The following is a 72,089-nucleotide window of genomic DNA, read 5'->3' as shown; positions in this document are numbered from 1 at the left end:
CCTCAGTCTGTATTATGGCCATAATACAGACTATTGACTCGAGTATAAGCCGAGTTGGGGTTTTTCAGCACAAAAAATGTGCTGAAAAACTCGGCTTATACTCGAGTATATACGGTAATTATTGGAGATTTTAATTACACGGTAGTGATGTCCCGAACTGTTCGCTGGCGAATAGTTCTCGGCGAACATCGCTTATTCGCGTTCGCCACGGATGGCGAACACATGCGCTGTTCGGTCCGCCCCCTATTCGTCATCATTGAGTAAACTTTGACCCTGCCTCTACCTCACAGTCAGCAGACACATTCCAGCCAATCAGCAGCAGACCCTCCCTCCCAGACCCTCCCACCTCCTGGACAACATCCATTTTACATTCATTGTGAAGCTGCATTCTTAGTGAGAGTAGGGACAGTGTATCTGATGCTGATTTGATAGGGAAATTGATAGCTAGGCTAGTGTATTCAGTATCCACTACAGTCCTGAAGGACTCATCTGATCTCTGCTGTAAGGACAGCACCCCAAAAAGCCCTTTTTAGGGCTAGAACATCAGTCTGCTTTTTTTTTTTCTGTGTAATGTAATTGCAGTTGCCTGCCTGCCAGCCTGTGTGTCAGGCTCACAGCATATACTGTGCGCACTTGCCCAGTGCCACCACTCACTCACTGGTGTCACAATAGCTTGCATTTAAAAAAAAAACAAAAAACTTTTTTGACTGTTATATAATAGCAGTCAGTTTCCTTCACTAGTGTGCGTTTCAGGGCCTGCCCAGTGACACCACTCACTCACTGGTGTCACAATAGCTTGCATTTAACAAATAAAAAACCTTTTTGGACTGTAATATAATAGCAGTCAGTTTCCTTCACGAGTGTGCGTTTCAGGGCCTGCCAGGGCACAGTGTCATACCAGTGCAACTCATATCTGGTGTAACAGTAGTGTACATTTAAAAAAAAAAAAAAAAAATACAATTTTGACTGTAATAGATTGAATAGCAGTTAGTTGTCTGCCAGCGTGTGTGTCAGGCTCACAGCGTATACTGTGCCCACTTGCCCAGTGCCACCACTCATATCTGGTGTCCCAATAGCTTGCATTTAAAAAAAAAAACTAAACTTTTTTGACTGTAATATAATAGCAGTCAGTTTCCTTCACTAGTGTGCGTTTCAGGGCCTGCCCAATGCCACCACTCACTCACTGGTGTCACAATAACTTGCATTTAACAAAAAAACAACTTTTTGGACTGTAATATAATAGCAGTCAGTTTCCTTCATGAATGTGTGTTTCAGGGCCTGCCAGGGCACAGTGTCACACCAGTGCCACTCATATCTGTTACTGTGAGCTTGCACGCATAGTACCACTAATCTAGTACCACAGAGGCAGGCCACTCCGCAGGGGCCGTCGTGGTCGTGGTGCTGTGATTTCCTTTGGCCCTAGAATAATGCTCAGTGTTCAGAGGCCACGTACCCTGACCTTGAAAAGTTCTGAGGACATAGTTGACTGGCTAACACAGGACACCCAATCTTCTACAGCTTCCGCTCGGAACCTCGATGCACCATCCTCCTCCAGCTTAGCTTCGGTTACCACTCGCCCACCTGCCGCCACCAACAACACTAGCACCACAGCCGCTTCACTTGGTATGTCAGAGGAGTTATTTATACATCAGTTGGAAGAAATGAGTGATGCGCAACCATTATTGCCAGAGGATGCAGATAACAGGGATATGTCTCCGTCAGGCAGCATTACACACGTACGGTGTGATGATGATGTTGTACCCACTGCTGCTTCCTTCGCTGAGTTGTCATATACAAGTGAAGCGGTTGATGAAGACGATGCGTCCGTGGATGTCACGTGGGTGCCCGCTAGAAGAGAAGAAGAACAGGGGGAAAGTTCAGATGGGGAGACAGAGAGGAGGAGGAGGAGACGAGTTGGAAGCAGGGGGAGGTCGTCGCAAGGAGCTAGTGGCACAGTCAGACAGCATGCATCGGCACCCGGGGTCAGCCAGACAGCACGCCAATCAACGCATGCTGTTGCCACCACCAGAATGCCTTCATTGCAGAGCTCAGCTGTGTGGCATTTTTTTTTGTGTCTACCTCTGACAACAGCGATGCCATTTGCAACCTGTGCCAAAAGAAACTGCGTCATGGGAAGTCCAACACCCACCTAGGTACAACTGCTTTGCGAAGGCACATGATCGCACATCACAAACGCCTATGGGATCAACACATGAATACAAGCAGCACACAAACTCAAAGACCGCCTGCTCCAACAAGAAAAAGCCATTAACGAGTATTTGTATGACCGGGGTGCTAGGACAGCCTCTGCGGAGCTGGGAATTTTTTTGCCACGTTACTGGACGCTCATGCGCAATGCTTGTAGGCTCATGCGTCCTTTTGAGGAGTTGACAAACCTAGTCAGTCGCACTGAAGGCACCATCAGCGACATCATACCATTTGTTTTCTTCCTGGAGCATGCCCTGCGAAGAGTGCTGGATCAGGCCGTAGATGAGCGTGAAGAGGAAGAGTTGTGGTCACCATCACCACCAGAAACAGCCTTATCAGCATCGCTTGCTGGACCTGCAGCAACGCTGGAAGAGGATTGTGAGGAAGAGGAGTCAGAGGAGGAATGTGGCTTTGAGGAGGAGGAGGAAGACCAACCACAACAGGCATCCCAGGGTGCTCGTTGTCACCTATCTGGTACCCGTGGTGTTGTACGTGGCTGGGGGGAAGAACATACCTTCAGTGAGATCACTGAGGACGAGGAACAGGACATGAGTAGCTCGGCATCCAACCTTGTGCAAATGGGGTCTTTCATGCTGTCGTGCCTGTTGAGGGACCCTCGTATAAAAAGGCTGAAGGAGAACGACCTGTACTGGGTGTCCACGCTACTAGACCCCCGGTATAAGCAGAAAGTGCCTGAAATGTTACCGAAATACATCAAGTCGGAAAGGATGCAGAAGTTCCAAAATCAATTAAAAAGTATGCTTTAAACAGCGTATAAGGGTGATGTCACAGCACAAAGGGAATCTAACAGGGGAAGAGGTGAAAGTAATCCTCCTCCTCCCACGACCACGCCAGCAAGGACAGGACGCTTTACAGACGTGTTGTTGATGGAGGACATGCAGAGCTTTTTAAGTCCTACGCATCGCCACAGCCCTTCGGGGTCCACCCTCAGAGAACGACTCGACCGACAGCTAGCAGACTACCTCGCCTTAACTGCAGATATCGACACTCTGAGGAGCGATGAACCCCTTGACTACTGGGTGTGCAGGCTTGACCTGTGGCCTGAGCTATCCCAATTTGCGATAGAACTTCTGGCCTGCCCCGCTTCAAGTGTCCTGTCAGAAAGGACCTTCAGTGCAGCAGGAGGTATTGTCACTGAGAAGAGAAGTCGCCTAGGTCAAAAAAGTCTAGATTACCCACCTTTATTAAGATGAATGAGGGATGGATCCCGAAGGGACTGACAGTGGGCGATACAGTCGACTAAAAAAGGCCTGATGAGGGGGACTACTTAACACACCACTCCTATCTGGTGGCACATTAGATTGCATGCGCAGTGCCCCAAATTTGAAGTAGGAGGACCGACCAAGCATCTTTTTCCATCTCCCGCTTCCTAAAATCGATGCCTTATAAACACGTCCCTTGATAGGGGACATAACAGGATTTAAACTGATAGGAATAGCACTACTTAACACACCACTCCTTTCTGGTGGCACATTAGATTGCACGCGCAGTGCCCCAAATTTGAAGTAGGAGGACCGACCAAGCATCTTTTTCCATCTCCCGCTTCCTAAAATCGATGCCTTATATACACGTCCCCTGATAGGGGACGTAACAGGGATTAAACTGATAAGAATAGTACTACTTAACACACCACTCCTATCTGGTGGCACATTAGATTGCACGCGCAGTGCCCCCTATTTGAAGTAGGAGGACCGACCAAGCATCTTTTTCCATCTCCCGCTTCCTAAAATCGATGCCTTATATACACGTCCCCTGATAGGGGACGTAACAGGGATTAAACTGATAAGAATAGTACTACTTAACACACCACTCCTATCTGGTGGCACATTATGTTGCACGCGCAGTGCCCCAAATTTGAAGTAGGAGGACCGACCAAGCATCTTTTTCCATCTCCCGCTTCCTAAAATCGATCCCTTATATACACGTCCCCTGATAGGGGACGTAACAGGTATTAAACTGATAAGAATAGTACTACTTAACACACTACTCCTATGTGCTGGCACATTAGATTGCACGCGCAGTGCCCCAAATTTTAAGTAGGAGGACCGATCAAGCATCTTTTTCCATCTTCCGCTTCCTAAAATCGATGCCTTATATACACGTCCCTTGATAGGGGACATAACAGGGTTTAAACTGATAGGAATGGTACTACTTAACACACCACTCCTTTCTGGTGGCACATTAGATTGCACGCGCAATGCCCCCTATTTGAAGTAGGAGGACCGACCAAGCATCTTTTTCCATCTCCCGCTTCCTAAAATCGATGCCTTATATACGTCCCCTGATAGGGGACGTAACAGGGATTAAACTGATAAGAATAGTACTACTTAACACACCACTCCTATCTGGTGGCACATTAAGTTGCACGCGCAGTGCCCCAAATTTGAAGTAGGAGGACCGACCAAGCATCTTTTTCCATCTCCCGCTTCCTAAAATCGATCCCTTATATACACGTCCCCTGATAGGGGACGTAACAGGTATTAAACTGATAAGAATAGTACTACTTAACACACCACTCCTATCTGGAGGCACATTAGATTGCACGCGCAGTGCCCCAAATTTGAAATAGGAGGACCGACCAAGCATCTTTTTCCATCTCCCGCTTCCTGGGTGGAGGAAGGGAGACCTTCAATGACATCAGTGAGGACAAAGAACAGGACATGGCTAGCTTGGTATCCAACCTTGTGCAAATGGGGAGTTTGCGGTTGTGCAAATGGACTGTTTGCGGTTGTTTGCGGTGCGTTAAACGGGGAGTTTGGTCTGTCACTGTGAAGCGGGCGTAACCCTTACACTAGCTGATCGATACAACATCATACCTGATGTTTTAAAGCACGTTATTCCAAACAACTAGAGAGGATGCTTGTCTGGATCTCGTTATAACAAACTATGTTGATCTTTTGACCAACATTCAAGTAGGGGAGCATTTGGGAAATAGTGATCACAATATGGTAATTTTTTTAAATAAACTCAAAAAAGCAAAAGCATGTGGGGTATATTAAAACATATAATTTTATAAAAGCCGATTTCAATAAGATTAGGGCAGATCTACAACATATTGACTGGCATAAACTCCTCAGTGAAAAAAGCACTGAGGATAAAGGGAAACTCTCCAAACAAATATTAGAAAGGTACATTTCTCAGTATGTACCATTGGGTAAAAAAATATAAAAGAAACAAATTAAAACCAATGTGGCTTAGTAGAGAAGTAAAACAAGAGATTAAAAATAAGAAAAGGGCATTTAAAGCATTTAAATCAGACAAATCAGAGGCATCCTATATAAGATATATGGAAGCCAATAATGATTGCAAAAAAGGCAATTAAAGTGGCTAAAATAGAAAATGAGAAATTGATAACCAAAGAATGCTAAACCAACCCCAAAAATGAAAGTTTAGGTACACTGGAAAGAGAGATGGGTCTGTTAGTTAATGAAGACCAGGAAAAGGCAGACATTTTAAACAACAATTTTTCTTCAGTATATATTAATAACTGATTAATAACTGACCCAATTAGATCTCTGAAGCATTTGATGGAAGAAGTTAGACGGTATAGCCAACTAGCAAATTATAAACTTAACAATGAAAAAACAGTCGTGATGAGTATTGAATTGGATAAAACGTCAAGAGAGGAAATTAGTAATCTCTATGCATTTACATGGGCACCTCAGAAGTTCGACTGCTTAGGAATAACCATTACGAAAAATATAGAGAGAATGATGGAAGAAAATTTTTTAAGTCTGTTAAAAAGTGCAAACTTACTACTCAAAGATTGGAGAAATGCGCAGATTACCTGGTGGGGTCGTATTAATGTCATCAACTCCTATATTATCCCTAAGTGGAACTATTTATTTCAAATGATTCCACTCAGGGTTCCAGATAGTTGGTTGACATTATTACAGAATAATTTAGAGAACTTTATTAATAAAGGTAAGAAAAATAGAATAAACAGGAAAATCTTATCATTAAAAACTAAGGACGGTGGATTAAATTTTCCCAATATAAGAGTTATATACTGGGCAAACGTGATTACACATATGTACAGGTCCCAGACGGTGACGGCTAAGAAAGAAAGTTGGTTTTGTATGGAAATGGAAGATCTAGGTCTAAAAAGTTCAGAGGGCATATTATGGAATACAAAACCTTTAATGAAAATGGAGATAGATATTAAAAATAATATTATATGGGCTCAAATGGTGCCAGTCTGGGAGGAAATTAAAATGAAAATGTCTCTAAAACATGCGATTTTGGATACAGCAAACTTGAGAATAATAGAAGTTAATATGAGAGACATCTCTCTAGATAGCTGGCGAACCCAGGGAATATATAAAGTCTCGCAGATATTAGGTGCAGTTAACATATTGCCTTTTGATATTATTTTACAGAAATTCCATCTGTCCCAGCGAGAAGTATTTACGTACCTGAGACTTAAATATTTCCTGCAGAAACACCTTAGCAAAGAACTTGGAAAAGCGTCTATGATGATAAAAAATATTTTCTCAAACCAGACTGTACCAAAAGTCCTAGCTAAAGCAATAGAAGCTATAAGAAACATGAATGAAGTGGTTAGCTTCCCTCAGAAAACTAAATGGGAAAATGATCTGAAATGCCCTCTAGATCAGGATGAGTGGTGTAAAGCCATAAATATTACTCGCCGACAGGTCCAATGCTTAAATCTATTAGAATCTTACTATAAGGTCATTTATAGATGGTATCTAGTCCCTAGTAAGCTGTCCCAGATGTACCCAGGGGTATCCTCTAAATGTTGGAGATGCGATAAAGAAGTAGGCTCATTTACCCATATCTGGTGGAGTTGTTCAAAAATCCAGAGCTCTATAAAGAGAATGCTAAGATTCATAAAAGAGATAGCCGGAATAGAGTTAGAAATGAAACCTGAGATAGTCTTGCTACACATGCACTGGCCAAAGATGGTCTATAGTATCAGATGTTTTGTTATTCATTGCTTTATCGCATTCAAAATTGTCTTAGCACGGAATTGGAAATCAAACCAAACGATCAACTGGGATATGATTAAGGACCAAATCCGTCTTCAGAAAATGATGGAGAGAGATTTGAGCATCCCATATTTGAATGCTCCCAAAAGAAGAGACCTATGGCAAAGGTGGTTTAACAAAATTGAAAATCGGCTATAAAGCATATTAGGACATACCTGAGCTCAGAAAGAATTAGAGCCATGAGTTAAGGATATATCTCCTCTCAATGCCTGACCCGGCAGATAACACTGTATTGTGTTTGTATTTTGTATTTTGTACTTTGTATTATGTAAATGTGTTAAATGTGTTAATTATGTTAAAACAGTATTGGACTTATGTAGCCCTAGTGTTAAATGTATGTGTGTAAGAAATTAAATAAAAGAATTTATACTGTAAAAAAAAAAAAAAGTATATATTAATAAAGATCCTATGGCAAGAGAGATGCAAATGATTGCTGCAAAAAAACTTGCAGATAACTTGTGATTGGATGACTAGAGACAAGGTGCTCCAGCAGTTAAAGAAAATTAATGTAAATAAAGCTCCAGGGCCTGACGGTATTCACCCACGAGTACTTAAGGAGCTAAGTGGGGAAATAAGTGTACCTCTGTATTTAATCTTCTTCTTCTTTTGTTTCAGATATTGTACCGGAGGATTAGAGGAAGACAGATGGTCATTCCTATATTTTAAAAGGGTTCAAATCAGTACAGTGATTTCAGCTGATCACTACACACCCCGGCCAGCAGAGAAGACGATTGGCGTTTGGAATTTGACATCAGGCAATCAGAGGAGGATCTTCAGGTTTAAATTCCGGATTTGTACAGGAAACTAGTATCCCGATAGAAAAAGCCGTATAGGTGAAACGCGTCTCGGAAGTGGACTATATGGTGGACTGGTATTATTGCACATTTTAATTATTTTACTTATTTGGTTTGTTTATTGTTTTAATAAAGTGCTTTTTTAGTGTACCTATATCCACTAGTCCTTTGCTGTTTCCTGAATTCAAGTGGGGTTTAGCTCTCCTGAATAGCACATACATTTTAACACCAAGAGCCTAGTATAGTTGGCTCCTTACAAGGTGAGCAATTATTTCACAATATATGTGTATTTACTGTAGCATTTTCTGACAATACTACACAAGGAGGTGCTCTCTTGTCTTTTTCCAATTTTGGTGAAATTATTGACTGGATAGGGAAAGAAGGTTTTGGTATTACCTAATATACATTTGCTGGAGTGATTTGAGCCTAGCCAAATGTGGCTTTTAACCATGTGAGTGTGGTCCCTATTATCTCCCTATCTATACCACTGGATCTTGATATAGTTCACTATTGTACATATCTCTCTACCATATAGGAATCATACGATTGTATACTTCCCCATTATATATAGGGGTAAGTCTGCCTCTTCTAGCGCTCCACTGAGAGACACCTTTAGTGGTTTGTTCCACCTGGGTTATCGGTTTTTGTATTCAAATTCCTTGCCTGGAAATTATAGACCTGTGAGCGGGAAAATATTTAAAGGGCTATTAAGGGATAATATTCAGGAATTCATTGGGAAGAACTTTGTTATTAGCAATGATAAGCATGGTTTTATGAAACATAGGTCATGTCAAACTAACCTTATTGCATTCTATGAAGAAGTAAGTAGAAGTATAGGTCAGGGTGTTGCAGTGGATGTGATCTACTTGGATTTTGCCAAGGAATTTGATACGGTTCCTCACAATAGCTTAGTCTTTAAACTAAAAGAATTTGGTCTAGATGAATACTCTTGTTCTTGGGTAGAACATTGGCTTAAGGATAGAGTACAACAAGTTGTCATTAATGGTAAATTTTCAGGCTGGACAAAAGAGGTAAGTGGTGTCCCTCAGGGTTCTGTTTTGGGACTGCTTCTATTTAACATATTTATAAATGATCTTGAAATAGGCATTGAAAGCCATGTTTCAGTGTTTGCAGATGACACAAAACTTTGTAAAGTAATAAAATGTGAGCAGGATATTGCTTTGCTGCAGAGGGATTTGGATAGATTGGGGGACTGGGCACTAAAATGGCAGATGAAATTTAATGTAGAGAAATGCTAACTTATGCACTCTGGGTCAAGAATGCACAAGCAACTTACACCCTAAATGGTAGTTAATTAGGGATAACCACACACAAGAAGGCTTTGGGCCAGTAAGGTTTTGTCCTCTATAAATAGGGGCATAAATTCTCGGCATAAAAATTTAATTTTGCCTCTTTATAAATCGCTGGTAAGACCACACCTTGAATATGCTGTGCGATTTTGGGCACCTGTTCTAAAGAAGGATATCATGGCACTAGAAAAAGTGCAGAGACAAGCTACAAAATTGATAAAAGGAATGGAGCATTTTAGTTATGAAGCAAGGTTAAAAAATGTAAATCTCTTTAGTTGGGAAAAACGGCTCCTCAGAAGGGATATGGTAACATTATACAAATATTCGGGGCCAGTACAAACCATTATCTGGAAATCTATTCATAAACAGGGCTATACATGGGACACGAGGTCACGCATTAAGGCTGGAAGAAAAGAGATTTCATCTAAGGCAAAGAAAAGGTTTTTTAACAGTAAGAGCAATAAGGATATAGAATTCTCTGCCTGAAGAGGTGATTTTATCAGAGTCCATACAGATGTTTAAAATGCAATTGGATAAATACTTGCAAAAACAACATACAGGGGTATACTTTCTAATTAGTGGGGTAACAGCTGCTTGACCCAAGGAGATATCTGACTGCTATTTTGGAGTCAAGAAGGAATATTTTCCTAATTTGTTGCAAAATTGGAGGCGCTTCAGACTGGGTTTTTTTTGCCTTCTTTTGGATCAACAGAATAAACATTTGTGAGAAAGGATGAACTTCATGGACCCAAGTCTCTTTTCAAACTATGTATGTCATTAGCAGTACTTGATAGGTACATTTTCCCACCAATTAATTCACACATCAAGTGAGAAAAAGTAACCATGAGAGGATAAAAAGAGTGAAAGCAAAAAAAAATTAAAAATCTTTATTTATATATTTGTATACTATATATAAAATATATATATATTTCCGATCATTCACCTCTTTTTTGGGGGGCCATGGGCAGAGCTGAGAATACCAAATACAACTAACATGTTTGGCTATCACGCTAGTTGTTTGTTTGATTAATAGCGTAAATGTCCATATGATGCTTCATAGCTATGGATTTCGCCCAACCAGCAGATTGGCCTAAATTCGAACGAATTGCAATTCTGCAGAAAACAAATGCACAAGACTAGTGCAGATCTGGATGTAGACCGAGATGCTTAACCAGTTTGCCGAAATGGGAGATTTTCTTTTTAGTTTGTATACTACATTTTATATGACATATCTCCCAACAATCTGGAGGGGAGACTCTAGATGGGGCTGGAAGGCCCCGAGGGGGCGTCACCAGTTACACAACCGACATCAGTAGTGATGCCCATGATGGGAGGGCCCACCTGTTAACAGGCTCCGTGGTCCGTACCCAGCCTTCAGGACCTTGCAGGGCATGCTGCTACAGTGCTCCCTGCATGGTTGTAGTGCTCACGCTGTGCTGTCCTTGGTCAGTTCCCTGGTGTCCTTGAATGTGGGACAGTGGGACAGGACCCCGAAAGTGGAAGTATTGTGGGGCCTGACTTGATGTTCATTACAGATTACATAAATCTAGCCACCAAATTTTGAAGTGCCAAATGCAGTCCATCAGTGATCCAGAGCAGTGCTTCTTGGTCTAGTCCTTCGGGCACACCAACATTGTCAGTAACACTACTGCAACAGAATTCGGAAATACCTAAACCCTGTACTGCCACACAGTACCATACCCAATGTATAATCCAAGAATTCATTTACTTAATTTTTTCTCCAGCAGTCCAGTGTTTAAATTTAGAAGCATAGTGTTCATAGTGTTGTATATTCAGAAAGTGTGGGTGACACGAACAAAAGAGATAATATTGTAAGCAGAGATATTCTAAAACATCAACCATGCCAGTTCATTGGATATTTTTATGGATTTACTATGTTTTTTTGTGGGACACTTCCCAGAGGCAATGTCACACAGTCATGCTGTAGTGGGATATATGTACTTCTACTTTGCATTATTGATTAGCCATGATATCAGTTCAATACCCCGCCACCCTCCCACAACATAACCTGCAGGCACTGCCAACAACGGTCTAGCAGATACAAATTCAGCCAACCCTGAGATATACATAAGAACTGTGGATTTGTCATTGTTTTTCATTATGTTAAGGATTAAGGTGTGGAAACAAATTAAATAATTCAGAATGCATTGGGGTGTTCAGCATGTGAAATATTAATTAATACAACAGATATTTTATTTTAAGAAATATAAATCGTTGGTTTTATTCATTTCATAGGTTCTCTCCTGAGCTTCCGTGCAAATCGACACGGATATTCTGTAGATGTTTCAAAATAATCTGCTTAAGCCAAGTTAGATGCTATGCTTTTCTTCATAATTTCTGTATAAAGAGGTAAAAATGTATAAGAGTGACTGACACTATAGACTGTGCCGAACATTTCTATTCTCTTTACAAATAAATACAAAATTCAATTGAGTAAAAAAAAAATTTAATATTACAGGCTTTTTAAATATCCAGCCAATCACATTGACATAAAATTGCAATTAATTTACCGTACAAATAAATTAAAACTTTAAATATTACCTTTTCTTTCAGTGCAAGATATACATTTACGTAACCACTTTTAAAAATGTCTCCAATTGGTTAGAGTCTAAAATAAAAAAAAGATATTATAAAAACACTTAACATTATGTTGTTAGTAACTAGTACTGTCGAGTTTGCATCATTTTTTTAGGACATGTATTGCGTATGTACATGTATGTGTGTATACACATATACACACGTCTTTTAATAACCAGACAGGTATCTTTGAGGTTTATTCACTAAACAATAAATTATGGTGAATTGTATTGCAAAAATAAAATAAGAATAACATTTTTCAACTCATCTGTTTTTGCCAAAATGTAGTAATTTATCTCAGCCCACCATTTAGTGCATAAACCCCAAGAGCGACAAAGACTAAACTTGGCACTACAGATGTTTAAAGACTACATTTTTCATGATTCTCCAAAATCTTTGGCTCAGGTTAGCATTCACTTTCCAAGGCTTTAGCTCAACAACATAGTCTTGAAAGCACTGTGCTAGCACATACACGCACGTTAATATAAAGATAGTGTGATTACAGTCTTTACACATGCCCCTCAAGAAAGACGATGCCAGAATACTTTCTTAGTAGCATAATAATGGAACACTTTCGTCATCCTGACTTCTTGCATCTGCTGATTATATTCTAAGGAATGATGTAGTCATGCTGAACTAGCAAAGCCTACTTCCATTGACCTATGTTTATAGCTTTTCACATACATACGAGATTTTCATTGGTACAATATCTTACTTTTGGACTGCCTGTTTTAAAGGTGGCATTGCAATGAACACAATCCTAGAATTGCTTTGCCATTAACCCCATCAGTTCTAGACTACAACAATCACCCCATTGAAAGGTACCAGTGTATTTGGCTAGGTTCCACATGGAACTCCACACCAAGAAGCACCTTTGGACTATTTTCTCTCTCATACACAATCTATCATTGTAACAAACACCTGTCCACGAAACAGCTGAACAAGCACCTGTCCATTTACTTTACCTGCCCCCAAAATGGAAGATCTAGATATAAAATAGTTGTAACTCCTACACAGTTCATAGTTTATAGAAGTAAACGCCTGCAGTCTGCACTTTAATCTCTTGGTCATGATTTAATTTCCGAACAAGTGTGCAAAAGTTGAAAGCCAAACCAACTAAACAAAGTATGTTTCAATGTGGCCAGTTACGCCTTGTTTACACAGATACAAATCATTTTTGATAATGGGCACAACACGATAATATACTCTGCAATACAGTATATAGAATTCTAGTGTTGCAAAACTGAAAAAGCAAGGCGAGATCCAAAAACGAATGCTTTCTTAGGTACATTGGAGTGCTACATAAGACATGATATGCTCCCAGGAAAACAATATTAATCTTGCAGTCACCCACAAAATACACAGTGAATTGCTTTAAGTAATGATATTTTTTCCGGACATGTTTGTATATGTAAATGATGTTACAGGTTTTTGTGCTAAAACTACGAGCAAACATAGGAACCCGATTTACATCCCACTTGGCTTAAGGAGGCAATTTATAAATAGCATATTTATGAAAAAGTTCTATTTGGCTGTGTTGGAATTTAAAAGAATTTTCAACTTTGTATCATGTAATAGCCAGTGTTTGGCAAAAGGCCATTTCTCAATAGCTAACAGTCATGGCACATGAGTGTGAGGATAATAGTGTTGATAGCTCATGAAAGATGAATTTGCCAGGAACTGAAGTATGGCAGCAAAGTGATGACAGTACAGAGGAGAGACAGCTTAAGGTAAGTTTACTTCCTTATCTGCTTCTCTCCCAGCCATTTCCACTTAATGAGACCATCTAAACACCCTACCAGAATCTCCATTTTTACTTGAGGTTTTCAGCACTAGGTTTAGCAATACAGGGCTGGTAATAAATGTTATCATTATGCAAAAATGGTAGGATGGAGTCCAGGATCACAGCATTTGAGCACACAGAAAGTTAACTAGAAACAACAATTCTGAGTAAAGTTCTAAAAGCCAAGCAATCAAATAATATTCCACTGGTTTCCATAGCAACTGCACTACTTTAGAGTTCCTAAAATGACGTTTACCCTAGGTCTGTTTAGCTAAAACACACTGGTGTTTTTAAACATGGCATTGCACAAGCATGTCAAAACCTGTTTTACTGAAATACATACTTATTTATCACCTTTTGAGGAAGGAAAACAAACCCTCAGGTAGGAAATCAAACAGAAGAATGCAAAGTGAGTTTTATGTTGTCCGCACACACAACAGCTGTTCTTACACTTCCATAGATACCGGATACTGCAAGCAAAGTGAAGTTCTCATGGCTCAAAGCTTAGGGACCTACACTAAAAACATTCAAAACTGTGTCCTAAACCTTAAAACACCAGGAGGAATCTGGTTGTAAAAATACAAGGGAACAGTTTGCATTCACATCATCCAGAACCATCAATTTTCACAATCCCTTACAGATTCACTAGACCCAAACAACTGATCAAACTTGATTCCCAATTGCACTGTAGACAGGCTCCGTCCAGTTCAATGTTAAGGGCTTGAAGAGATTAAAGATTTGGCTGAGCTGCTGCTGCTGTATTAAGCAGAAATGCGGAGTTATTTTGCAGTTTATCCATGGAATTTACATATCCCACACACATCTAGAACTGCCACCTTGGTTTTGTTCTCGCCTGAATACTACAAGGTGAACTGCCTGAAACTCTGATTGCGCTCTATGTGAAACTGCAGCAGCAGGCAAGTAAAAAATATAATTACGTTTCATTAACTGCAATAAGTTTAAAAAATAATGAGAAGTAAAATTTTGATGGCAGTTGTCCTTTAAGGGCAGGAGATGGAGAGTGGTTAGGGGCAAGCTTTTAGAGAGAGGTCAAGTTTTGCTTGGGACTCCGCCCCAGTTAAATTTTGAACAGAGCAACGCCCCTGAGTGTGAATCATTATCAGCTGCAAAAAGTAAAATCTGATCAATTCTATTATGAATTATTTTGTGTACAAACACAGTTAAAGTTATTCGCTAAAGTGAGAATTCAAAGTTAATTTCAAATTTAAGGCCAAATAGCTCATCTGGAAAAAGTCTCTAAGCAAGCTATGCTTCCAGTTCCTACGTTGGTTTTATATTTGACTATCACTTTGCATTTTCACATTAGAGATTAACTCTGAGTTGGGTAAGGACATCTTCCACTAAATAATGCCATAGAATATATTTAAATCTGCAATGCCTTAGTATAGACGGATTTTCTATAAAAGTACATTATAAAAAGTTCAGCTACATATATATATATATATATTGGTTTCATTTAGATATATTATAGGGCTTAACTGTTAAAAGTTGGTAATGAATGCTGACGGCAAAGACAAACCCTTCCTATTTAATATCAATTCTGTATACCGACTCGTTATTTGCCATTTCACAACATGATCACTAATCAAAAAATGCAAGATAAGAATAAATTAATGGAAACAATATCTGATGCTATAAAAGTGCACTTCCTGCAACAAGAAAAGTGAAACTAGCTCTCAATACTTTGAGGTTTTAAAAAACAGCCATGTTGTCTGTCAAAGATACCCATCTGTCCCACCTCAACTACACATGCACAAACACAAACACTCAATTCTTTATTCTTTTAAATTAGTCAGGGTTGGAGAGATCCATTTGCCATACCAGGAAAATGGTGCAAGATCCAAGACAACTGAAGAGCATGTCTGGAAAGCCGTGCTCCAAAATTTAATATATATATTTACAAATTAAACATGTTTAGGTGTGCACTTCTACATCGAAACATGTATATTGAAGTATTGCTGTCTCATTACAGTCTCTTTAAACTACAGTTGTTTTTTTGTTTTTTGTTTTCAATTTTAAAAAAAAATGGTTGTGGTGTAGGGAGCAGGCAAATAAATTATAATTAAGTATTGTAATTGTTACTGTGTAGTCTGTCTGTTACTGGACTTTAGGTAAAGTATAATAACATTAACACTAATGCACTGTACAGGTAATTTTGTGGCTAGAAACAAACAAATCAAAATGCAAAATAAAAATTCTCCTTGTCATGGCCGGATGGTGAAAATGATTTCCTTGGCTATGAATACCAGGCTGTCTGTGTATATATTTATATATACTGAAATGCTAGCAGCATGGTATATATTATAATGGTCCATTACAATCAACACTTAATTTTTTTCGGTCTCAAAAATAAAAATAATATGTATATGCATATATATATTTATTAACCCCTTCACTGCTTGCCAGTCCTGCAACAAGTCAATTTACAATGTGATGTGGACCTCTGGGGCAGTGAAAGTTTAAGATCTAACTCAATGACAATGCTCCTGTAACAAAATATTCCCGACACAGATTTGTCTGGTTATCGTTGTCTTTTGTATCCTGGACATACTCTGTATTCCCTTACAGAGACTTTGAAATCTCATTAGATTGTACATTCCACAGTGAAGTTAAGTCCTTCTCTTTTCTCCTCTGCTTCATATTGCGCATGACACATTCAAAAACATTTTCACTTCTGCACGGACAGTAGTGTGTCCCCCGTTCAGAAAACGTGGCCCAGATTCAGAGAAAGAACCGAGTAGAAAGTTATAGGGCCTATTGTGCTTATGATGCTCTGAGAATTTGCTCTGCAGCTGAAGTGCTGGGAATTGCCATGCTGACCTGCTGTGCTCTTTCAGACCACTGCAAAGAGAAAAGCAGGATTAGGAATTAAAGGAGATGATCTTTATCCAAACATCAAATAAACCTCACTTTGGAGCTCCTGACAAGAATGTGAACGCCTAGAATATCATAGCCAACTTCAATCAATTGTAGAACGTGTACCAAGACTTAAAAATTGCTCTTAAATGGACAGTATGGGCATAATAGCTGCTAAATCACATTTAACTGCTTATAGTGTCTGGTGTACCCTGGCACATGTTTTTCTATAAAACTCCCAACCACTTGCTATAGGTTATTACTTAATTGTAAGCTCCCCTGATATTTTACAGACCCAATCATCATGGCATGGGCCTTTCTCAGTGTCTAGTTGCTTGTTTTTAATAGCAGTGGGCACTCGTTGGCTGCTCACTGTTTAGTGGTCAGCCCCTACCTGTGGCAGGGTGGCTGGGGTTTTAAGGGAGGTATTGTACCTCACTTACACTAATATAGGGGTCATATCGACCCATATAGGCATTATGATTTATTTATTTTTAACATTTAAGCAAGCATCACTTAACCCTCATAGTGCTGAAGGACAGAGTTCTGATTTATGAAACAAACGAAACGGCTCATTCATTACCAGTTTTGTTAGTTTTTTTTTTTTTAAGATTTCCATGTGAGATTTCAGAGTTGCAGAATTCACAATTTGTCAGAAACCAAAAGGACAAGTCTAGTGCAATAATACATTTTGTATACTATTTTTAACAATGTGAGCATATATTTGTCAGAGGATCATGGGAAGTGTAGTCTATCAGAACCATAAGAGGAACATTTAAGCAGCCTTACCTAGAACCACAAGACACAGAGTATCTTTGTCCAAGTCCCCCATTCCTTCAGCCTCACAATGACAGCGTTATTTTCCTCTTGGCCGTTTAACGTTCCCTCCTGCTTTTGGATACTGTAACCTTTCAACGTTTCTGTTCAGTGTTTACTGCTTCTAGTTTTTTGGGTTTTTTTAAGTACATTTGGCATGCAGCCACAGCTTTTAGTTTAAAGTGCCCTTTTCACCCTCTAATGCTCCTAACTTCCAAACTTCATCTAAAAGAACACTGTGCTTAAGCATACTTTGTATCAAGTACATGTGGCAGCCAGGTTGTATAAAGAAATACTTATGGAAAAGTCAGTGTAAAAATGTCACGATTCACGTTTATTTCAGGAAAAGAAATTACAGGAGATAATCCATTTGTTTTTATATTGAAGAGCTGATGCAACTCATTCATAAAACGCAATATACGGGCTTTACTGTCATTGCTTACTACTGCTCCACAATTAATGTTTTATACTCTGATGTGGGTCCTGAATACTGTCTTCCAATGCATTGTTTGTTATAGTGTCCTGTCTTTGCCTCATTGCAAAATGTATGTTTTACCGGAATGCCTGCTCTTTTGTATCATGCTGATGGCAAAAGGTATGTCCTGCCCCTTCTATGCGCGCACAGTATTCACTATATATACTGAATTGTTAAATATAAACACACACATAATAGGTCCACTTCAGTATGGGATGCACCAGAGCGGATATATAGATTTTCTTACCAGTCTCTGTTTTGCAGCAGGATGCTCCTCCTTTAAGAAATCCTGGTTTTTCATGTCTGCAGAACAGTGCTCGACACCACTCACACTGTTTTCTAAACCTGCAGCAGCTGGGAGACACAACATAAAGCAATGACGCAAAGAACTGTGGGATTTAGTTATTTTGCAACACTCATTTCAATTTTGCATATGCAAACATATCAGGGTATTTACCTGGATCAGACAATGTTATTTTAAAGCTAGAAAATGAGTTAAATGATCATGCATTTAGGGATGCTTGAAATGTATCCCAATCAATACAAGAGATTTTAAATAGGTCTCCTGCATAGGATTCCAGGCTGTGCCACCAGGAAGCGGGTACTATAACCCAGGAAAGGCAGGAAATGTTGGGGCACTTATAGAGTACATACTTTCTGTATTTGTTTGCAACTTAGGCCACTACAAAGCAAAATAAATTATGTAAAAAGTATAAACACAGTCTATAGAAATAAACGCTAGAAATATTGATTTATCTATATTAAATGCTTCTAAAAAAAAGACATGCTTCAAAGATATGCATCTCGATTCTTTTTGCAGTCACAACTAAATTTCCTTCAAAGCAGCTTACGATGTTGCCTGAAGTGAAGTTACACCTACAGGAGGGAGATTAAATATCTCTGTATTTGTAGCATATCTTACAGAAACATTGCATATACAAAGTGCTTGCACCATGATCACTACTAAATACCGAACTGGTCATGGTACTTTTAGGAACCTTTAAAGCACCATGTCTTTAAATAGGTCACAAGGTTTCATGCTCGCTTATAACCACACGCTGCCCATTTTCAAATGATCTGAACTTTTTGACCGTGCACCTTTACATTTATCCCAGCTACCCAGTCAGTAAGGTGGTCTGTGCACAACCTCTTTTAAAATGTTATACTTACTGTATTAAAACACAGGCCAAAACAAGGACTGCTGTTGCTACCACCGATACCACCACAAGTGCTGTGATTGTTTGTTTTTTCTGATTTTCTGCCACAACTGCTAGTAGATCAGCATGCTCACAGCGTGTGCCCACATAGCCCGGCAGGCAGCTGCAGAGAGACAGGATAATGCATATTACAGATGGGTCTATCGATAATTACAGTTATTTGATTTGGCTAAAAGGGAAATGAAAACTCAGCAGGAAATGTATACAGTAGCAATGCTCAAGGCAATAGGTGTCTAGTACCTCCTGCACTGAGCATATGCAAAATTTCATAAATTATATATACATACACACACACACACACACACAAAAATGTCACATTTATTTCAGAATTTATATCCATCTATCACATTTCTTATAAGACTGGGGGAAAGCATTTCTGCCCAAAAGCTATGACAGATAATTTGGTCTTAATACTCTTTATATAACATATACTATAGAATGTACATAAAATGCATTACAAATAAGATTGCTTCTACTGAAAATATCCAACTTGGCTTTTTAAAGCCTCTTCAAACATACAATAAATGATCAGTATATATTCAGATTCTAAATTGGGTGCGGTAATGGGAACTAGAGCTCATTAAAACATAAGAAGTTAAATATAGCCTGATCTGAAGATGGCCTAACTTTACTGCTCCTAAGATTTATGTCCTTGCCTGTCTGGAAGAGATAAGGGAGAGAATACACCCATTATTAAAAGAAAACTGAAGGATTCCAAGTAAAAAGAAAGAAATAAATCAGAAGTCATGATAACATTCTCACCTTTCCATTGGAATTGGTATAGCGGTCTATACTTGCCCTACAATTAATCTTGTCTGGTGATAGAGTGTACACTCACCTACACCTCCAAAATGAGAATTTATTAATTTAGAAGTTCTAATATTTAGATACCAGCATTCCTAACAGGCCATTTGCGTCACTAACTACCGTAAATAATGACCTGGAATCACTTGGAATTTTATCAATCCAGGTAAGTATTTCCCCGTTGACAAAAGAATCGAAGGTTATGCGGGTTTTATTAGTGGTGTTCTGAAGAGTGTGGAAAAGGCAGCAAGTCTAAAGTTCATAATTTGCTATGACAAACAGCAGTTCAAGAAGAAAAAAAAAACTACAATGAAGGTAGATAACTCACTGTTACCTTTACAATGCTTTAAAATAAATTCTTCATTGTGAGGTAGAACATACGCAAATTCAGACCTTTATGTTTCTGAATGAGTCATTCGATACCTTTTCAAACTTCAAAAGGGCCGGCTGGTAGTAGAGGATCATTCACAGATACAAATATCCTATTGTATGCTTTGTTGTTAGTGAACGAAGTATTTGTGAAATGATAAGTCTACGCTTTAAAGACAGAGGTCTCTCTGTGTTATATAGAGCAACGTGATAGGCAACTCACTAAGGAATTTGAATAAATGAACCAGTTTTCCACAGAGAAAAGACAATCTGCGTAAATGATGGGCATCTAATTTGAGCACGTTGACACTGAAACAGAGTTTCGCCATAAATCTTACGAAAACCTACAACTACTAGATTGGCTAAGACTGTTACTGTTAATTGCGTTAATCCTGCACTTTTTAAAAGGATGTTTCAGGGCAACATGAATGCATTAGTAGGTATTGGCATATGGCAACCCTGATTGGTGTACTGCGATAAGGTGCTCTCTTTATGAAAGGGCATGTCATTATGACACAATCTGCGTCATAGACACGTCCACTCGGTACTTGCCTGCCAAAGCTAGGATATCTGCACCGGTAACATTTTTGTTATTCATTCATTTAAACCCATTTACAAAAAAAATGGCTTTTGAGGAGGCCATTTTGGGTGTAATCTTGACCGACTGTTAATGTGTGTTATAACATTGCTTGAACGTATTCAAAGTTTGGTGTTAGTCACAGAATTTTCCATCAACTGGATTATACATTTACAAATTCCAAACAACCATTCCATTTTAAAAGATAAGTAAGATTTTTATAGATTACGATTAGGGACCAGTGTCTGTGGTAGGGCTGCATGTCCCAACCAAAGGATCATTAGAATTAAAGAAAATAAGCAGAAAACTGTGAGGTGCACATATGTGAGATATGGAGAAATGTTGGCTAAACAATGAATTGTGGTAAAAAAAAAAAAAAAAAAAAAAAAAGCCATGTCCCCCACCCTCCTAAAAAGCAAAAATAATAAAATAAAAAGTTTAAAAACAAAAACAAAAAGAAAAACCAACACAATCAAACCCATGTTTTGCAGCTTGTCTCAATTTATTCAGTTGAGCAAATAAACTCCTTGATTTGCCAAATTGTCATTGCTTCCCAATGCTTCTAGTTTAATAAAAAAAAAAATCCAGACCCGTTGACAAGAACAAAAATCAATGAAATGCTGAGTGCTCAGGTGATAGGAATTATCTGTACGGCAAAAGAAATAATAAACGCAAGCAAAGATCGATAGAATAGTGATAGTGTATATAATAGTGATAGTATATGTGATAGTCTGTCTGTCAGCATTTTTGAAAGCTGAGGTCATAGTTAGGTTTTAGTATGGTAAAATGTATTACTTACACACAGGCTGGGACTGCCTCCTGGATTAAAAACCTGCAGCTCCCGTGGAAGCAGAAATCCGTGTGGGAATCTGGGCAGTCGTTAAAATGAGATACAACTGCAGCTGCAACTGGAGGATCTGCTAACAAAAACAAAAACAGAATTAATTCATCAATTCCATCCAGCACAAACCACCATTAGAAAATCAACATAAATTACTTAATCACCAGTTTACCAAGAAAACTATATTGTAAATAAACCACTGTGTTTGCAAAGATTTCATTCATAGCGGAATTTCTAAACAGCTGAATTTCCAATATCCTGTGTCTACTATGAATTTCCAGCACCGTGACAATAGTGCCTTATAGAGCTGCTACCACCAGATCAGAACTAGTCGTACCATTTCACACGTACACCACTCCACTCCTGTCTTTGTCCAGCATATGTTACAGTTATGTGCTGCTACTAGCTTTGATGCCTTGGAATCTTTACAGTTCCAAGTAAAGCATATCTGTTCTGTACTCTAAGTATACAGAGTATTCAGCATTCCATATACATGCATTTCTTTCATTAACATTCAGGTAATGTTATCACTACCTCCAATGAACTAACGGCAGTCATATAGGACTTGTACCCAGTGCATTACCACAGTGATTTAATTTCTCTAAGCACGTAAAGGATTACTCCAATCACCATGACCACTTCAGTGATTTGAAATTATCATGGTGCCTGGAGTCTCTATGTGCAGCGAATTGCTATGAAATGCTGCACATATAGGAGGTGTAACTCCATCTTCAGTAGCGTCATCGGAACATCATTATCCAGGCGGGAAAAAATCTATAAATTCTGTACATATCAGATATCTGATGTCCGCATGCACAGCATGCTGGAGACAAGCATACAACGTAGGCATGCCCCACACCCCTCCGTGCCACCAATATCCTCCAATACATCCCTCCTCCAACAGGGAAGAGGAGTCACGTCAGTGGAAGAGGATTGGGCTGCAGGTGGACTTTGGCCTTGGCACGAGATCAGAGGTAAGCTTTTGAGCTTTATTTTTGTTTGTTTGGGAGGGGAGGGGGTGACCAGGATAGCATGTTTACTCTAACCAAAACCAGCGTTCTCGCAAAACACCGTTTTTGAAATACATTCCATGTAATCCCGGCATTGCATTGGACATGGCACATCAGCTTCTCCTTTTTTTACGGTTAACCGGAATTAGTGAAACAATTGCATAGGGAATGGACAATAAGGTACGTTTTCTGGCAGAGATTCCAAGGAACACAATTACGAACAGAATTAAAATTGTGAAAAGCAAAGCCAATCAAGACTTACTTTACTGATCCGTTACGTAAAGGTGGAAAGTTGAGTAAAATTTGTAGTCAGACAGATAACTCTATTTAACTTTATGCAGTAATCTATAACAAATATTGTCAAATTATTTAACCAAGAAGTATATATTTAGCTTTCGCTAGTTTAAAAGGGACACTATAGTCACCATAACAACTACAGCTTAATGTATTTGTTCTGGCGAGTATAGTCCGTCCTTTTGCAGGTTTTTTTGCTGTAAATATTGTCTTTTCAGAAAAAAAAAAAATCAGTGTTTACATTGCGATCTAGGGACACATCCAGTTACAGACACTCAGACAGCTACTAAAGGTGCTTCCTGGGTCATGCTGCACAACGCTCTGCATGTAGACACTGAATGATCCCCACAGAGATGCATTTATTCACTGCATCTCTATGAGGAGATGCGGATTGGCTAGGGTGGCATTTGGCTCTGCCTCCTTTGCTGAGATGATCAGAATTGACAATCTCAGCCAATACAATGCTTTCCTATGGGACATAGGTCAGCCAAGGATTCGGACCGGGGGCAGAGCCAGCACCGGCAGTCCAATGTGGTGCTCGGATAAAAGTAAACTACTTATTTAAGGAGAGCAAGGGGGGGTGGGAGGGGTAGTCTGGGAACCTAAATAGTGTATCTAAACACTAAAGGGTTCCTTTAAGTATGTATTTATGTTGCTATTGTTTTCCACCTCAATGTTGCTCATTCTATCAACCTCAGAAAGAAAAAACATGCTATGCTTATGTAAGTGAACAGAACACCCCAAGGTTTCAATATTTGCTGGCAATACTAAAGATGGAGCACTAAACACTGATCAATACCATAAAAATGACATGTATCCATTAGCAGTTTTACAGTTATTTCCACATTGAATATTTTTAATCGCTGCATAATTGTAATCTTTAGAATTACCACAGTTGTATCCTAAGAGCAAAGACTCAAAATGTAGACCTGTATTTTGCTACTAATAAAGGAAATATAAAGATAATATATGGGGGCGGGGCCGGACCGCCGAGCTGGACAGTCGCAAGCAGGATCAGCTCCTGCAATGTATCAACATATAAGCTTTAAAAACAGACCAAGAGCGATGGTCCTCAGCGCAGATGGAACACTGGATCCAGGGAGAGGCTGGCTCCTCGAGCTTCAGTCCCCTGGAGAAGAAATCTATGTCCCAGGTGGGGTCTTCTCCGGCGGTGAGTGGGGCGGACGGCCGCTGCCCCGCTATCCTGCCTAACGGAGCCCAGCCACAGACCCAAACCCGCGTGGATCTGGCCCTGTTCCCCCCTATGGACTGGCAGGGGTGACCCCAGTCCTCACCCTGTGGCCCCGACCACGGCAACGCAACTAAGGCCCAGCAACACCACCACCTTGATCTGCGGCCAGAGCGGTGCATCTAAAATGGCGGGCGCCATGTGCGCAGGAGGCAGAGGGAAGACCTGCTCTCTCCCCGCGCTCACAGCAACCAGCGCGACTCCCGGGCACAAGCCTGATGGGCTCGCGGCCTTCCTACCCTGCAACACAAACAGACGGAAGAACCCTCACCTGTCTCCGCAGCAATCCAAACCAGCAGCAAGCAGGGCAGGCGATCCAACCAAGCTGCTGACAGCTGCTGCACCGAAGAAATGGAACACCACACAACGACCTTTCCCGTCAGGGACAACTGACCCTGCCGCCAAGCGAGGTACTCCTGCAAAAGGGCCGACCCCATACTCACCTTACACCCATCTTGTATTACGACGGCCCCCAAAAATTCAGCGTGAAAAACAGCGGCAAGTTTTCTCGGACAACGTTCAGCTTCCTACCTTGGCGGACATTAGCCTCCTGATTAACAAATATATCAGGCCCAACTCACCACGGCTGCAGCCCAAGGGAGCCCAGCTAAGAGTTCAACGAAAAGCATTGCTGGACTGTGCCCAGATTCCTGCCCCGACGGACACTCGCTCCCTGCTACGCCGACACGGCAGAGCAGGCATCGGCTAATCATGAGACTGCTCCCTTCTGTGAGGACTCGGGCTCACCATGGTGCCGGTCCCTATCTCTTGAACCAGCTCAAGTAACCAGGGTGATATCTTCTTCAAAGCGCCTTACCTAGATCTAGCATGATTATTTTATATTGTACTTTTATGTTTTTTTATAATAAGCACTCATTAGGCATGTGTTCAGATAGCCTGTTCCCAATTAATCTTACATTGACACGTGTGTTTTCCTAATAATTTACCAATTTATTATTTTACTCTGCTGACACTCATGCTTCACCGGCTTGTCTCACACTCACTCACATGTCTACGTACCTCACATAGATCACATCTTATGTTATGCTATGTACTCTCTAGACATGTTTGACTCCCCTGTGACCTAGCTACTTAACTTCAAAAAATGTGTGCAGTGACCCTCTATGCCTTAAACGTGTTCATATGTGTATCTTACCAATCTTGTACTTGCTGTTGGGGCATGGCAAGAGCTCGTGTTAACTATTTGCACCACAAAAATAAAGAATTTAAAGATAATATATGACATTTTAATAAATGTCACACTATTCCATCATAATGTCTACAAGCTGGTGCAAGGAGAGCAAGTCTTTTATCCCTCTGTGCATCTAGGAAAGACTTTCATTTTGTGGGCTGGGAGAAGTTCCATGAAGCGTGGTTGTGGTGACAAGAGGGAAAGAGTTTGACTCAATCCAAACATTTGTTCTGTGGTTTGACACATTTCCGTATTTTCCTTTCTTACATTTCACAACAGTCTACCTTTTCTGGACAGGTGGGGAACATACTTTGGTTTCTTCTTGCTGTAGTGGGTGCCCAAGATTTCCTTGAGACAACAGGTATGTCATGGTTAGTCAACAGGCTTAGCCTTCAGTTTTTACTAAAACTACAAATACCACATATAACCCTCTAGATGTGGAACTAGAACTCCCAGGATGCTTTGCCAGTCTCTTGTTGGCTGTACTTGAACTATACATTCTTTAAGAATCTTCTCATGAACTTGTCTTCACATTCCGGGTTCAGAACATGCTGTGCCTTGTGAGGGCAGGGACAGACATTTTTTACATTCCCATTGTACAAAGTGACTTCCATAACAGCAATCCACCATCTATGAGACATCATCTATTAAGTTTGACCTACTCTTAACATGGTTTATATTTATATATCAAATTACAAAGAAAATCAGGTCATTGTGGTATTTCTAATAAAGGGAAGAGATTTAATTTAAGGCCATGCAGGAAGCCAACATCCCTCAATGGTATTCATTATATGTCCTAGAAAGAAAAGTATTATTTCATGATGTCCTCAATGCCAAGATATGTTCTCATTGGAAGGTGGCCAGACAGTATTATAGCAGTGTAGGACCTCCATCTCATTGCCTTGATCTTAATCCAGGTACAAAAGTTTGTTATAATGCACAGAGGGTGCAGGAATTCCCAACACAACAAATGGATTTTAGTAAGGTTTCAGTCTGAACACAAACAGTTGAATGAATTAGGTAAATGGTTGAGAGATAACCTAGATGGTGTTAAATTAGTAGCATCTATTTAGAGGAAAGTCACACTGCCAATGCACTTCCTTTTTTTTTTTTTTTAACCCTTTTTCATGTTTTTTTATTTTATTAGTGATATTATAACAGGTATTGAAGATAATGTGTGTCTTATTAGTAGATGACACATATCTAAAGCAGCATATTGCCATGTGAATAAGGAAAATTAAAAATGACAGGGGACTCCATAACTGTATTTTGCCATTGCTAAATGTGAAGCCAGAATTCAGTGGACAAAAGTGCTTCAGGGATTGCAAATTAGGATTGCGTAAAGGTAAATTGGAGCTGTAAGTAGTAGAAGAAAAAAAAATTGTGTGTAGGCTAGTTTTAAATACGAAGAGGCCTTTTCATTTCACAGATCACACAGGATTTGAATACACTGGAGAGTCCAAAGGAAAGCTAATTTGGACTACAAAAATGGCGAGAGAGAGAGAGAGAGAGAGAGAGAGAGAGAGAGAGAGAGAGAGAGAGAGAGAGAGAGAGAGAGAGAGAGAGAGAGAGAAAGCAAACAAACTATATTTGCCTAGGTTGAAAGAGAAAGGTTTATATTAAAATATTTAAAATTGGCATTTCCATGGGCTGTGAATAACCCTCCCCTGAAGTGGTGGTTAATGTAGCAACCTAGGAACCCCCACTATGGGATTGGCACAGGGCTGTTCTAGACAAATGTGATAATACTAAAATGTAATCTTAAAATAACAGAATAGGACTTGTAGTTCCATAATATCCCACTACATACAACAATAATTTGGATTTTAAGATTTTCCATGCAAATGAGTGGTTACATTTATCTCTACTCAATAACAGAGGTGTTCTTTACAAGAGTAACAACAGGTATCTGTGCCTGTGCTATGTTACATAATTATCATTGGCCTTTGCTTCCAGCTATTGCCTATCCATACCGATTATCCACAGTAATAAATGTTATATGGAGTCATACTATTCTTAGACCTAAGTGGTGTGGATGCTGTAAATAAGCAGTGGTGGCTTCTGGGAGATGCTTATTAAGCTATAGTATTAGATATAAAAGCTCTTAAAAATTAAAAAATGAGTGGTTGAGTACACAGTTTTCCCATGCACACTGCTGCTCAAAATATTATTACTGTAATGTCACCCATGTGTATTCATGTAAAAGAAGCCTATAGAAAAAAACTTGGGGGACAAAAAAAAGTGTCTAACATTCCACCATTGAGGTCATTGTTACTGATCAGATCAAAGTCTGCAAATTATACGGTTGTGTTTCTTTTCGTGGCACCTTTGGCTATTTATCCATATATATTAGGTTTAAGTCAGTTACTGAGGTTGTTTTCGAAATTATTTTCCTATGCATTTATTTTTAGACCTCTCTTTTCTATCCTCCAGAATTCATTTGCTGATCAAAAAGTACTGATGAACATGATATCATGGCTTGGGGATCTGGGAATTGTGGTTCAGATGTTTGCTTGTTACAGTAGTTGTGTATTGTGATAGATCATATGGTACCCTGAAAAGGAGTCCCTGATTAGTAAAATGGTAAATAGTTAATGGTTCTAAAATAAAAAGGAGTATTAATGTTTTAAGATCTAATGGTCTACAATTATTGGGCACAAAATATCACTGGCTCTAGCATAAAGTTAATTTTAATTGTATAAATATCACCTGTAGCGTGAATTAGACAAAGGCTACCTCATACACAGCATCTAATTCTTGTTTGTACACCAGTATCATTTTCTGTTAACCCTGCTTGACCACATCCATCCCAACCTTAAAACGCTTAAGAATAATGATAAAATCATGTACTCTAAACAGAATGCAAGTCCTATGGAGCGTGAAGCATAGAACTACTTATTACAATTTCTTATATATACTCCTTGTATTTCCCTGTGTATTTCCCATTGCATGTTGTGTAGTCATGTGATGTTAAAAATAGTTACTTATTTTACCCCATGTTTTAATCCTTCTTGAAAGAGCACCTTTTACTGTGTTTTGTAAATAGCGTTTCCTTGGCCAATTCAGTGGACCACCTACTGGGCTTATTCTTCTCTTTGACCCATCTTTCCACACTTGAACAATGAAAAGATACTGAACTTTATGTGACCATCTGCTCTTCAGATTCTTTGAACTTTAGCACAGGTGTACATCACTTTGAAGCAGGGCCTACCTGCACAATAGACTCGCCCACCAATCTTCCTCATATAGTTAACCACTACATGTCCAGGACAGATGAACGAACAATGAAGAGATGGGCATTTCACTTATATTTTTTTTTATTGATGTGCCCCCCCATCAAAACAAAACAACAGCAAAAAACAAAAATAAGAAACATAATACCGTTATAGAATATGCTTTAAATCCATTGAATAACATGCCATCATGGTTGGATGCTATTGAAACAGGGATATTTATAGACCATACAGTCAGAAGCTTACCCTGATTATACAAAAATAGCTATTGTTAAACTAAATATAGGCCTCTTGAAAGGCCTCTGTAGCAGACAGTATTATATTATTCATACTTAACCACTAGAAGAACATTATAAATGCAGAGAATATTCTGAACAATAAAATGTATCAGAACCTACTTAAAGTATAGAATATATTTTGGGTAAAGAGGTACTCAGGATAGTGTGGTATATTTAGTGATTTAAAAACGAAGCAATTTAACAAGTAAATAGAAGAGAGAAGACCTACCCACAGAAACTGAAAGGCTGATATGAGATTATGCCTTAAAATTAGTAAGAAAAAAATAAAATGTAAGAATACTTTTGAAATGCTATTACATGTATGGAACTGCCTCACAGCAACGGTGGTAATAACACATATAGTAGCTTCACTCAAATTATATGGGAACAACTTTCCCATAAATAAGCCACGTATCAAATTTAGGAAATTTTTAATTTCTTTATTTTCTATATAATATACTGAAATGGGAAATGAATCTAAAAATCTAAAGTATGCAGATCTGCTAATTTTAGTTACAAAAAGAAGACCAAAACACCAAGTCGTGGGCAGAAAACCATGCTCACTCACGGTTTAGAAAATAATGGCGTACTTAAAAAAATTGTTTCCTATCTGTTGTCAAGGTGTAAACTCTTTTGGATGCTTTACACCAGGTAAGAAGACGGAAAGCATATTTTTTTTTCACTGGCTATTTTGCTTTACAGACCCTCTTCCACAAGATCTTTAAGGGATTCTTGCAAACAAAGCACAAGCACAATTTGTTGATCAATAAACCTATTCGGAGCTCGGCTTCCCTTTGAGAGCCCACTCTGGAGCAAGGGACGCCCCAAACCTAAAAGACCTGGTTATTTCCATGCCAGCAGACATATTTGCAGACGGATCTTCCAGAAGACACAGCCTGCATTTCAACATCACCCTGTGCAAACAAGCAGAGCAGTTCATGAATCGCTCTTTGAACCCATCGGAAAATGATTCGACTACAAACAAGAATATACACCTCCCTTGTTTCACCCTGATGCATCAATTGAAACGCCAGGAAAACTTACATTTATTCCCACCCCCCTCGGGGAAAGCTGCAGGAAACATAAAGATCTTTAGCCAGGTCTTTTAATTTAATCTCTTTGAATTATGCACATTCATTAAATAGGAGGTAAAGGAGGGGGAAAGGTGGATGTAAAACCTCCTTACTTGAAAGCAGGCGCCCAATAATCAAAAACACAGGGGCGTTTTGGAGTTTCACGTTTCAGCTCCTGACTTGTAAGTTGAAGTTTATGAATGAAGTCTGTGATCGCTCTCTGTGTGTGAAGAGGAATGTCACCTGTGATTATACCGCAGAGCACTTACAGTGAATATAGCAAAGATACGGGATATGCCCTCAAATACCCTAATGCAAGACTGACATAAATCATTAATATTTTCTGTACCACAGGGGACATGAAAGAGCTGACAGCCGCAGCTACTGTCTCCCCTACACAGAAACAACTTGACAACTGAAGTCTCGCCACAAATATCTAAAACAAAATACACACAAAAATGTCTGCTCATACAAAAACATGCAGTCTAAAATCTTTTAAGGCTACTTAAAAAAAAAAAATCACCAATGTCAAGTGAAATATTTTGGGATTTAGTCACACAAAGTAACCATTCTCCAATAAGCTCACTTATATAATTTGAAAATGTATATTTTGTGAGCGTTGCTTCATCGTTCCGCATTATTTATAATTCAAGTTCATTTAAGCAGATTTATTAAGTAATATAGATTCTGAATAGTGCTATCCAATTCTGTATTTTTCCAATGATATTTATTGATTTTGTTGATTTGCTTTTTTCATGATGTTTTCTGGTATTATACATGTTCTAAGCATTTTCTTTACTGTGTTTTATTTACTTAATGTGTTAAGATTTACCAATCCCACCGGATAGCTATTCCTGGCAACAACTATTCTTTATGTTGCAAAGCCGTATTTTAAACATATTAAATCAGCCCATAAAGGGTTACTCCAATCATCATGACCACTACTGCTTTTAGAAGTGATCATGGTGGTAGGATTCGGTTTGTGCTGCCTTTCTCCTTGTAGCGCTGCACATACACAGGTATTTACAATTTTGTGCCGAGGGTTAGTTACACCCCCTGCAGAAGTGACAGTGGCAGCTCCGGAACTCTCTTCAGGAATGCCAAATGTTAATTCTGTGCATATTTTAAGCAAATTGTCGGCGGGCAAAGCACGATGGTGACAAGCGTAATGGAAGTTTGTGTCTCCCCTCCCACCATCCTAAACTGCAGCTGTCCCCCTCCCTATGTTTTTGTATCCTGTCCTAACTTCCCACTATTTCTCCCGATCATTGTTGTAAGTAAAAAATAAAAAAGAAGGGTTTGAGTAACCCTTTAACCCTTATACAGTACTATTTATTTTTTGTAAAAACTCCTCCAAAAATCTTTGACAAAAACAAAAAAACAAAAAACAAAACTGAGGAACAGTAGTGTGTATGTTGCTTTGAATTTCTTGTATTTTACAAGTATGTCATACTCTATAGATTTTATAATATGAAAAAATACCAGTGAAGCATTTCTTCTTTTTGGTCTGAAACAACACTATAAAGAAAGTTATGTGAAGAAGTCAGAAGACACTTTTTTCACTTACCTCTCTCCAGCACGGAGGTCCCTTGGAGCTCGATCAATATCCTCCTCCAGCAACATTAAAGCAATGGAGGAACCTAACATGCATGAATGAGGATGGCCAACGTAATTTCATGGTGTTAAAATCTGAGCAAAGCCAGGAAGACAGAAACTAGAGATTGTCCTAACCTTTGCATTTCTCTGAAATTGCAATGGACAGGGGCACTTCACCAAGATCACTTCATTGAGATGAAGTGTCCCTTTAACCCCTTAAGGACACATGACATGTGTGACATGTCAGGATTCCCTTTTATTCCAGAAGTTTGGTCCTTAAGGGGTTAAAGAACAGATCTATAGCTGCAGACATAATGATACTATACTAGTTCATTGAAGAAACTGAATTTCTAGAAAGAAGCACTAAATAAAGTACAAAAATATAAGGGTTACAGAGCAAAACTTCTCGGATAAAATGAAAAAGGTATTCCGTCAAGAAGAATGGCAATTGACAAGCACAAATAGTATGATGAAGTATTTATTGAAAATTCCAAACTTCTTTTAATCCTAGTGAAATGTCCATATCAGGCCACGTAATCTGGTAACTGCACCTTATAAAACAGAATGCTTTCAATGGATGTGAATAGCAGACATGAGAATCAAAACACCCTCAGAAAGAATTAGGAGAAGTTTGTTGCATCATAGGAACAACTATTTTATTTGGCATTTAAAAAAAAACCAAAAAACCATGAGGTCCAACATAGTTATTTGATACAATTCTACTGCAGCTGAAGTTAAAAGCTTTTGTGCTGAGAGTTTAGCCATTTAGCTTATAAAATGACTTCTTCTCTAGGGATCACACATTGATGGTGTTTCTGTTCCTTTTGAACTTTATTTCTTGTCCTATGTGTACAACTAAATAAAGATTGTCAAAAAAGAAGTGCCTAGCAATCTTTACAGAGCAAATAGAGGCTCATTTACCTGGAGAACCTAGCCACGTCAGAACAATGAGGCACCAGCTCCCTCATACAAAGCTCCAAATAAATCACGTACTTCCCCACTATCTTTAGTGGTTAGTTCTAGTGAACAAAATACTCAAACTGTGATGATTAGAACTGAGCCATAGTCATCACCATGGACCCTTGGCCACAAAAGGTATTATGAAGTATCTCCCTTTTTAGAAATTCTGAGCTGAGAAACCCTGCAATATATCAATACTGTATTTTGATACTATGTAAATATTGTATTTCTCTGTTCACTAATATGCATGGTGAATATTTACTTATCTTTTCCATTAGCTCACTTTGATCCTACATGACTCCATTACGTTGATGAATGGCAATTATGTCCTAATATTTTTGCGAGATGCCACATCAAATAAGACCAAAGTCATTAATCATGGCTATTAGAATTCATAAAAATCCTCATACACACCTGCACTGTGCTGCCAGAAAGAAGATGGGTAAAATGGATGTGCAAAATAACCAGAAATTTACAGCAGACAGCGGCATGTTTTGGGGGTACCCAACTTGCTACATATTAACCATTTCTTTGGGGACCAAGAGCAACGCAAAGAAAATCAAAGAGGGTAAAAACTACGCTCACTAAGCTAAACATTTCCATTATGCCCGTATTCGCAAGGGCCAACACTTTCATTGAAGACGCTGGTTTGCATAATCTCTCCCTGTTAAGTGTTACATGTTCATTACGCCCTCTGTAACTACCTGGGTTACACAACCTGATCCCTGGTATCTAATGTCAAACCATACACATTCAGAATTCAACAGTCTTGACTCTCATCCAGTAAAGGCTCCCAATACGTTGCAAATGTATTTCAATGTAACTCTCTATTTTGTTTTTAATTTTTTACTGAAATGTTTTAAAAAAAAAGACATGCTATATCTCAAAGGTCTTGTTCACTAGGGACTATTATGTGAATTGTAGTACTATAATAACTGTGGATCTACATTTTGGCCACTTTAAATGTAATAAATATGAATTAAGGGGCGGGGCCGGACCGCAGAGCTGAGCGGCAGCAACCCTTAACAGCTCCTGTGGCCAATACCTGAAAAAGCGACAAAACACTGGCAAAATACGCCCTAAAAGCCAAACTAGAGTCACCAAATGGCGGGGGAAGTCGGGGCAGACAGAATGATACCCCACAAGCGACGACCGACCCGATTTACGCCCGCTGCACCGTTGAGGCCTACTAACATGGCAGGCGCGGGAGAGGCGGCCGCTCTCCTGCCGCCGAGAATAAGGGTTAGACGGACACAGAGCCCTCGTTCCCCCCCCTCTGGACCGGCGGGGGTCATCCCGGTCCCCCCTCACAAGCTCAGCAAAACACGCCATACTCGAGCAACAGGAACACGGAGCCCAGAGGCCTCTTGCGAAGCATTCAACATGGCGACCGGCCTGGGCACCAACATCATGTGCGAGACTAGAAGGGACACGGAGCTCCGATATGATCGCCTATTCAGGGAAATCTGGATGAAGCTGGAAGCACTACTGCGGCCCTCATGTCCGGAACACTCACCAGGCGGTAGGCTGCAGGGCCCGGAGTGCAAAGGCAATGAAGGAGATGGGTCCTGTCCCACTCTCACACTGTCCACACGCCAAAACAGGCGCGCCCCGTCAGCACCGAAACAGAGCCGTGCCGCGACCAGCAACAGCTTGCACACAGCAGTTCAAGCTATGCGGATACCAGGGACAAGGACACACAGACAGCCCAGCCGACAGGCAACGACTCAGAGCGGGTGCAAGAGGGACACAACACAACCAATTGACCCGTGCAGACCCGTGCGGAAAGTAAAGCCCAACCTGGCCGTGACAGCTAAGCCAACACCACGAACCGGCAGCAGACAGCAGCTACTCCGACCCACACGACTCTCAACCGGGGTCAAGTTTAACCCCCCCCCCACGAACTGTCCTCCGGTTATGCCAGTGAGCCTCACCTTTACCTTACACCTGCCTCAAGCTACTCACCGGCTGTTCCCAGCAGCCTCCCTCTGCAGGGCATCGGATGAAGGGGACTGTTTTGGACTCTTGCCAACCACCCAGGTGGGCATATCATTAGTGTACAGCGCTGGATATCCCACCTGGGTGTTTTTTACGCATGCTGGGATGTCTTGCACCCCCTCTCGCTACACCACTCAAAGCATGCTTCGCTCCCTTGATAAATCTTGGCACTGGTGGTTGCAATATACTTGTGGTGAAGTTATGTCTCATTGGTACAGCGTTGCCACTTTACACTATGAGCAAGATTTTGCAAGGTTCAAGATTAATCTGTCTACCACATAGGAAAACATAAATAGCTATATAACCTAGCAAAGAATGTTTTTCATTCAATCGTTATACCATCTTAGGTTCATGCATACTATATACATCTATATCTGGCTTTCCTGCTCGGCTAAAACGCAAAGCCTATGAATATTGTATAGACATGTTGGCATAGCTTGTGACTCCTTGTTTGTCTTTAATGAGTATTGGCATCTTAAAAACGTGCCTTATATCAAATCAGGACACTATGTTCACGTACACACAACCTATGCTTGTCCATATTCAACCTAATTTACACGAGCTAACTATATTTTACCTAAATAATATTATAAAAATTGTGCAACATAACCTACATGCTACCTAATGGTCAAATGTCTGTTTATATGCTTGTCAAGCTGTTGGGGCATGACGAGCCCGCTTGTTATATTTCCATGCACACATAAAATAAAGAATTTAAATATGAATTAAAAACAAAAACTAAGTAAACTCCATGGCATGGGGCTACAAACAAACAATTTTTAATGTTAGTTCCTATACAGGAACACTTTAACCCTTACATGACTAATGACCAGTCATTGAGGTCATGATATAAGAAAATAGGAAAAAGAAAACTATCCCTAATCTTTGTCCCAAATGGTACACTGGCTTGTGCGCATGGATACACACAACACCTTTCTAAAAAATGGACTTCACTATGGTTAGTGAGGAAAATGTTATACTAATACCAAATACTTTATAATGTGTGAATTGCTGGCTTCAGAAAAATGCTTCCATCTAAATGCAGCAAAGGATATATATTGTTACATCTATATTGTTCAATAAGCGTAATTTAATCATTACACAGTCACCACTAAGACTGCAGCATGCAGATAAATGGCTAGGCTGCAGTGACCACAGTGACTAAACAACGCTAAAAGAAACAGTGTCTTAGACAGGTGACTTTCTAGCAAAGATACTATACACACCTGTAGCATGATTAGTGACAATGTGATCTGTGTCCTATTAGAATTTCTCAATTATTTTCACCTTGAAGACAGGAAAACTGCATCTTAAGTTTTATATATATATATATATATATATATATATATAGTAACAAGTAAGAGAAGACTGTGTGTGTGTGTGTGTGTGTATATATATATATATATATATATATATATATATATATATATATATATATATATACACACACACACACACACACACACACAGTCTTCTCATACTTGTTCTGTTACTTCAAATGGTGCTTTTTCATATGGAAATTAAATGGGAAGAGCCTGTTTGCTTTTGTCGGTGAAATCAATCGTAATCTTCTGCCAAAATCTACAATAATTTATTAAAGTGTTCCTAACCTGCTAAATACCCATTTGGCACTCCTATTCATTCTTAGAAGTAGCGCAAAAGTAAAGAATTAACCATAAATGTATTCATTATGGAGATCCCATCTTAAGTAACAATTAAATATATGTTGGGCAGAAAAGGAATTAAAAGTAGCATAAAGGTAAATGCTGACTTTTGGAAAGGCTCACTAAAAAGCACGTTCAATTGAGGGGAGAATTGTAAAGGGTTACTAGTTTTTAGGCTCATTGCTTAACCAACCAAAGGAGATGGCATGTACTATAACAGTAAGAATATTAAATAATGGTAGGACTTGGCAAAGATTATTCTTAATATAAGAAAATCTAATAGGTGCTGGTAATGTGGCAGTAAATTAATTATTAATAATAGAGAATAGGATTTTATTTTGTTCACAAAATGCAAACATGACATACACAAAAAGTAGCTCACTCAGGCTATATCAATGACACAAAATCCGAAAATAAAACAGCGCAAGAGTTTATATAGAATGAAAGTGACTTGGAATGTGAACAAGGCGGAATGCAATGGGACAAGCTCCATTAACAAGGTAGGGTGCAGAAATACAGCATGTCTAATTTTGAGGACAGAAACAGCAATTCCCTGAGCATTGTACATCATCCTGCACACATCCAGACAAAATGCACTGATATCCCCACTATGACTAGCATGTGCGATAGTAGGAGATCAGAATAGATGTTACAACATAGTTGAGCCATCCCATCGTTATGGTACTGTGTGCTCACAATTTTTAAGGACAAGCAGATTTTTTTGATTGAGACCATATATTGTATATTTCACTCTAATTTCTCTTCTTTGTGATTCCTCATAACAAATATTCTTAGTCCATTGGGGGAAACAAACCGATGACAGAGATTCATTTCCCAGTAAGCTTGCTCCCATCAAGAACCAGCGTTGGGCCCAGAACCATATGAGTGACATCAGCATACCTGCTATTCCTCCCTGCCCACCTTCAGGGGAGAGCGCAGATTGCACAGTGCAGACCTGTATCTAGAGAAGGTGGCCAGGCTGACTGACTGCCTGCCACCTCAAGCCAGACCAAGTACAGAGTGTTGCTGAAGCTCTGTGCATGGTCCTATTGTCCGGTCCCCTGCTGCATTTTGAAATTTGCCAGGAGATTTCAAAATGCAGGACGAGTGTCCAGAAGTAATTTTTACTGGGACAAAAAACTCCAATATGCTAGACTGTCTGGGGCAAATTCGGGACTATTGATACATTTGCATCAAGTTAGCTTTAATGAGCAATATAAAAACTTGTCTTTCTCCTACGTTTTTCTTCTTATCTAATGATCTGTAAGGCCCTTTCATACCAGTGAAAAATGTTTTGTCCTCATCAACTACTGCCTGGCTAACTAAAATCCACCATGTTTATTTGGGAGCCATCCTATATGATTTTCTTAAAAGACAGAAGAGGTGTTGCGTTATTCATTCTTATGTAACACTCTGCAAAGTTTGGCTTAAGTAGAACCATTTAAAGGGGTTGTGGCACTTTGCAGGAAATGCCCAGAATTTGAAAGTAAAAGCTTGAGACAACCTAGATCAGTGATGGCGAACCTATGGCAGCTCTCCTGTCCTCCTGCAGGTTCCCATGGCAACGTTCCACAAAGCATTGCGTGGGAGGACAGGAGACTGCAGCCAGACACACATACTTACCACCACCGGACCACCAGGGCTGGCTGTGTACCAAAGGTAAGAAGGGCGGGGAGGGGGGGGGGGATGAAGATTTTATGTAACTCCTTTTTTAAATGTATCTTTACCAACCCCCCCCCCACACACACTACACTCCTCCCTCCACACAGCACCCTTTCCCCTCCCCCCCATAAACAGTACCACTTCCCCCTCCCCCCCACACACAGTACCCCTTCCCCCTCCCCCCACACACAGCACCCCTTGCCCCTCCACAGCACCCATTCCCCCTCCACAGCACCCATTCCCCGTCCCACCCCACACAGCACCACCCTCACAGCATCCCCCCACACACAGCACCTCTCAGACACACCCACACAGCACCGCCCTCTCACACACACGCACCCACACAGCACTCCACACACACACACACAGCACTCCACACACACACACACAGCACTCCACACACACACACACAGCACTCCACACACACACACACAGCACTCCACACACACACACACACACAGCACTCCACACACACACACACAGCACTCCACACACACACACACAGCACTCCACACACACTCCGCAACCGTATACACAAACACATATACTGCACCCCTCAATGCAGTCTGTGTGTGTGCATTCAGCAGACTGTGTGTGTGCATTCAGCAGACTGTGTGTGTGCATTCAGCAGACTGTGTGTGTGCATTCAGCAGACTGTGTGTGTGCATTCAGCAGACTGTGTGTGTGCATTCAGCAGACTGTGTGTGTGCATTCAGCAGACTGTGTGTGTGTGTATGTATTCAGCAGTCCACGTGTATGTATTCAGCAGTCTGTCTGTGTGTGTACTCGGCATTCTGTGTGTATTCAGCAATCTGGGTGTGTATTCAGCGGACTGTGTGTATTCAGCAGTCTGTGTGTGTCGGTGTGTGACTGTGTTCAGCAGTCTTTGTGTGACTGTATTCAGCAGTCTGTGACTGTATTCAGCAGTCTGTGACTGTATTTAGCAGTCTGTGACTGTATTTAGCAGTCTGTGACTGTATTTAGCAGTCTGTGACTGTATTTAGCAGTCTGTGACTGTATTTAGCAGTCTGTGACTGTATTTAGCAGTCTGTGACTGTATTTAGCAGTCTGTGACTGTATTTAGCAGTCTGTGACTGTATTTAGCAGTCTGTGACTGTATTTAGCAGTCTGTGACTGTATTTAGCAGTCTGTGACTGTATTTAGCAGTCTATGTGTATGTATTGTATGTATGTATTGCATTTGTTGGAGATACGAATAAATATAAGCTTCATTTGATCTATATCATTATTTAAAATTTGTATTATTGAACTCTCTGTTGTTGTGTTCTTATTTTAAACCACAAAATATGTGAATTAGTTCAGACAACTGTACAAGTTGTTTTTTCTAAACTTAAACCTCAGTATTCAGGTTTAATTGCCGTGTTGGCACTTAGAGGAAAAGAAAGTTGGCATTTATTGCGGTTTGGGCACTCAGGCTCAAAAAGGTTTGCCATCACTGACCTAGATGGTCCTTATTTAAAGGTGGAAAAACCCACACTTTAGTGCTAAAAGTAAATATACAGCAGTAGTGCAGCAAGAACAGTGACCTAGTGATTAAACACACACGAACAACCTCACAGGACATACCGCCTATTATGTGAGCTCTTACAGTCTGCTTCATGAAGGCATAGGTGAGAATCTGCAACTGCCAAGCATTAACAAATGTTCAGATCAAACGGAGTACACAGTCTGCTCTCTGATACTAGAAACCTTGCTATTAACAGCATGTAGACTACAGGGCCTGAAGGAGGAACTTACCATTTAACCCCTTAAGGACACATGACATGTGTGACATGTCATGATTCCCTTTTATTCCAGAAGTTTGGTCCTTAAGGGGTTAAAGACCAGAACAAATTAACCAGGAGCATAGATAAGAACTAACTATTTCTAATCTACTACATACCTTTAATCTCAGACTGGCTTGTCCTACATGACAGCTTTTTGTGTTTTAAATTGTCCTTCTCGGTTTATTACCTTTACCACCTCATCTGGAATGCACTTCCAGGTACATGCTCAATTTATGCAAAATAGTATATATATATATATATATATATATCTTAATATACCATTACTCCAGGCTTCCAATCATTTCAACATATATGTGAACATGTGTACATTACATATATCCAGGGGTAGATACTTTACAGTTTATACAATTTGAAGGAACATTGCTTTGAATTTATTTTTACATTTGAACAATTTTGTAGAACTATTCTATGGAAAACGTGCAGGATTTTATTTCTGCATTTTTCCATCGGGTGTATATCTAAACCAGCTTTTAAAAGCTACAGTCCCGCGGTCAGTATCCTTTGCATGTCCTACCATTTTAAAAGTATATGCTGGGGAATACTCCAATCAGAAGCTTCTGATTGAGACATGTGTGAGCACATGCTCTTATAGAGATCCAATGCTTCTCAATGGGCCATAATACAGAACTTTGAGAAGGGGGAAATGTAGACATGCTAGTGCAGCGTGCCTGTAGCTTCCATTAGGTTTATGGAGCTAAAGGAACAAGAAGAAAGCCGCTATTGCTTTATGATTGACAGAGAACTGTTTCTGCCACAAATATAAAAATGTAAATTTTTATTGGAATCAGCACTTTTATAAACTGATGTGACAGACTCCAGACACATAAAGCACATCAACAAACTGAATATACCAATAGACTGAAATCATCATTACAGTATAACCATACAACACATTGTCTTAATAGTGCTCAAAATTTCAAGACCTACGCTACCAATTAGTCCTAAATGCTACTTGCAATGCATGCCTAGAGGGCCCACACCACACTAAATAGGGATGAACTTCTACTCCTCAGGGCTGAATATTCAATATATATATATATACATACACACACAACAATGTTTAACAGAAATCTGCACAGCCATAAGACTTGCTTTTTTTCCCCCCACAGAGATCACAAATTTGCAGTGATGTTACTACCGCAAAGGATTCTGGGTGGGCATATGCGAATTAGTTTAATATATATAAAACCAACAACATCAAGCAGCGCTCTATAAATGAGAGACAAAGAGCACATTTTCAGAAAAACCAAAAAACTCTGAAATAATGGTGTGGACCACACTTTCAAAAGAGCTTCATGTGTTTGTATCCAACAGAAATTTATTACCAATAGCGGCAACTTACAGGACCGTGTGTTCCCGAAAACGCACATTAGCAAGAATGCTGTCCAAATAGTGATCATGGTAAAGCTATGATTCAAGTGTTTTATTCCCAAGTATTCTATTGTGGATTGCGGATAAGATAGTACGCTTACCCATTCCAATAAAGGTTGCACGGTCAATTCTTAGCAGAATCTTTTCAACATATACTTCAAACCCATGATATAGGAAGTGAGAACCATGGAGATATAGAATGGCATCATCTACGCCCCAGGATATACTTTAATATGAGAGAGTGATACTAAAGATTTTGTTAACTTTACAAGTAGCATAAATGTGCCTTTAGTTAATACATAAAGTGTCACACTTATGGTGTAGACATAAATAGGTGGCATAGTAAAGGACAGCAGGTATGATATATAAAGATGTTGATGTAACTTGGCTGTTTGTTGATATATGCACAACACTATATAAACAAATTAATAGACCTGTAAGGACTTATTGAGAACATTGAATGTTTGTATTGTAAAATCTACAGGTCCAGTAGCATTACATCATACATTTAATAGGCTATTCTCAGGACAGCTATAATATACAGCGTATAATATTCCTAGTGGCCGAGGTCCAACTAATCATCAACATTCTGTGTTAAAAGGCTCTATAATTAGATCATCTGCACTCCCTGCCATTCAGTGACGACTGTAACATTATCGGTGTGGTTACTCTCCTGTCCGGTATGTCAAGTAAATTCTTGTGTCTACACTCAGTCCAAATCGCAGCTATTCTGAGGCAGAATCTCAGGCAGAGTCTAGGCAAAGTTATTCTTTGATGACTGAACTCTAAAGTGGAGAGCAATAAATTAGATATTCAACAACCAAGCAGACACATTATGCTCCTTACGCACAAGCAATTTGCAATTAGATGATACCTCGCAACTCATGTAATGTAGGAGAAACAATTCTGTAGCTTTTCAACAGTTGAGAATGAACAAACATTCCCTTACAATCCTGGAGCTCTGCTCCTGTGAACCCCTAACGAGGGAGTAGCGAGATGTGATCCTAAAGTGACACAAATCTTTCTTTACCTGTCCAATCATGTGGTCCCATTCTAACACCCACTGGAGTGACATAACTTGATACTGTCCTGAAATAGCACTGATTATCACCCATAGTAGAAAGTTCTTATTATTTTAACATTAACATGAATTAAGAGTCTACAAACAGCTGGTAGCAAATTATATTTATATACACATATATTGACTTAGCTAATGTGTACGGTTACTGATAAGCCACCATATAAGCATGGGTTCTCAAACTCCGGCCCCCAGATGTTGCTGAACTACAACTCCTATGATTCTTTGAATTACATAGATAGCCAGAGAATCATGGGAGTTGTAGTTCAGCAACATCTGAGGGGGGGGCGGAGTTTGAGGACCCATGTTATAAGGTTTTACTAAACACAAAAGTACCACAGGGGTAGTCAACAATAAAAGAAACAATATGTAAATCTTTAGTTACATTTATTTCACCTGCACTACCACACGACACTAAACTACATATAACATTTTATTACTAGATTGAAATTAAAGAAACAAAAACAACTAGGACAGGTATATAATTACCTTAAATTGCACCTGGTCATGTTTTTTTTTTTTTTTTATGAGATCAATTGCTCAGGTTAGTAAAAATGAATGTGTTGTTGAACTTACCACTGTGTATGGATGTTGTGTTTTCCAAGGCGTGACAAGCAGCAAACAGAAATCCTAAAAGAGATATAAAAACATATTAACACGTGTAAATTCGTTAACATTCTTGGCTTTATTGTCAAAGTAAAATAACCCGAAAGTAAAGAATATGAATAATGAGAATGAACAATTTGACAAATTACAAACAAAAACATCAAGGTTTATTTAGGAAACTGGGAATTGTGGAGAATAACATGGAAATAGCCAATTTTAGATCAAACTGATAGGTGCTGGCGGGGAAGGGGGTTAATAGCAGTTTGTGAATAATGCCAGTTTTGATATTTTGATGTAAAATTTCTATTTATCTTGTAAATTTTCAAAAGTCCTTAATTTAGTGATTAAGGTGTACTCTAGAAACCATAACCACTTAATCTACTTACTATTTACTGTTAAACCACTCTCAGCTTATTTCAGCTGCCCATTTGTAGTGTGAGTTGGTATGGCTAGGGCAGAGTGCAGCTGGGGCTGTGGTGTAGGCAGAAACAGTTTAACACTGATTAGTGAACTAGTGCCAGGGCACTCCTATAGAAAGTGGTTATGGTGCCTAGTGTGTACCTTTAAATCCCTATGTGCTTATAACCAATTTGAAACTCAACCATCAACTCACTGGTTTAGTAATTAAAAAAAAATGATTTTTCAATCAAACATGTCCATTACTTGCACACTGAAAATTGTTTCCATAATGAATTTCACAGAATGCTCATCTTCATGTTTGGCCTAAAATCACAAAGAGGTCAACTAGGAACTAATGAGCTTTTAAAAGGGAGTTTTTTGTTTCTCCTGAGAATTTTAGAAAGAACTCTGTTTATGTACCTTTGCCCCAGCACCAAAGTATGTCTCATAAATTCTTTAAGCATTTGTAAACGTCTGACATATGTTAAATATGCAAGGACCAATTTAAAACTAGAGTACAACATAGTCATTACTCCACATATAATAGTGTATAAAGTTCAGAGAAAATAAATGTCTTTCGGATTTCTAATATATTTTACATCTCAGAATTGACCCATTAGAGGCTCTACACTGATTGGATGTACTGAAAATGATTGACTTTACATAAAGCAATATAGCCTCTATTCACAGAGCTCTAGGTTTTATAGACACACTTCAGAGATTGCACAATTGTGCCAGGGTGCACATGGCATTTAGGAGCTTCTGCCGTCAATTTCCACCGATGTCGCTAGCAACAGCTTGGAGAATCAGACAAGGTCTCATTCATTGTGAGACATTATCTCGCAGGATTCTCAACTGACATCAGTAAAGCCCCAGGAGCTGAATAAACGGGATGGCAGCACCTGTATTGAACAGTTTTAAGTTAATATAACATACTTCTGCTGAACTCCTAGGCTACTGTACATCAAGCAGTAAAGGCACCATCAGAAGCCTTTGCAAAATATGCACAGAACCCCGAAACGGACAAATTCTTTAACCCCTTAAGACCGCAGCCAAATGTACAAGTTGTGATCCAAAAAAAATGTAAACAAACCACAGAATTTTACTATATGTCTGTTCAACAATAATTTACCTCTTTCATACTAAGTGCACCCACACTTATTATATATCATTTTGTTCAGGGGAAACAGGGCTTTCATTTAATATCAAACATTCATGTATGGAACTCCATTTTATATGAATAAAATCTAAAAAACTTGAAAAAATTATGAAATCTTGTTATTTTTCAATTTCAGCATGGCAATTTAACTGTTAATGTCAGAATACTATTCGGTTTTCCTGCAATAAAACATACATATTTGTATTCAGAAATGTCTCACGAGTAAAACAGTACCCCCCATGTATAGGTTTTATGGGGTTTTGGAAAGTTACAGGGTCAAATATACGACTTGTCCATTATTTTATTTTCTGCATAGAAATTTGACAGATTGGTTTGAGTGACCTAGGTTGCCTTTTAGACCGTATGGCAGCCCAGAAATGAAAATTACCCCCATCATGGCATACCATTTGAAAAAGTAGACATCCCAGGGTATTCAAAATGGGGTATGGCCAGTCTTTTGTAGTAGCCACTTGGGCACAAACCCTAGCCAAAGTTAGCGGTTTTTTTTGTGTTTTCTTTTTTTTACATAAAATCTGTACTTTCACTGATAATATTATTGTTAGTATATAGTTTACTGCCCTGAAACACTCCTAGTTCTGCTCAGTGATGTCTCACGAGCGCCATGGTACCCCCCATGTATAGGTTTTATGGGGTTTTGGAAAGTTTCAGGGTCATATATATGGCTTATCCATTTATGCTTTTTCACCTTGAAATTTGTCAGATTAGTTTGCAGTGTCCAGGCTGCCTTTGAGACCGTATGGCAGCCAAGAAATGAAAATTACCCCCATCATGGCATACCATTTGAAAAAGTAGACATCCCAGGGTATTCAAAATGGGGTATGCCCAGTCTTTTCTAGTAGCCACTTGGGCACAAACCCTAGCCAAATTTAGTGTTTGTTTTTTTTTTTTGCATTTTTCACATAAAATCTGTACTTTCACTGATAATATTATTGTTAGTATATAGTTTACTGCCCTGAAACACTCCTAGTTCTGCTCAGTGAGGTCTCACGAGCGCCATGGTACCCCCCATGTATAGGTTTTATGGGGTTTTGGAAAGTTTCAGGGTCATATATACGGCTTATCCATTTATGTTTTTTCACCTTGAAATTTGTCAGATTAGTTTGCAGTGTCCAGGCTGCCTTTGAGACCGTATGGCAGCCAAGAAATGAAAATTACCCCCATCATGGCATACCATTTGAAAAAGTAGACATCCCAGGGTATTCAAAATGGGGTGTGCCCAGTCTTTTCTAGTAGCCACTTGGGCACAAACCCTAGCCAAATTTAGTGTTTGTTTGTTTTTTTTGCATTTTTCACATAAAATCTGTACTTTCACTGATAATATTATTGTTAGTATATAGTTTACTGCCCTGAAACACTCCTAGTTCTGCTCAGTGAGGTCTCACGAGCGCCATGGTACCCCCCATGTATAGGTTTTATGGGGTTTTGGAAAGTTTCAGGGTCATATATACGGCTTATCCATTTATGCTTTTTCACCTTGAAATTTGTCAGATTAGTTTGCAGTGTCCAGGCTGCCTTTGAGACCGTATGGCAGCCAAGAAATGAAAATTACCCCCATCATGGCATACCATTTGAAAAAGTAGACATCCCAGGGTATTCAAAATGGGGTATGCCCAGTCTTTTCTAGTAGCCACTTGGGCACAAACCCTAGCCAAATTTAGTGTTTGTTTGTTTTTTTTGCATTTTTCACATAAAATCTGTACTTTCACTGATAATATTATTGTTAGTATATAGTTTACTGCCCTGAAACACTCCTAGTTCTGCTCAGTGAGGTCTCACGAGCGCCATGGTACCCCCCATGTATAGGTTTTATGGTGTTTTGGAAAGTTACACGGTCATATATACGGCTTATCCATTTAGGCTTTATTACATTGAAATTTGGCAAAGTGATTTTCTGGGCCTATATCGCATTTGAGAGAGCATGGCAGCCTGGGTAATAACATTTCCACTATTATGGCATACCATTTTCAAAAGTAGGCAACCCAGAGTATAAGAAATGGTGCATTGCAAGATGTTTGGTCTAACCACTTTATCAGAAATGAAGGGCCCACATAGGGGTTATAGCTTTATTTGTGCTTTTTCACGCACATGAACTCCATTTTCACAGGACATTTCATATTCCTGATATGAGTTATTGCAACAAAGCCTCACTATTTGTATCTAACATTGTCTCCTGAATGTAACAGTACCCCCATGTACTAGATTCTCTGTTTTGGGGGGGAAGTCATGGGGACAAAAATATTAGATGTCCTTTTCAAAGTTGGCAATTTAACAAAGTGATTTTCTGGGTCTATCTCGCCTTTGAGAGAGCATGGCAGCCTGGGTAATAACATTCCCACCGTTATGGCAAACCATTTTCAAAAGTAGGCACCCCAGAGTATAACAAATGGCATAATTTGAGATGTTAGGTCTAGCCATTTTAACAGAAATGCTGGGCCCATGTAGCGATTTCTACTTTGATTTTTGTCTTTTTAATCAGATAAATAGCATTTTCACTGGAAATGTCATAATACAGATATTAGTTAGTGCACTAGAGACTTGGTATTTTGATTTAACACTGTCTTCTGAATATAACGGTACCCCCACGTACTATTATTTCAGATTTTACTGATAAGTCACAGGGCGAAATATATTAGATGCCCTTTCAGCTTGTAAGTTTGCCAATATTATTTTCTGGGCCTATGTAGCTTTTCAGAGAGTATGGCAGCCTGGGTAATAACATTCCCACCGTTATGGCAAACCATTTTCAAAAGTAGGCACCCCAGAGTATAACAAATGGCATAATTTGAGATGTTAGGTCTAGCCATTTTAACAGAAATGCTGGGCCCATGTAGTGATTTCTACTTTGATTTTTGTCTTTTTAATCAGATAAATAGCATTTTCACTGGAAATGTCATAATCCTGATATTAGTTAGTGCACTAGAGACTTAGTATTTTGATTTAACACTGTCTTTTGAATATAACAGTACCTACATGTACCATGTTTCCAGGTTTTTATTATATCACATGAATAGAACAGTACCCCACATACACTTTGATCTGAAGGCAGAGAGAGGCAGATAGATCTTTGATATCACATAGAGAGTCACTGTGCGAAAAGTTTGAGAAGTAAAAAAAACGAAAAAAAAAAACTATTTTTTGTAACCCTTTCAGTGCTAATCACAGCATTAACCCTGTGATCAGTTTTTTATTGGGAAGTCACATTTCAAGTACTACAAATGTAGTATTTTTAGTTGTTTGTTGTAGCCACTTTAGAATGGCTAGCGTAAACAGGGACAGGCCAAGGTCAGGGGAATCCAGAATTCAGAGTAGTCGGTAAAACAAGCCAATGGGTCGGTACAGGCAGCTAACAAAGCGTAGTCAGGACAAGCCGAGGTCAGAAATCCAGGTAAATCAAGCAAACAAACTGCCAAAGTCCCATACAGAGTGATTCAGAAATTCAGCTCTGTATGGTAGACTTTGAAACAGTCTGTTATGCAGAGGGCGGGTAGAGATGGGCAGGTTGGACAATAAAAACTGGAGTCCTTTCGGACTCCTTTCTTGTAGCAAACACGGCACTTTTTTGGGGGAGCTTTTTTACTAGGGGTGGATGGGATTCGGGAAGGGAAGTGTTTGCCACAAAGTCTTTGGAGATCTCCTGATTCCAAAGTGGGATTGGGGGGCTGGGTAAATAACATACGGGACAAAATGCTTAATGTGAATTCGAGGAAAGGGCAGGGCCTACCTATGACCTCTTTTGTATAGAGGACATAGGCATTGAAAATTGCAATCTGGCTCACGTAGATTGCAATTTTCTTGTACCAGGTCCTAGTTTTTCGGTTCACCAGATAGGGCTGTATGCATTGGTCAGCCAAGTCTACTCCCCCCATAAACTTGCTGTAGTCTACAATGCACTTCGGCTTTTCCAGATGCTCAGTGCTACCTCTCACAGACACTGGCACTGTACTTTCGTCATGCATCGTAGACAGCATGTATACATCTTTCCTATCTCTGAAGCGAAGAGCAAGCAACTCATCCTGGCGGAGAGCTGAAGAGGAACCTCTACTGCTTCTGCCACTTGCCAGGGCTTGGGGGAAACCCCTGCGATTCTTCCTCACTGTGCCACAGGCTAGGGTTTCAAAACAATATAAATTTTTAAATAATTCTATACTGGTATAATAATTGTCAACCCATAGCCTATATCCCTTATTCAACAAGGGAAGGATTAGATCCCAAACAATCTTGCCACTTGTACCCACAGAATCAGGGCATCCTGGTGGGTCAAGATGGCTATCCTTCCCCTGGTAAATGCGAAACGCCCATGTGTAACCAGTACAGGATTCACATAATTTATAAAATTTAACGCCATATCGGGACCGCTTCGATGGAATATATTGCTTAAATAGCAGTCGACCTTTAAATTTCATAAGGGACTCGTCAATTGAAATATCTTTATCGGGGACATAATTTTCAGAAAATTTGTCTGACAGGAGTTGAATAAAGGGCCGAATTTTATATAGCCTGTCAAACAGTGGGTCGTTTCTAGGGGGACACAGCGAGTTATCATTAAAATGAAGGAATCGCAGCAGTTGCAGGTAGCGATCCCTCAACATAACCTCAGGGAAAAGAGGTGTAGCCAGGATACGTTGCTTGCTCCAGTAGGACCTGATACTGGGCTTTTTTACAATACCCATCATTAGGGTTAAAGCCCAAAACCGCTTCATCTCTGCGACATCCGTGGGTCTCCACATATTCCTGCGACCATGATGGGACCCCGGATGTGCAGAGATACTGCATAGCAAACAAATTTGTTTGCTGAGCCATGAGCTCAAATATATCGTCTGACATAAAGAGCTCAAAAAAACGAATTGGCTCGCAGTCGTCCACTGTTACAGTGATGCCAGGTGTAACAGTGAACGGCGGTATTTCTGGGGCCATCATATTTGGAGGCACCCAGTCTCCGCCTGGCATTGGGCTTGCTGAGCGTCCTCTTGTGAGTGGTGGTGGGGCACCATCACTTGAGGTCTCACTCAGAGGCTCAATGTCAGAGGCAGTGATAGTGTCACTGTCTTGCAGAGTGTCACTATCACTGCCTGCCAGAATGGCATACGCCTCCTCGGCTGAGTAGCGACGTGCCATTCTAGGGGGACAAATTAATTAATTTATATACTAAAGTGGGTAATTAATTATCTACCTGCCTAACACCTACTACCCGCCCTCAAAAAATAATATAAATGTACTGATCACAGTATAGGCAGCTGCAATCAGTACACTGAAAGGGTTATTTTCAGATCTATAAAAATAACCCTAAAAAAAAGTCAGTCTGATCAGAGAGCCCTCTGATCACAGTGATCACTGATACAGTACTGTACAGCAGATAAACTGTACAGTTTAGTGATCACGGCAGCGGGGAAAGGGTTAAGGGAGATTTGGGTTGCTGCGACTGACACAAAGGGTAAAAAAAAATTAGAAATAATTTTTTTGACCCAAAAAAGTTTTTAAAACTGAAAGGGTTATTTTTTGATATGTAAAAATAACCCTAAAAAAGGTCAGTCTGATCAGAGAGCCCTCTGATCACAGTGATCACTGATACAGTACTGTACAGCAGATATACTGTACAGTATAGTGATCACGGCAGCGGGGAAAGGGTAATGGAGATTTGGGTTGCTGCGACTGACACAAAGGATCAAAAAAAATTAGAAATAATTTTTTTTTGATCCAAAAAAATAATAATAAATAAATACCCTAATCAGGTTGATCACAGTAATATGCTGTGATCAGCACTGAAAGGGTTAAATAAAATATAAATTTTAAAACTTTGAAAAAAAATTTAAACTTTCTTTTTCCACAGGAGCTGCAAAAACCACGATCTCTCTGCCTCTCTCTCTCAGATCGAAGTGAGGTGAGGAGAGGGGCAGAGACAATGTGTCAGCCAGTGATCTGAGATCATTGGCTGACACATACCAACAGTGATCACAGTGACTGGCTGTCACTGTGATCACCTCCTACAGATCGCGGTAATTGGCCACAGGGGGATGCCTGGGAGGTACAGGCATGCCCCCACCGCGATCTGTAGGGGGCTAATGGCTGCAGTTACATGTGTCAGCCAATGGGCTGACACATAGTAACACTGATCGCACTGACAGGCTATGGCAGCCTGTCAGTGTGATCAGACTGCAGCCTGACAGTTCAGATCGCGGTCACTGACCCCAGGGGGGCTGCCTGGGGGGCCAGGCATGTCCCCCGACCGCAATCTGCTGCAGAAGAATGCGGCCGGCTCCATGTGTCAGCCGATTTCAAATCGGCTGACACATGGTAAATACCGATCGCAGTGACAGCCTGTCACTGCGATCGGAAGCTGCAGACCGCGGTCCCCAGGCACAGGGGGGCTGCCTGGGGGGCCAGGCATGCCCCCCGACCGCGATCTGCAGCGGCCATGTTCCGCCGGCCACGTGGGGCTGAAGACCGCCCAGGACGTACTATGCCGTCCTGCGGCGTTTAGAGCCACCAAAATAAGGACGGCATAGTACGTCCTGCGGTCTTAAGGGGTTAAAGCAGTGAGCATCTTCAGAAACATAGCTCAAACATTACAACCACTGTAAACGATCTTGAGCAGGGAATGGTTGCAGAACACTAGGTAGGGACTTACAGCTCAATGTGGAAAACTGCAAGTGCAAGCTGAGATCAAACTAAGTCAGACTCTCTCGGTAAGCTTTCCTAGAGAACCATATTCCTTGATATAGAAGAGCAGTCAAGACGAATTGGGCAAATTGAGTTGGGTTTAATGAATTGTATATGTATCATCTGTTTGAGTAAATGTACAGGTTTAAATGGTTACACCAACTACCATGACCTCGTCTGCTTTTTGAAGTGGTTATGGTGGTAGGAATCTGTAAGTGTAATGTTTCTGCTTGAAACGCTCCACATCCAGAGATATTTGCACTCTACTGCCAAAGGTTAGTTACGCTCTCAGCACATGACTTAGGCAGCCTGGAAAAATAATTCTGTTGTCAGCGGGGACAGTGCTTGATTTCCCCTTCCTCTTTGCCATCTCTCCAGCCTTCCCCGCCTCCCTAGGATTTGAAAAAAAAAAATTTCAATACTTAAATAAAGCCCTCCCGTCCCCTTCCCTTCCTGTCTGTCCTTCTCTCACTTCACCAGCTCCAACCAAGCGCACAGAGCCATTGAGTAAAGCCCAATCAAATGCTTCTCTGTGAGAAGCATTTGATTGGACTGCACCAGAGAGGCTCTGACATCACATGAGGCATGGAGATGAGAGCTGGGAGTTTCGTTGGCGCTGGATTCCAGGTAAGTCTATAGCTTAATTTGCTGCTTTATAACATAGGGACTTAATTAGAAATGCCAAATAAGCCATTTCTAAATGAAAATCACAGAAGTAGCAAAATGGGTTGGATTTATTAAATTAATTATTCAGCAATTGCTATAGTTGCTATAGTAGAAATTTCACATTTACATTTAGATTTATTTTAGTAAGCTACCAACTAAATGGAAACTCTGATGGCCTAATAACGAATTATTACATTTACAGGCATGTATTAGCCTTTTCATTCCTAGGTGTCAAAAACACCACACTCAGAAACACGCATAAGTAGTACATTTATTATGAGCAGTGGTTCCGAAATGAGCCTACCAGCACGGTCAAATGTAACCACCACCACTCTGCTCCTGCTCTTCAATCTAGCCACCAAAAATTGTGACTGCAAAAAATAAGTAATGTGAGTAATGTATGGAACTTCAGCCAAAAGAGGATACAATAATCTGAGAGCCACTGTTTCAAAGGGTATATATAGACATCAGTTTAATAATACATATTAAATAGTTTTATGTAGATTTTCATTAAATTTAAGAATCAAAAGTTAAAGTATGAGAAATTATGTGAGTAATACAATGTCATGAATTAATGCGGCTATTAAAACCAGAATAGAACGCTTACAGTCACTATGGGAGAGATGACCTGTTCTCCAGAAATAAATAATTTTGACAAATGTGTTTTAAAGACATCAGTCACTATTGAATTTATTAGCGGAAATCAAAATAAATCACAGATCCTTTAAATCTATGAATTATAATAGGTATATAGCGCTAACATATTCTGCAGGTCTGTACTGTGGGAAAATGCACAAAGGAGAGAAATAAATTACTCCAAAAAAAGTCAAGGTGACCAGAAAAAACAGATGAGGAGGGCATGTTTCAAATGGGCATTTAACATAGACGATCTAAGAACAGAACTAAATTGAAGTTGGAAACTGTAAGCCAAAATAGCAATGCAGGAAAAAATCCTTAACTCTCATATTTTAATATATTAATTTAATATATTTCTATTTTAATATTTTGCATCTTAAGTGTCAATGCACCACAACCAATTGCTAAGAAAATAAACCGGCATAGATTATTAGTTCCCAGCATTCCATCCCAGAGTTTAAAGTCAGATGAGGACAATACTGATATTTTTTTTTAAAAGGATTGCTTATCTTCCAGACACAAAGGCAGTGGTTTGATCCCACTCCAAGACATCTGAATGTTTCCCCTAGAGGTGAAGAAAATTCCCGTGTAGCAGTTTGAACCAATTTTAATTTGAAGGGAAACAATCATTAGGTTTATAAATTACCTTCTTCCTCTTTAAACAGCCTTAAAGCGGTGTCAGTTTGCATACAGCTATAAATACTCCAGTATATTGTCACAAACTGCTTATGGTTTAACCTTTAGGCTTTTTAGTGTCTTTTTTAAAAGATGTGTTACTACAACTGTATACAGTAGCATGTTTTTTTTTTTTTTTTTTTACTTTTTTTATTTAGAAGCATAGAATTCTACAAAATGATCATCATGTGATAGCAGATCCATTTGTTGGTAAATAAAAATGCATAATGCATACCAAACTAGCCAAATTGCTTCCCTCTTTCCCTCGGCGCTGATTACAAGCCCACCTCCTACAAAGTCATGGGGGGGGCATGGCCTCCTTCATCGATGTCCAATCTATGTGTTCACGTGTTCACATGCACATTCAAATTTCACCATAGGAAGCACTGAATCAATGCTTTCCTGTGGGTGCTTATGCGTACCAAGTTTTAATCTGTCAGCGTAAACATTACAGTTTCAAAATAAATTCTGCAATATTTTACATGGCATTGTTAGAATAACAGGGGCACTGCACCAACATCATTGAGATAAGGTGGTCTGAATGCCTATTTTGTCCCTTTAATTAAGGGAAAAAGTAGCACATTAAAGAGCTTGTGTGAATTCTAGACTGTCGTTACAGACCCTCCCAATCTAGTCATAGTAGTAAGCCACATAAATTCCATTTTAAGGTACACACCTACATAATATCAATGGTTTCCACACCATGCCCAAAACTAAAATATTTAGAAAAAAGGTTTTTTTTCAGTAACTGGGGAGAAACACGTAGATTTATTTGACTATCACATTTCCCTTTCTGTTACCTACTACAGCATGCAAAGGAAAATTATTACCTACAGCAAATGGCGTTTCCCACATCTCCACGTGTGTCTAATCGTGGAAACTTCAACAAGTTTGTGAATGTTAAAAAAAAAAAAATGCTTCACAAATGAATGTTATGTTTCGCATGTAATAGAAGTTTTCCTAAAAGCTTCTGAAAGGTTATAGATTTTTTTTTTTTTTTTTTTTTTTTTTTTTTAAGGGTTTGATGGTTTTTAAGCATTATATCAGGAAGTGGAAAACAGCTATGATAAGTGAATCTCATACTGAGCTGTGAAAACAGTGGAAAAAGGGATATGTTTGTTTGTCTTATCAAATGATCAGATTCCTTTACCTTTGGCCTACACTTTGTTACCTACATATTTCAGACATTTTAGATTTCCATAGAGAAACAAACTTTTTTATTTGGGCTTATCAAATATAACAGGAACAATACAAAAGGTACCATAAGTAAAAAAAAAAAATAGCTGGTACAGTGGCTGAGGAGATTCTATGAATAAGTCTACGCATGGTTTGTGGAAAAATTTGATATTTAACTGAACTGTTAAAAAGACCAAGATTAGTTTTTTTTTTTGCTAAGCTTGTACCCAATACATAGTTAGAAGTACACACTAAGCACTATAACCAATACAGTGTGTTGTAGTGGTTATGGTGTCTAGAATGTTCCTTTAATCAAATCAATTTATTTTTGACGCTAGGAATAAAAAGGTTGAGAATAAAGATCATTTAGAGGGTTAGGGGGAGCACTCATTCATTAACCAAGGTATATTAATGTTCTGGATGTATTATTAGAGTTTTATTTACTACAATAATATAATTCCAAATACTTTTTTTAGATTATAAAAAACTATAAAAATAAATAAATAAGTCACCTGTCTGAATCCTTGCCAGTATTCTTTGTGCTTATGAGATACTGACACAGTTTAAGGGAGCTATGGGGCAGTATATCACTTAAAGGGACACTCCACTACCCAAATACAAAACAAACAAAATTGATTGTTTTATAGATATACCCCAAATGAAAACATGCATGCATTGAATAATGCATTTTTGTATTGGAATTTTATCTAAAAACAGCTTTTAAAACCTGTAGATCTCCTGTCTACAAGCAAGGATTTGTTGTCTGCTAGAAAAGCCAGAGGTGTAGGACCATTCTAATTAAAATTTTTGCAATAATTAAAAAAAAAAGAAAAAAAAAAAAGGAGGACTTTACACAAAGCTAAAGTGCTTTAGGGGTCTGGGATGTCCCTTTAAAGTGAACATGGTCAGTTTCAATTTAATTAACATGGATGAAATGAGGACTTGAGTTCTTTACATTCCTCTTTCTGAATTTCATCCAACATAGCCCTTAAGTATTTATTTTACACAAGTATCCCTAAAAACACTGCAATATAAAATGCTAGGCCAACAACCTAATTAAGAGTTGATGATCTCCAGGTCACTGTTTCTTTAAATCCAGAATTATGTCAGCTGTACAGAGTAGTTTCCAGGTGTGCTGAGAGTGCATGTTTGTAATTGGCATTTATAAAATGATCTGTCTAACAAGTTTGACAGATAACATTCCATTGCTCTGTTCTGATATATCTTCCAAGGTAGTAATTAAGAGACCAATTCTCACATGTTTATCCATAGCATTAATGGTGAGATCATAACTGGTGTCAGACAAAGTTCTCAGATTGTATGGCATTAAAAAAGTACAAAAATCATCAATAATAATGACCCCAAAACAAAATCCAACACCAAATACATTGATGTTTAATAAGTGATCCCAGAAAATAAATGTTATTATAATTGGACTGTGATTCTTCCATAGAGTGAAACTTTAAATTCTGATGTAAAACACTAATAAAGGTTATCTAAGGCATCTGAAGTCAACCTTAAAATGAAAGAGAATAATCCAACTCAGATCAACAGGTTGTAAATTAGGGATAATGTTCAAATTCAGACGGGCTAATCCAAATTTGAGATTATAATCTCTGGTGTAAAAATAGTAAAGCCAAGCAATAAAATTGCAGGTAAGAGGATAAATGTACTGCATTTCCAATGTAGGAAGTGACACTTCTATTTTTGAATGCAACACTTAGATAACGCAAAAAAAAATAAAAAAATGTAAATGATAAAAAGGTACATTTTGTAATTTACTAAAACTTCTCATTCTGCTCTACAAGTTTCTTTTCTTTACCCGTATTTTTTTTGCCCTCTGACTGTAACAAAGAACTGTGCCACCAAGATCCCCACCCCCTCACCCCACTAGACCACCTAGCAACACACATCCACACTGCTTTGAAATGCCTGAGAACTGTTACTTTTCCCTATCCTACATATAGGTCAAGCCAAAAAGGCATGTAGTGCTACTTTCCCCCAACATTTGTCATTCTAGTTATTAGTAAGAATGAAAAACAGGGATTTTAACTGGATACCTTTGTTAAATGAGTTGTAACTGGAGAGAGAAAAAAAAAAAAAAAACACTGCTAGGGTTTAAAAAAAAATCAGATATTTAAAGAGACATACATTGCTTGCAGGTATAAAAACTGGATGGTCACTAAAATAAGGACTGGCACCAATTCTGATTTGGACAGTCTGTATCCCTCCAGCTATGGTTTATCTCCCATTGTCCTCAGGCTCTACAAGACCATTTCTTGTTTCATGTAACTGTAATTTAGTGGCAGTTTTCTTGTACCCCAATTATTAAGCAAAAATGTAACATACCTGGAGGATTTCATGTTAATACAGCCCTGTGGAGCACAGAACAGTATTTGACCTGAGGACAACTTACCACTTCTCCTAGTTGGTCCATTACTTTGTATAGTACAATTCTAAGAATGTCAGTTTCACATGTATAACATAAGAGTCCATGAACTGACCCTTTATAAGGGACCATAATGTACAGCACACCTACTAGTGTGTAGGGGTTTTGAAGGGGTTACTGTATATGGGCCTCAATGGTGTCACCTATACTTTACGAGCAGCTATTCTAATGTGCTCTGAGGTGTGGAGCCTGAAGGTGGAATTTTTCGGAATCTAGACAGCTCACGCCCACTCCAGTGACTCAAACCGGCACACACCATCTCATGCTCTCATTCCCAAAGAGGGGCGTTGTCTCTATATCAGATTCTCCCTCCTCCCCTCCTGTCAGACACGTGCTGGATGGCAAGAGAGACCTGTAAGTGGTTCATAGCGTTCTGTCACAGGAATGCAGGGTAATAAGTGCATGCATACACAAATAACATGTCATCACCCACTTGCAATGTTAATAACTAAACATGTGTTTGTTAAACCTTGTGCTGTCAGTGGGTCATCGCTCGACTATGGTCAGGTGTTGTATGGCTAATTGTATGGCTGCACGAGCCTATAATGGGTAAATTATACGTTTAAGTTTTATGTATTTATTTATTTTCTTTTGCAATTTTCCTTTGGTCTCCCCATGGTATTAGATGCGGTTTGGGGAAAACAGAAAAACGGACAGCACAGTGGAAGTCTGGAAAGTTTCAAGTTGTTATAGCAAAGAGGTAGCCTTTAAAATAGACACTCTGTGGAGTAGATGACTGTGACAGCCTTCCTATAATCAGGATGAGTATCTCCGCCATGCATCCCTTCTCTTCTGGGACAGAGTAGCCAAAGTGATTAGAGCTCATCCCAATCATCAGCCAAGGCTTGATGAAGGGGAAAACAGGTCTATCTTTATCGTAAAACACACAGGGGTCATTAAAAAACAATGTATTGCACAATCTGGCACATTGGCGTCTGGGACATAACTCTGGACTTTATTAACTACCAGACACCAGGGCGCCCAACAATAATAACCCCAAAACTATGAATACCCATACAGTTAACGCCAAGTGTCTTACATCACCGCATAGCTCTGATCAAGGGGTACACACAGTGTGAAAAGCACTTGGATCAGAGATGTCTTACCCGAGTAATCACAGGTTAAAGTTTAATGTGGATGCAACCATTCTCTGATCCGATTTAGCGTTCCGGCTGATTTACGGGTAAGTTCTGGTCTCTGAGAATTGCTTATTGGAGCCCTAAAGAAGGGAGCTTCGAAGTCCTTGGTGTCGCCGTGACAGTGCAGCAGTGGCTACTGGAGGTATCCCTAGGGGGGCAATGTAAACACTACTTTTTCTCTGAAGGGAATTCCTGCAGGGAATGAATATACTCACCAGAACAACTACATTAAGCTATAATTGTTCTGTTGACTATAGAGTCCTTTAAATACATGGCACATCTATAGAGGAAATGAAAAGATTGTATTTGCATATCATTGCTTCAAACTAGAACTATATGCTGCCGATGGGAGACAAACTGGATGAATCTAAAACTAGCTTGCCAGCATTCCAATAGAATGCTGCCTTCAGAAATATTGATAAACATCTATCAGTTCAGTCAATAGATATCTATGCCAACACCCAAAAAAGTTAGCTCATCACTGTTCTACAAGCTTACAGGTTGAGTCTCACATGTTGAGTTATATGATCAGCTATTATATATGTTCAACAATAAATATGCTCATATATTATAAGGACTACCAGACAGTCACTAGAGGAGTTTGACTCCGTGAAATGATGCTGGACGTCCTCCTGCTTAGCAGGAGGACATCCAGTGTCAGAGAAAACACCATAGGAAAGCATTAAGGCAATGGGTATGGCCTAATGTGCATACGACACTCGTCGCCCATAATAGAATGTGTGGAACCAGTTATGTGAATAAAGTGTTATTTAACCCTTTACAACGTTAGCAGGGATCTGGAATACATCTTTGTATTCCCAACACTAAAGTGTTCCATTAACTCATCTGTGTGTAGAAAATATAAACAGCATTTCTGGATGCAGTTCTTAAAGAAATAATATTTCAGCAGGAATGCAAACATATTACTAACACTAGTGTTAAATGGCTATTTAGGCATTGGCATAACTACCACGGTTGCAGGGGTCACTGGGGCTTGCGGTCCCGGCAGGAGGGAAGCGATTTGCTGTACTGCTCCCCTCCTGCCCTCCTGCCCCGTTTAGCGAGACCAAGTGGGGAGGAAATGAGACACATTGAGGGGCTGGGGGAGGGGGGGATGAGACACAGGGGGGGGGGATGAGACACAGAGGGGAGGGTATGAGACATTTGGGAAGGGAATGAGACAAATGAAGAGGCTTGGGGGAGGGAAAGAGATGGATGGGCTGGGGAGGAGGTAATGAGGCACATTGAGGGGCTGGGGGAGGGGGGGATGAGACACAGAGGGGGGGGAATGAGACACAGAGGCGAGGGTATGAGACAAATGAAGAGGCTTGGGGGAGGGAAAGAGATGGATGGGCTGGGGAGGAGGTAATGAGGCACATTGAGGGATTGTCGCACCGGGGCCTGGTGGCTTCTAGTTACGCCTCTCTATTTAGGTGTCCGGCTGCCCATCTGTGGAAAAATAAGGTATTCAAACTCACCTTTTCTCCCACGCGTGCTGGTAGTCAGTGGAATATCCCATGTGACTGCTTCACTTATAAAATATTGTTACAGGATTGCTTATCTTAAAGCAGCACGGGGTTTATGAATAAACTAGTTGAAATCGATACATAAAAGATCTCTGTACAAAACTATTAGTCACAGGATGATCACAGAGTGGGTGTCATGTATATGTGGGGTAGGGAATGCATGAGATGTTTAATAGATCTGGCTTCATATATATATTGATATTTCTTTTTTATTCAAGCCACCTATTTAAACCGTTCGTTAAAAACCCTGCTTGTGTCACTGCTTTAAAGAGAAAAGACTATGCCTACCAATATGAAACATCCGGCTTCTAATATTTGGAACATATTGCACAGCAATGCATCTTAAGTTAAATTCTGTTGTGGTCTTTTCTTTTGACTGAATACCTGTTGTGAATAATATATTTTGCGCTGTTCACTCACTTTCATAGTTCCGTATCAGCTCAATGGAAATCTTCCACCACATCATTCTACTCCCCAATTAGTGGCAGATTGCGGACGAGAAATACAGGGTGGGCCAAAATTCATAGTAGGATTTAACAGGTAAATAACTTATTTTTTAGTAGGTGATTTTTTTTGTTGTTTTTGCAGGTAGATATTATAACTGAGTCTTGGGAGATGTATCATGGTAATTTCATGAAGGAAAAAATAAAAATATAGTTTAATTTGATTTTCAAAACCGAGACAACTGTTCAACAAGTGAAAATTTCAAGAAATTCACAGATTAATTGGCCGCCATGTTGCCCAACCTCTCAGCTCCCGATTACTTCCTGTGGGGATATCTGAAGGAGCAGGTGTTCATGAGCAAACCGCGTACAGTTGAGCATCTCAAGGAGAATATCTGTGCAGAAATTCAAGTGCTAGAGCCTCAAACATTAACTAATGCTATAAACAATGCAATTGAAAGAGCCTGATGTTACGAGGTGGCAAATGGAGCTAATTTAAAAGATGTCATCTTCTGTACCTAGTCAAACATACACGTTAAGCATTTATTATATGCAATATCACTGAAATTGGTTTATTAATAAAAAAAAAAAGTAATTGACTCTTCAAATTCTACTCTGAATTATATATATATATATATATATATATATATATACACACTTGGATTTATAACGTAGATTATTTTGTATTTATTTGTTGCTCTATATAAAACAAAGTCCCATGAACTGTCAACAGCCATCAATATACAAACATTTATATACTCAAGCAGAGATGTTTAAAAATAAAATAGATTTTTACAGTTTACAGTAATGTGCAACCTATAAACAGGTCACTGTTAACAAATCCATTGTCTATATGAGGGCCACCCTTCTTCATTTTACATTACTGCTGTAACCTCACTAACACATCACCCTCCACCCCATGTTATTGGCCACCTCTTGTAAAACCCAGCCTGCTCTGCGTGGATGTCAGAAACCTTAAGCTCTTTCCTATAAAATCCTGGAGTCATCCTCTAGTTAACCCTTATGTGCCACTGACCTTTGGACATATACATCAATTATTACCAGTTATCCATAAACGTGGCCTGCTCGCATTCTAAAGATAGACAGAGAGACATAGTCCGTCTAGACCAGGGGTAGGCAACCTTCGGCTCTACAGATGTTTTGGACTACATCTCCCATAATGCTTTTACAGCCATATTGCTGGCAAAGCATCAAGGGAGATGTAGTCCACAACATCTGTAGAGCCGAAGGTTGCCTACCCCTGGTCTAGACCATCTGTGATTCCTATGCTGCTGTCTGTACATTGTAAAGCAATTTGTTGAGTATGTTTTACTGGTTCCAACTCTCAAAGAAACTACAGTATTTGGGAACCAACATTGGATGCAACAGTTTGTTCAAGCAAGGGTAGGGTGCCAGAGAAATAGGTATGCACTGAAAACTATAATTATCCTAAAATGTTGCTATTTATAGAATAAAAATGGTAACTCATACAGCTGAACGAAGGGTTTTCACTTTGACGAATATGTACATACAATACATTTCTATGTATTTTTTAATTAAGCCAACAAAAACAATACAAACAAAGCACAACTGTGTCAATGTTTCTGCGAATGTTCGTTACTATCTCTTTAATTCCATGAAGTGCCCTGCGTACTCAGAGGTGTCACCTATCTTTCCTATGCGAGGGAAGCACATTAGGCTTCCCTTGTTAACCACACAGACTCATTATAAGTTCCGTCTCTAAAGAAATTGAGAGGAATGATGACATCACTGTGTGGGTTTGGAGACCACAAGAAAAAAAAAAAAAAGAAAAAGAAATCACACACTTTTTAAAGTTTAGCTTTGGTAATAATTAATCTTTCATTTAAAAAGAAAAATGAATTTAGTTGTCAGGAACAAACCTGTACTGCAGCGCTACGGAATCCGTTGGCGCTATATAAATGGCAATAATAATAATAATAATTAATAATAATAATAAATTGCGACCTTCCATCTGTTAGTGAGCCATAATCTCCACTATCCTCAGACATGTTAAAGAGATTGTGGATGATTAAAAGTTTTAGTCACATATAATGTTGGAAAATAGCAATCTTACTTTAAAGAATACTTTTACTGTAAAATTGGACTATAGTAAGTGGGTTTTTCGAAGCGTAAAGACTGCTCAGATAAGACACCTACTAGTTAGCCTACGGAAGGCGTTCTTCTGCAGCAAATCTCAGTGTTGATGTCATCACCAATCACCATGGAAGTGACTGGACTATCCCAGTCTATACCCAAACTCCCATTTACTTAAATGTAAAAAAAAATGAAATAGTGAACAAAATGATAAATGCATGCAAAGTGCAAGTGGTTCTTGTTCTATTTTTTTCTCACTTGAAGTACAACTGGTTTCTTTCTCAGGTCATGCATTGTTGCAGGACTGCATGCGTTAATGAGGTTCTGTCCAGAATGATTGTGCCATTTTTAATATTGCCAAATTAAAAAAACAAAACAAAACAGACAGAGCCGCACCTTTTGTGTCATCCTCCTTTGTGTGAGTCACAGAAATGGGAGCAAGGATATACATTTATTGTGCTGTGTCCAAGTGCTGGCACTAATACACAGAAGCAGTTATCTAAAGGAAGGGAACCCAAGCCCCCTAACTCTTATACCTACCGTGGAACATGCACATAATATTAGGACAAGATACATGATATAAGATACAACAATTCCCATATTTGGGGTGAGAGAATGCAGGAGATAGGGCACTGTTACTGAAGTAGTATGATTAGAAGCTATGGGGCACTCTTGCTGAAGTAGTATGATTAGGGGCTATAGGGCACTCTTGCTGAAGTAGTATGATTAGGAGCTATAGGGTACTCTTGCTGAAGTAGTATGATTAGGAGCTTTAGGGCACTCTTGCTGAAGTAGTATGATTAGGAGCTATAGTGCACTCTTGCTGAAGTAGTATGATTAGGAGCTATAGGGCACTCTTGCTGAAGTAGTATGATTAGGAGCTATAGGGCACTCTTGCTGAAGTAGTATGATTAGGAGCTATAGGGCACTCTTGCTGAAGTAGTATGATTAGGAGCTATAGGGCACTCTTGCTGAAGTAGTATGATTAGGAGCTATAGGGCACTCTTGCTGAAGTGGTATGATTAGGAGCTATAGGGCACTCTTGCTGAAGTGGTATGATTAGGAGCTATAGGGCACTCTTGCTGAAGTGGTATGATTAGGAGCTATAGGGCACTCTTGCTGAAGTGGTATGATTAGGAGCTATAGGGCACTCTTGCTGAAGTGGTATGATTAGGAGCTATAGGGCACTCTTGCTGAAGTGGTATGATTAGGAGCTATAGGGCACTCTTGCTGAAGTGGTATGATTAGGAGCTATAGTGCACTCTTGCTGAAGTAGTATGATTAGGAGCTATAGGGCACTCTTGCTGAAGTAGTATGATTAGGAGCTATAGGGCACTCTTGCTGAAGTAGTATGATTAGGAGCTATAGGGCACTCTTGCTGAAGTAGTATGATTAGGAGCTATAGGGCACTCTTGCTGAAGTAGTATGATTAGGAGCTATAGGGCACTCTTGCTGAAGTAGTATGATTAGGAGCTATAGGGCACTCTTGCTGAAGTAGTATGATTAGGAGCTATAGGGCACTCTTGCTGAAGTGGTATGATTAGGAGCTATAGGGCACTCTTGCTGAAGTGGTATGATTAGGAGCTATAGGGCACTCTTGCTGAAGTGGTATGATTAGGAGCTATAGGGCACTCTTGCTGAAGTGGTATGATTAGGAGCTATAGGGCACTCTTGCTGAAGTAGTATGATTAGGAGCTATAGGGCACTCTTGCTGAAGTAGTATGATTAGGAGCTATAGGGCACTCTTGCTGAAGTAGTATGATTAGGAGCTATAGGGCACTCTTGCTGAAGTAGTATGATTAGGAGCTATAGGGCACTCTTGCTGAAGTAGTATGATTAGGAGCTATAGGGCACTCTTGCTGAAGTAGTATGATTAGGAGCTATAGGGCACTCTTGCTGAAGTAGTATGATTAGGAGCTATAGGGCACTCTTGCTGAAGTAGTATGATTAGGAGCTATAGGGCACTCTTGCTGAAGTAGTATGATTAGGAGCTATAGGGCACTCTTGCTGAAGTAGTATGATTAGGAGCTATAGGGCACTCTTGCTGAAGTAGTATGATTAGGAGCTATAGGGCACTCTTGCTGAAGTGGTATGATTAGGAGCTATAGGGCACTCTTGCTGAAGTGGTATGATTAGGAGCTATAGGGCACTCTTGCTGAAGTGGTATGATTAGGAGCTATAGGGCACTCTTGCTGAAGTGGTATGATAGGAGCTATAGGGCACTCTTGCTGAAGTGGTATGATTAGGAGCTATAGGGCACTCTTGCTGAAGTGGTATGATTAGGAGCTATAGGGCACTCTTGCTGAAGTGGTATGATTAGGAGCTATAGGGCACTCTTGCTGAAGTGGTATGATTAGGAGCTATAGGGCACTCTTGCTGAAGTAGTATGATTAGGAGCTATAGGGCACTCTTGCTGAAGTAGTATGATTAGGAGCCATAGGGCACTCTTGCTGAAGTAGTATGATTAGGAGCCATAGGGCACTCTTGCTGAAGTAGTATGATTAGGAGCCATAGGGCACTCTTGCTGAAGTAGTATGATTAGGAGCTATAAGGCACTCTTGCTGAAGTAGTATGATTAGGAGCTATAGGGCACTCTTGCTGAAGTAGTATGATTAGGAGCTACAGGACACTGTTATAGGAGAAATAGGGCACTCTTGCTAAAGCTGTATAAAGATGAGCTACAGGGCACTCTTAACAAGCCATTACAGGGAGGAACTATAGGACAATGTTACTGAAGTAATATGGGGGTAACGGCAAAACAAAATACAGGGAAAGGGTTTTCATAGAAGCTGGTCAGCTACAATATAGAACTAGGACATGTGTTATGGGACAAGGTTTGGGCCAAATTGTGATGTTAGTCTTCCAATAGATGTGGCCAAGGGCCATATTTAACAAAATCCTGGAAAGAGTGTAAAGTTAACCAAGGCAGTGAATGTGCTTGATTTCAATCTGCTGTGGAAAATACATTTGTTCTTTTAAATAGGAGTGAGGCTCTCTGTTCAAACGGTTTTGCTATACACACAATAATCAGGTTGTGTTTTGGTCCAGGCACCTAGCGCAGTACCCTTCCACACCCTCCCCACGTATCACGTACACATGAGTGTTGGAACCAGGTGTTGGGGTAATGAAAAAAAATCTCCCCAGAAAATCTGGGGTAGCTTTTAATATTATAATGGGACTGGGATTATTTGAAAAGCTGCCCCCCCCCCCCCCCAACACGGATTTTTGGGGGTTTCTACACCAATACATTTACAATTCCAAAACTTTAAAGATAAGTAACAGGGATCTTTCTTAATCACTCCCCAAGATGTTAATGGTCTACAACTCTTATAATTCAATTAAAAAGCAAAAGATGGCTAGAGAATCATGGGAGTTATAGTCCAGTAACACCTGGGAGTTGGAGTCTGAGGTGCCTGTCTGATAGTCAACAGCCATCACCTAGTTACAGCCTTTCTGTGATTTAAAAACAAGAAAATCCTGGCAATGCATTTTCAGAATCAAAAGGTAGATAAATCAAATCATGCTAATAAAGTAAAACCATGGCACTACAGAAGGCCTATAAAAAGCAACAATGTGGCCCGACAGTGGGGGGTCTACATTTAAGGAGTGGTGGCGAAAGGACAATTGATCAGCAAAACTTAAGTTGAGATCATTGAGAATAAGAAAATAACTCCGAAATATGCCTGCCAATGTTTTTTTCTTTTTCTCATTATGATACCATCAGACAATAGAACAATATGAGTGGACTGCCATTCCTTAACTCGCGTAACAAAATGTTCAGGATCTATATTGATTTACAAAATCCATTAAATCCTGGGAAGGGTGACATAAAAATAAATAAATAAATAAAAAAAATTCTCTTATCTGCCCACCACGTTTTCCTGTAGTGTTTTAGATGGCAAATAACAGAAGGATTAAAAAAATAAATAATAATAAACCATTAAATATATCACAATATTTAAAATTCTAGTGTATAAATAAAGCTGATTTCACATCACAGAGATGATTGACACATACAGTATAACTAAATTCACAGTTCTTATCTTACCAGACGCTTAGGCTACATCCATATCAAGTCACTATACCGTTCCTTGGATAGTGTGGTATGACACTATTTATATTTAGAGTATTAAGAATTTCTTGTTCTGTAGATGCCTCGTATCTGAATACGAAGTGTTTCATTGAAACCCAAGCTCTCTCCTGAGATTTTAGATGTTGGATAGAAACCAAACAACTGTCACCCCAGATTTGCACTAATTGAACCGGGTTTTAACAATGGACTCCAATATAGCGCCATGGAAAATGAGGTGAAAAAGACAAGTATTATTTTCTATGATTATAGTTTTAATCTTAAATCCGAACTGCACCATCAGTTTAGTTACAACATACGGCCTAATAAACCTGCACACTGACTCAATCCAGGAAGGGATATCAACAGGTAGGAGGCATTCACAAAAGGAGTGGAAAACCTGCATATAAAGAAACTAAAAAAAAAAGTATTCAAATTCTTAACAGTCTTGTGCATCAAGAGTGTGCAAAAAAACTTTAGGGGTCAGTCACTAAACACTGAACTGTGGTAAATTGAAGTAAGGGTTGTAAAAAGTAGGTAAACTTCAGAAAAGAAGGCAAAAATATATATATTTTTTTAAAAATCACAACTTGACTACTTTAGTCTTAAAATCTGCCAGATTTCGGTTTGATACAAGTTCAAAACTTAGTGAAGAACCGCAAATATATATATACACACACACACACACACACACACTCTCCCTCCCCCTTTTAATACATCTAAAAAACCCAGAAATAGTAATGAAACAGTGATTTCGACCCACTATTTTGTTTTCTCCATAGTATATAAATTAATGTCAGTCTTTCAGAAGTTGCTAAACAAATACAGTCAATACAAAACACACTTACTGAGGGTGTCTAGAGCCTATGGATTCGAGTTTTACCTGAGGCTGCATTATGTTTTGTCAAGGAATGTCAGTCCAGAGGCAAACAAAAACGAACATATTGAGGGGAATGTCTTGTTTACATAGACACAGAGGTGTTAATAATACCCAGTCACACAGGAAGAGCATTCGAGTAAAAGATGTTGCTGCTCAAACAAGAAATAAAATTCAAGAAAGAAAGTGGCATTAATGTGTTTAACCCTTTCATTGCCAGCTGTATTAATCACTCATATTGGATTGTAACTCGATTTATTGGCCCAGCACAGGTATCACAGTAAAATGTATTTAAATGAATAAGTATCTGATTGCACAATGATGCAGATTACCAGGGACATTATTATTATTATTATTATTATACCTTTTCAATAGTTTGAAATATATAGTCACCCATTAAATGTTTAACAGAAAAAAAAAAAAGTGTTTTTTTTTGTGTCTTAAAGACTGTCTTTTATAATTGATGCAGCACTAAAGGGGTTAAACCACAATGTGGTCCCATAATATTTTCAGTAGTGAGGTCAAGAATCCTGACACCATATAATCTAGGCTAGGGAAACGATTGATAATTTTTTTTTTTTTTTTTGAAGAGTGGTGTATGTTTGCAGTGGTAGTGAATTGATTAGGGTTTAATGAGAGGGAGTTACACAAGAGAGGTTCCTCAAGTAAGGTGACCTGACATACCTAAGATCAGCAGCATGATATCCCCTGCAGAAGAAAGCAGCATGTTCCTGTCTCCCAGCTGCTGTTTCTCAATGGCCAGTTGTAAAGGCGGCGACAGCCAAGTCCCAGAGGCTGGTAGGTGACAGTGTGACCCTTTTGGTGTTACCGATGTGACTCTCCAGGCGGAAATTGGGCTGACTCACCTTCTTCCCACAGAGTTACCGTGACAGCCTATTCAGTCATTGAATTTAAAGGCACAGGCAATCTTTTCCATGGGACAGTCAGTCCAAAGCAAGAATCACAATACAATTCAAACTGTGTGTGCACTCAAATGTAGCTCATTCATGTACATCATAGGAAGTGCATTAGCAGAAATATTAGCCGAATCTTCCTTTGTGTATCTATGACTTGTTAAAATAAATAGTGCAATATACACACCATGCTAAAACAAATATTCCTGGGGAGGGTAATCCTGTTTAGAATCAGTCACAATGACAGTCAGAATGGAATGTTTAAAAGCAGTCTTGAAGAGTGGACTGGGCAAAGTTCCTTATACGGGGACCAATTCTGTGTGTCCGAAAAACTCCCCAACTCTTTCAAGTCAGGCAGTCCGTGCGTTTCATTCCTCCTTTCAATGGTCTGGTGGATTTTTTTTTCTGAGTAATTTATCCTTTTTCCTCTTTCGATGTCTCCGGATCTAGGAACCTCCTTTCATGTTATGGTTTCTCCTGTCAGCTGGAGCTCTGGGCTGTAGGTGAGCTCTCCCTCCTCTGTGCTGGAGCTCTGGGCTGTAGGTGAGCTCTGCCTCTCCTGTCCTGGAGCTCTGGGCTGTAGGTGAACTCTGTCACTCCTGTCCTGGAGCTCTGGGCTGTAGGTGAGCTCTGCCTCTCCTGTCCTGGAGCTCTGGGCTGTAGGTGAGCTCTGCCTCTCCTGTGCTGGAGCTCTGGGCTGTAGGTGAGCTCTGCCTCTCCTGGAGCTCTGGGCTGTAGGTGAACTCTACCTCTCCTGTGCTGGAGCTCTGGGCTGTTCCTCTGCCTGTTTGTAGGTGAGTGTTAAAGTTTCCCTGTGATCTACAGAGCCGATCCCTTAGCCCCGCCCATTTCCTAGGCACACGCGTTTCATCCCTTGATGTGAGCTCTGTTATGATTTACTGTGTCAGAGAGCATACCACAGCCATACAGGCAGTATTGTGGATTGGGAGCGTGTTTACACACCCTGTACACCGTGCTGGCCAAGAGCTCCATGTGGAAGGGGGATGTACATCAGTTAAACTCACAGTTTGGGGGTAGATGTAAAAACGGTATATTTTAAAGAACACACCAAGCACATCGTGGTTATGGTGCACATGGTGGTTATGGTGCTTGGAATGTTCCTTTAATAATGCATCTGCAAATGCATAATACACAGAATTATATATACACAAACACACAAGTATCTATTTTGTATTTAATATTTTTTAAATCATTTTTAATATATATATATATATTTTAATATTTACACCACTGTTCGAGAATAGTGATACATCAAATTCATTTGTAGATTATCATTTTGCTTCAGAGTGGTAGAGAATGTATGGCGACTATCCTCTCACTTACCTAACCCAGCACTATTAAGGATGAATTTTAAACACTTCTGCAAAATCAGGTAAAAATGCCACTATGCATTAAAAAGGTATGCTGTGTAATTATTGCATCATTTATAATCCCTAACATCATTACGGCACCATTGTAGCTATATTATGATGCAGAGTACAGCAATGTACCCCATCTTGTACATTTTGGGGATTTAGGGAGAGGAAGTGTTTATGGTTAGGTGGTTTATGGTTAAGATAGGCATAGGATTAGAGGGTACCTGTTTTCAGGGTGCTGTGGACTACTAACTCATATAACTCCCAGTCAGGCCTTGCCTGACTAGCACTCATGGGAGTTACAGTTCATAGCATCTTGAAGGCAGATATCCTGAAGCCCCCTAACCTTAAAGGGTTATTCTAACTTTTTTTTTTCATTTATTATTTTAAAATAATATACTGGTCATTACTACTGGTCATTATATACTTTGTCATCTCCTTCTAAACAAATAAAGGATTCAATTTATCTGGATTCCAGCACCACAATCCCCGCCCAAACTGACATCAGTGGTGACAGATCATAGTCCAATCATATACTTCTCATGCAACGCAAGGTGGCGGGAGGGACTGCTCGGAAGGACGGACGGAAGCACAAGCCTCCACTTGCAGGCACGGCCCGGGCCTGCAAGTGAGAGGATGACCATGTCTGTCGTAAGCGCGCTGATGACAGGCGTAAATTTAGCACAGAATTGCTATTTGTCAGTCCAGAGTCCAGACATTTGTCAGTCCAGAGTTCTCGGCAGCGATTGTCACGTGTGCTGGGGATGTAACTAGCCCCACAGCACAAAAGTGCGATATCTCAGTATGTGCAGGGTTTCAAGCAGAAACACCACACATACTGACTTCTACTACCACGACCACTTCAAAAAGAAAAACTGGTCATGATGGTTGGAGTAACCTTTTAAGTTCTCCTAGCAGGGGTTTGCTGGCAAATTTTGGCCGGGAGACAAGTACAACAAATGGGCTTTTTGCATTCTCACAAAACTCTCATACCTCAGTGTGGATTGCCCTACTCATGTGGATCATGCAATATATAAATCGGACAAAAGGAGGCCTCTGTAGTTACGAGGTGTGACATCATAAGAGTAACATCACAGGTCTGTGTATGCGATGCAAACTTTGTCTCCAATACCACCAACGGCTGTGTTCTATGAACTGTTTCATCTCACTCTGCCGTCATTTGTAAACAACTCCACCGACACTATACATAATATTATAATCTTTCAGCCCAGTGAGATACTGCAGACCACCTAATATCCTGGGGGTAGTGCCAAGCCTGGAGAGCACTGAGGTGTCAGGCTGGCAGCTATGTACTAACCCATGCAGTGCTGAGCTAGCATGGATCTCAAATCTTGCCTGCTGCCTCAATTCTACTATACTGTGCCACAAGCCATCCCAGCACACCTCCTCTGTTTTAATCAGAATAGTGTGAGGCTGCAGCCCAAACCCTTGTGTGCTAGTGATCCAGGGCACAATTGCCCCCCCTATTTCCCCTAACACCTCAAAACAATAAGCCCCCACTATTCCTTAGCCTAAGCCCCTATAAACACAAGATCTTAAACCTCTTCCAATTATTATTATTTTTCGCATTTAAATAGCGACAACTTTTTTCGCAGCGCTTTACAATATTATAAAAATCTAGAAATTAACAATAAATTAGACAATTACAAAATGTTACAGGAACAATAGGTTGATGAGGATCCTGCTCAAACAAGCTTATACTACTAAAACACTAACTGAACCCTAAACCCCCCAAAACTAACCTTACTTTAACAGAGCACTTTAAAAAAAAAATGCATTTAAATGGCACCCCTCCATTATGACCACAGCATCACAACATCACCATAATCACCAGAAACATTTTTTTTAAATGTAAAATTTTACACGTATAGACACAATAGATAGACAGTTATGGCATCTGTATTATCTCTGAGAATATATTTTACACCACTCACTTTTTCCATATTGGTTGCAGTCTCATTTCTTCTAGACTAGAGTACCATCTAAAACGTCATCTATCTTTTTCCCTTGAGAGGGGTTTTCATCACTAGCTGTCCAGGCAGAAGGAAGAAGAGCCCACACTATTATATAAACTATTATGTTGTTATAAACTAATAGATTTGCCAGATACCTTGTTCTCCTGCACACATATGACTAACAGTATATATTGCTGCAATACAGAGGGATTTTTATGTGTTTCCCACCAGCAACAGTGTCTCAAAATTTGTAGTTAACGATTAAATATTATGTTTTCTACTCTTTTCTTTATTGATGTCAGTGGTTAAGAAGGACTCATGATGGTTAATGCTGTTTTAACATTTGTTGTTTAAAGGAACACTATAGGGTCAGAAATACAAAGATGTATTCCTGATCCTACAGTGTTTAAAACACTATTAAGGTGGCTGCCCCCCCTTGCTTCTTTTAAATTGGGTAAAAACCCACCTTCATTCCAATGAATTTATTCACATCTCAACAAATCCAATGCTTTATAGATAGTCAAGTCTGATGATCTCCGTCAAGGACAAGGACGGGGGGTGGGGATGAAGCAAATGCCGCACTGGCTAATTTCTACCTCCTCGTAAGGATGCATCGAATCAATGCATCTCTATGAGGAATGTTCAGCGTCTCCATGCAGATTGTGGAGATGCCAAATGTCAGTATGCAGCACTGACCCTGGAAGCACCTTTAGTGGCCTTCTGAGTGACTGCCACTGGAGGTGTCCCTAGGGAGCAATGTAAACACAGCCTTTTCTCAGAAAAGGGGATGTTTACATCAAAAATCCTGCAGGGACTGACTATACTCAACAGAACAACTACATTAAGCTGTCGCTGTTCTGATGACTATAGTGTCCCTTTAATGTTCTTGAAATATTATTCCTGTAACTAGTGCAGGGCTATATAATGCTACCAATGCTAAACAAGCAGGATATTCCACATTGACACAATGTCTAGAGATCAGATTGCGATGTCGGCAAATATTGTGGTCCTTAAGAGGTTAATTGGCAAAATAATGCCTCAACTGT

General features: G+C 39.6%; 1 protein-coding gene across 2 annotated transcripts; it reads right to left on the bottom strand.

Moving 5' to 3' along the window:
* Nucleotides 1-15,767: 15,767 nt before the first annotated feature.
* TGFA (transforming growth factor alpha) lies at nt 15,768-68,467 on the bottom strand. Of its 2 annotated transcripts, none has more exons than XM_063445584.1 (6): nt 67,462-68,467; nt 42,741-42,794; nt 21,658-21,778; nt 19,062-19,211; nt 18,139-18,245; nt 15,768-16,585 (listed from the first exon to the last, which is right to left on the bottom strand). In XM_063445584.1, exons 1-6 carry the CDS (start codon nt 67,502-67,504, stop codon nt 16,578-16,580), a joined length of 483 nt encoding a protein of 160 aa, XP_063301654.1. In that variant the 5' UTR covers nt 67,505-68,467; the 3' UTR covers nt 15,768-16,577. The 2 variants fall into 2 exon arrangements, with proteins under 2 accessions (XP_063301654.1, XP_063301655.1); XM_063445585.1 differs by having other exon boundaries at nt 21,658-21,775.
* Between the last annotated feature and the right edge of the window lie 3,622 nt (nt 68,468-72,089).

Source organism: Pelobates fuscus, chromosome 3, assembly GCF_036172605.1.
Source record: "Pelobates fuscus isolate aPelFus1 chromosome 3, aPelFus1.pri, whole genome shotgun sequence".
NCBI classification, from domain to species: domain Eukaryota; kingdom Metazoa; phylum Chordata; class Amphibia; order Anura; family Pelobatidae; genus Pelobates; species Pelobates fuscus.
Note: the sequence above shows the minus strand (reverse complement) of the source record. Positions and strands in the feature narration are given on the sequence as shown.

Bases quoted from the DNA above. Each gene is read 5' to 3' on its own strand.
- TGFA (XM_063445584.1), bottom strand. From the start codon at position 67,504: ATGCTGCTTTCTTCTGCAGGGGATATCATGCTGCTGATCTTAG. The intron at 42,795-67,461 runs GTATGTCAGGTC...TATCTCTTTTAG, and splicing joins TATCATGCTGCTGATCTTAG to GATTTCTGTTTGCTGCTTGT. The intron at 21,779-42,740 runs GTAAGTTCAACA...TGTTTTTGTTAG, and splicing joins CACAACATCCATACACAGTG to CAGATCCTCCAGTTGCAGCT.